Source organism: Salvelinus fontinalis, unplaced genomic scaffold (assembly GCF_029448725.1).
Source record: "Salvelinus fontinalis isolate EN_2023a unplaced genomic scaffold, ASM2944872v1 scaffold_0829, whole genome shotgun sequence".
NCBI classification, from domain to species: domain Eukaryota; kingdom Metazoa; phylum Chordata; class Actinopteri; order Salmoniformes; family Salmonidae; genus Salvelinus; species Salvelinus fontinalis.
Window position 1 is genome coordinate 29,188 of NW_026601038.1, and position 56,469 is coordinate 85,656.

Below are 56,469 nucleotides of genomic sequence, written 5' to 3' on the forward strand. Positions count from 1 at the left end.
TAATGAACAGACGGTCTATACTGCTCCTACATGGTGTAACAATACATCATGTAGATGTATATAATGAACAGACTAGGTCTATACTGCTGCTACATTTTTGTATTATTATGTGTTATTTATTTCTTGTTTATTTAACCAGGTCGGCCAGTTGAGAACAAGTTCTCATTTTACAACTGCAACCTGGCCAAGATAAAACAAAGCAGTTTGACACACACAACAACACAGAGTTACACATGGAGTAAAACAAACATACAGTCAATAATACAGTAGAAAAATAAGTCTATATACAATGTGAGCAAATGAGGTGAGATAAGGGAGGTAAAGGCAAAACAAAGGCCATGGTGGCAAAGTAAATACAATATAGCAAGTAAAACACTGGAATGGTAGATTTGCAGTGGAAGAATGTGCAAAGTAGAGATATAAATAATGGGGTGCAAAGGAGCTTAAATAAATAAATAAATAAATACACTAGGGAAAGAGGTAGTTGTTTGGGCTAAATTATAGTTGGGCTATGTACAGGTGCAGTAATATGTGAGCTGCTCTGACAGCTGGTGCTGAAAGCTAGTGGGGGAGATAAGTGTTTCCCGTTTCAGAGATTTTTGTAGTTTGTTCGTATTAATGCAGATATTATGGACATTTTATTTAAAACATGTAATTAAACTATAATTGTAGCTCCTTTCATTTAGACCCAAAATGTATTTGCTATGTGTGCTATTGCCCGGCTATTAAAAGGAACAGGCGACTATTTGAGACTCAGCCTCAGAAATGTTTTGGTCACATGGAGTCAAGTGGTCACTAGATGTCTACGGTGCCAAAGAGAATTATAGTTGGGAGTGTTGGGAGTGTCCAGTGTGTTGATATAACGGTAATAATGTCACATGGAATCAAGTGGTCACTAGATGTCTACGGTGCCAAAGAGAATTATAGTTGGGAGTGTTAAGTGTGTTTATATAACGGTAAGGTCTGAATGCTTTCCGAATGCATTGTATATATAGGGGCAGTACTTAGTGACATCACTTCATGAAACAGGTGGTACAAATATATAACATAGATTCACAATATCAACATTCAATGTATCAAAATATATGACCAAGCTGGAAGTGGAAACGCCAGCCCAGCCACAATCCTAGAGGTTCACTGATGATCAACCTCCTCCTTCACATCTGACTCCTGATGATCAACCTCCTCCTTCACATCTGACTCCTGATGATCAACCTCCTCCTTCACATCTGACTCCTGATGATCAACCTCCTCCTTCACATCTGACTCCAGTGATCAATCCAGAGTGTCTTCTTTTTTGGGGAACCCCGATGGACGACGTCATCGAATAGGACGTCATCACCACCACCGCCCACAAGTTAATTGTCATTCAGGTTATCAATGGGAAGAACATTAGCAATATGTCCTGTCTGGTAACTTGTCTCGTTCAAAGGATTTACATTGGCAGGTGCACAGGGAGACACCCCATTAAAAAACTCAGTTGATCTTAAACTGCGGAAACACTTTTGGAAGTCTTTAACTGCATCAAAGTCTGTGGCCTGTGATGTTGGGACAAATGATGAGTCCCTTATTATACAAGAGACAAAATTCACAAATTCTACAGCACAACGGCAGAGTCATGTCTTCAGTGTAAAACTAACAATGACTCAATAATCCTTCTGGGAATGTTATGATGTCATAAAGTTATGGGCGGAGTTACAACGTTGGCTGTCAGAAGTACAGTTATACACTGTAAAATTACTTTTAATCTGTCTGTCTGTATATTTCAAAACATGGCATTTGAGGGTGCAGTGAGATACCCCACAGTTGGACGATACTTTTCTCATCAATTGTCTTAAATATTATACCTAATTAAAACCTGGAAATCAACCAATCCTCTGTTGTTAATTCAATAGAAAGGTCAAATGCTTTTTTTATCTAAAAGTTGAAAGTGACGGAGAGAAAAAAAATGGCGCTGATGAATGCGCTGGCTGTGTTCTAGTGGGTCTGGGCAGGTGTTATGTAGTTAATGGAGATGGAGGTGTGATGTAGTTAATGGAGATGGAGGTCTGTTCTAGTGGGTCTGGACAGGTGTGATGTAGTTAATGGAGATGGAGGTGTGTTCTAGTGGGTCTGGGCAGGTGTGATGTAGTTAATGGAGATGGAGGTGTGTTCTAGTGGGTCTGGGCAGGTGTGATGTAGTTAATGGAGATGGAGGTGTGTTCTAGTGGGTCTGGGCAGGTGTGATGTAGTTAATGGAGATGGAGGTGTGTTCTAGTGGGTCAGGTGTGATGTAGTTAATGGGGATGGAGGTGTGTTCTAGTGGGTCTGGGCAGGTGTGATGTAGTTAATGGAGATGGAGGTGTGTTCTAGTGGGTCTGGGCAGGTGTGATGTAGTTAATGGAGATGAAGGTGTGTTCTAGTGGGTCTGGGCAGGTGTGATGTAGTTAATGGAGATGGAGGTGTGTTCTAGTGGGTCAGGTGTGATGTAGTTAATGGGGATGGAGGTGTGTTCTAGTGGGTCTGGGCAGGTGTGATGTAGTTAATGGAGATGGAGGTGTGTTCTAGTGGGTCTGGGCAGGTGTGATGTAGTTAATGGAGATGAAGGTGTGTTCTAGTGGGTCTGGGCAGGTGTGATGTAGTTAATGGAGGCGTGTTCTAAAAAAACTTCCTGAAGCATTGATGCTTTCCAGCCAATTGTATCAAAAATAGGTTCATTACTCAAGGCTTTGAGCGACACAGAATTTAGAACAGAGACATTTTATAGATGACGTCCGTAGCAGCGTAGCCATTATGTCATATATTAAACCTTTATGTCTTCTTCTAAACCACTGGCCTTGATCGAGAGCATCAAATCCATTCTGCATTGTGGGTAAATTGACTGGCTGACTGATTTATAAATAATAATGAGTAGTTATTTATGATGTATAGTGATTTGCAGTGTCAAACCAAACCAATCAACACACTGCTTTCAATTATTGTTTAGTGATTTGGACGCATGAAAACGTAACAAAAAAAACATAAAGGAGCAAGCAGGTTGATTTCTGCATGCAGACCCTGGTATATCAGCAGACTGCATACAAACCTAACTGCATCCCCAGGCCCTGGTATATCACCAGACTGCATACAAACCTAACTGCATCCCCAGTCCCTGGTATATCACCAGACTGCATACAAACCTAACTGCATCCATAGTCCCTGGTATATCACCAGACTGCATACAAACCTAACTACATCCATAGTCCCTGGTATATCACCAGACTGCATACAAACCTAACTGCATCCATAGTCCCTGGTATATCACCAGACTGCATACAAACCTAACTACATGCATAGTCCCTGGTATATCACCAGACTGCATACAAACCTAACTGCATGAATAGTCCCTGGTATATCACCAGACTGCATACAAACCTAACTGCATCCATAGTCCCTGGTATATCACCAGACTGCATACAAACCTAACTGCATCCCCAGTCCCTGGTATATCACCAGACTGCAATACAAACCTAACTGCATGCATAGTCCCTGGTATATCACCAGATTGTACAAACCTAACTGTATCACCAGTCCCTGGTATATCACCAGACTGCATACACACTTAACTGCATCTAAAATAACTAAAATATGACTGCAGATCAGAAGAGCAGAGACACACAGAATGATGGCAGGGAAAATCCCCAACATCCAAAATAGATAGATTCCATGAGGGTGAAATAAAGCTTCCTGAAGCATTGACGCATTACAGCCAATAGTCTCAAAAATAGGTTCATTACTCAAGGCTTTGAGCAAAACAGAATTTAGAACAGCCAAATTATTATTATTTATGTCATTATTATTATTATTATTATTATTATTATTATTATTATTATTATTATTATTATTATTATAGATGACGTCCCACACCGTAGCAGCATAGCCTTTATGTCATTATTATAGATGACGTCCCACACCGTAGCAGCATAGCCTTTATGTCATTATTATAGATGACATCCCACACCGTAGCAGCATAGCCTTTATGTCATTATTATAGATGACATCCCACACCGTAGCAGCATAGCCTTTATGTCATTATTATAGATGACATCCCACACCGTAGCAGCATAGCCTTTATGTCATTATTATAGATGACGTCCCACACCGTAGCAGCATAGCCTTTATGTCATTATTATAGATGACGTCCCACACCGTAGCAGCATAGCCTTTATGTCATTATTATAGATGACATCCCACACCGTAGCACGTAGCAGCATAGCCTTTATGTCATTATTATAGATGACGTCCCACACCGTAGCAGCATAGCCTTTATGTCATTATTATAGATGACATCCCACACCGTAGCAGCATAGCCTTTATGTCATTATTATAGATGACAACCCACACCGTAGCACGTAGCAGCATAGCCTTTATGTCATTATTATAGATGACATCCCACACCGTAGCAGCATAGCCTTTATGTCATTATTATAGATGACGTCCCACACCGTAGCAGCATAGCCTTTATGTCATTATTATAGATGACGTCCCACACCGTAGCAGCATAGCCTTTATGTCATTATTATAGATGACATCCCACACCGTAGCAGCATAGCCTTTATGTCATTATTATAGATGACATCCCACACCGTAGCAGCATAGCCTTTATGTCATTATTATAGATGACGTCCCACACCGTAGCAGCATAGCCTTTATGTCATTATTATAGATGACGTCCCACACCGTAGCAGCATAGCCTTTATGTCATTATTATAGATGACATCCCACACCGTAGCACGTAGCAGCATAGCCTTTATGTCATTATTATAGATGACGTCCCACACCGTAGCAGCATAGCCTTTATGTCATTATTATAGATGACATCCCACACCGTAGCAGCATAGCCTTTATGTCATTATTATAGATGACAACCCACACCGTAGCACGTAGCAGCATAGCCTTTATGTCATTATTATAGATGACGTCCCACACCGTAGCAGCATAGCCTTTATGTCATTATTATAGATGACGTCCCACACCGTAGCAGCATAGCCTTTATGTCATTATTATAGATGACATCCCACACCGTAGCAGCATAGCCTTTATGTCATTATTATAGATGACATCCCACACCGTAGCAGCATAGCCTTTATGTCATTATTATAGATGACGTCCCACACCGCAGCTGCATAGCCTTTATGTCATTATTATAGATGACATCCCACATCGTAGCACGTAGCAGCATAACCTATATGTCATTATTATAGATGACATCCCACACCGTAGCAGCATAGCCTTTATGTCATTATTATAGATGACGTCCCACACCGTAGCAGCATAGCCTTTATGTCATTATTATAGATGACATCCCACACCGTAGCAGCATAGCCTTTATGTCATTATTATAGATGACATCACACACCGTAGCAGCATAGCCTTTATGTCATTATTATAGATGACGTCCCACACCGTAGCAGCATAGCCTTTATGTCATTATTATAGATGACGTCCCACACCGTAGCAGCATAGCCTTTATGTCATTATTATAGATGACATCCCACACCGTAGCACGTAGCAGCATAGCCTTTATGTCATTATTATAGACGACATCCCACACCGTAGCAGCATAGCCTTTATGTCATTATTATAGATGACATCCCACACCGTAGCAGCATAGCCTTTATGTCATTATTATAGATGACATCCCACACCGTAGCACGTAGCAGCATAGCCTTTATGTCATTATTATAGATGACATCCCACACCGTAGCAGCATAGCCTTTATGTTATTATTATAGATGACATCCCACACCGTAGCAGCATAGCCTTTATGTCATTATTATAGATGACGTCCCACATCGTAGCAGCATAGCCTTTATGTCATTATTATAGATGACGTCCCACACCGTAGCACGTAGCGGCGTAGCCTTTATGTCATTTACTAAACCACTGGCCGTGTTTGAGAGCATCAAATCCATGCTGCATTGTGGGTAAATGGTGACTGGCTGACTGATTTATAAATAATAATGAGTAGTTATTTATGATGTAAGGTGATTTGTAGATCAGTCAGTCGCCTGCAGTGTCGAACCAGCCCAATACCAAACCAATCAGGTGGTTGTTTGATGAAATGAATCTCCAGACGTCATTGATGACGTGCTGCTGATAAAGTGATACAGGCATCAACACAAAAAAAGTTTACTGCTTTCAATGCAATGATTCAATTCAATTCAATGGTACCTCCGGTATCAAACATAACATCCATATTGAAAAGTTGACAAAACAAAAAGGAGCAAGCAGGTTGATTTCCTCTGTCATTTTGAGCCCACGGCAAGAAGTCACCAGAGCCCACCGTGCTAACGGGTTCCCACTAGACAACACAACCACACAGTTAATGAAAAGCATGAGGTGAAGCTTGAGCTAGACATCAACCTATCGAGCTAGTGTGACCTTCCTGGTCTCTCAAGTCAGTGAGTCAACACAGGAAGGAGCAATGGATGGATAGTTCATTTATTTCCAAAGCTGCAATGATGGGACACACACAGTATGGATGAATGATCAGTAGTGACGGGATATAAATAGCACTCCCACAGCAATTCTACATTAATCTGCCCTATAATATACTAACAGAAAAACAATTGAAATGTCTATCAAAGTTATTGTGATCGTATAGTGGATTTAACCATTCCTAATAATTCCTAATTTACTATAATAAATTAATCAAATGTTTACATGTGTCTCATATTCACTCCATCAGAATAAACTGTCATCTATTTTACTATCAAAATATATTAAATTAACCTGGAAAATGACTAAATGTCTCCCTCTGGTGGTGAAGAAGTATAATACACCTAAACTAACAAAACCGGGCTAATAAACTGGCTGGTGTTCATGAGTTTATAAAACATGTACTTTATACATATGTCATAAATTACCTGCATTGATGAGACACACAGTGTGGATGAATGATCAGTAGTCGACAGGGTAAAAATAGCACTCCTAAAGAAGATGCATTTTCCAGTTAGATACCAACTTGAAAGAGGGAACTTTAGCATAAAACCCACATGGAAAACTGAGATGTGGCAAATAACATATAAAGAGAGGCTTATTTAACGCCAAACCAACAACAATAGTTACTAAAACATAAATTGCTAATGTATGATTTAAAAGGTGGATTTTATGATGTAATGTCAACTTTATATATTTCTATCCCGGGACTATTCAATTTTGAACTCACCCACAGCAATTCTCCATAAATCTGCTGTGGATTACCCGGAATCCCGAAATAAATTAATACATATGTGATCATTCAAAAACATAACTGGTTGTGTTTATAGGGAACCAGATCGTGAACACAACTAAGTTACTAAGTCTTTAACCACACTGTATTGTTACACTGGTGAGTAAAAACTCATGCTTCCTACACTAACTTTTTGTCTGAACATTATAATATATATTTTACGTCACACTAGCGTCATTGTCTTAAAGTCGCACATCTCCAGGTTCAGACTGAGCGTTACTCACACTCCAGTTATCCGATGGCGGTGTGCGATTTTAAGGCAATGCTGTTAGTGTGTCGTATAATCTAGTGGACGGAACGCAATGCTGTTAGTGTGACGTATAATCTAGTGGACGGAACGCTTCTTTCAGCAGCAGCAACAGTTAGTCAGCCACCTCGGTAGCTTGCTAAACAAAATAGCCGAACCCATAAAACTCTTTAGACGCTTTAGTGTATATAAGCCACTGTGTTTTAAACCCTCTTCTGTCGTCTAGTTAGTTAGTTATCCTATTTCATTTCATATTTACGGTGTTGTTGTTATTATTCAGCTGGCGGGCTGGTTAAGTTAGCATTAGCCTAGTTACCTAGCATCTCCGACCATGAGTTCACTAAATTACTCTCTTCCTGCTGAAGAAGAGACGGTCTGCTGGACGGAGAAAGAAGCTCTCATCAAAGAGGAGGAGGAAGAGAAGGATGTTACAATACAAAAACAAGTAGAGGGTGAGGCTGTTACATGGAAAGAAGAAGAGGAAGACGCGTTCAGAGTGAAAGAGGAGGAGGATGTTACAGTAAAAGATGAGGAGGATTCACTTTTTGAAGTGAAAGCGGAGGAGGGGGAGAATACGGTCTCATCGGAAGAAGAGGAGGAGGAAACTGGATATCTGGGCCCGATTTCCCAAACGCAATTTAAGGCATCCAGTGGTTCTAAAGATGAACTTAGCCATAAGATGGTTTTGAGAAACCGGGCCGTGATTACCACTGGTAAGTACTGTCTTAAAAACAGAGGTACAAACTCTGCAGTTGTTGAACTGATGTTTGGTGTTAAAGGGGAAATCGGCAATTGCCACATCCATATTTTGACTTTTAAATGATTTATTTATAGCCATTGATTATTGAAGAATATAACACATGCCTCATGAGCTTAGTTCAACTGTTGTACCCCATCAGAACCCCAAATAAGCTTTTTTTACTCCAATGTTTAGAAACAATGTAAATCAACACTGTATAGCCTCAACATGGTTAAAACTATAATGTTGATATCATGGATGGTCAGTCCTTGCATCCATTGGTCTGTCTATGAATTTGAGAGTAGTTACATTTCTCCAACCCCATCATCTTATTAGCAAAACAGTAGTAGAATTACAGCTTTGTTATTGTTTCAACTGCAGATTGGTTGTTTGTTGTGTGGCATTTTTAAAGAGACAACCTAGGATTTAAACAGAAACAAAATGGCTGCCCAGAGACTTGGTTTGGTAAACAGCTGAGGGATGGGGGTTGGAGAAATATAACCACTCTCAAATTCATAGAGAAAGCTATTGTATCAACCTTAACCCAAAACCTAGGGACCTCGTCAAGAAGTTCAGACATCTTGGTGTAACAGTTATAAGGTGTTAACTTGAGAGTCACTGGACCCAGGTTTGAGTTCAGCTCAGGGCGACCCCCTGAATTCAATACACTATGAATACAAGGACTGGTCATCCATGATGTCATAATGATAGTTTAACCAGGTTTCTAGGACATATAGTATGTTCTAGAATTCATCCATGATGTCATAATTATAGTTTAACCAGGTTTCTAGGATATATAGTATATTCTAGAATTCATCCATGATGTCATAATGATAGTTTAACCAGGTTTCTAGGATATATAGTATATTCTAGAATTCATCCATGATTTCATAATGATAGTTTAACCAGGTTTCTAGGCTATATAGTATATTCTAGAATTCATCCATGATGTCATAATGAAAGTTTAACCAGGTTTCTAGGATATATAGTATATTCTAGAATTCATCCATGATGTCATAGTGATAGTTTAACCAGGTTTCTAGGCTATATAGTATATTCTAAAATTGCCAGTGTAGATTTCCTGTGGGGGTCAAATTGTTAGAGCTGTTGATAAGTCATTGTATAATATTCAGCCAATTTATTTTCATGCCATTACATCAATATCGCCCAACCAGAAGAGAAGAAACTCTTCCTGAACCAACTCCTGCTGTCCTTCATACATTCTGACGTTGCTGGTAATTGGCTACACAAGCAGTCGGCAACCTACATTTGAAGTGCAAATGTATCTTACCATTTCTACTGATCTGGTGCCAGTTATGATTTTCATTTGCACATTTTACTGAAACAGTTTAATTTCATTGATAATAGTATCTCAAAATCATTGTCTGTGATTAATCTACATTCCATCTAAATGAAAATTATACAAATCTAAAAGTAACTTTTATTGCCATTGCCAACTATGTAAAAATAGCCTACATGAAACCAACAAACAAAAACATTTGCAGCCTGCAGGTAGAAAATATCCCGATTTAAAAAATAAATATCAATCCCATTGGCTGCACATGGCCTGTCAACAACGAACTTGAAACATTCTATCAACTATAAACTGGGTCCTCAAACTTGCAACATTGTATAAAATATTCTGGGCCCTCAGTTTCCCGCGCCAGTGAGTTCTGGACAGACACATCTGTCGTCTATTTGTGCAAAGAATAAGAAGTAATCAGGTATTTTATAACATTTCCACTGGATCAGAGCATTACATTTTACCCTTTAATGCTGAGTGGTTATCGAAAGGGCGAGAGCTGGAAATAATTTACAAATACTTTGAGCAACTATTGTCATTCGTAATGGATTCTAATAAGACTTTGTTTACCTGCTCTTTGAGGTGAAGAAAAAATTAGTTGGAGAAGCTCCACAACTCATTAGTGGTGCAGCGTTAAGACAATCAGAAATACTATCAGACATCCCCAAATAGTCACATTTATAGGCCTACATTTGTGCTCAGGCCAGGTAGACTAGTCCTACTTCTATATGTGTAATCGGGTAGACTAGTCCTACCTCTATATGTGTAATCAGGTGTGTGTCCTTACTCAACATTGACAGGAGTGTTTCAAACGAAAGAATGAATAAATTGACAAAACTGACGCATCTTGCAGGGTCGTTTAATTTAGTATCCGTTTGGGTCGGCATGGGAAATTAATCTATTTCTCCATAGTATGTTGTACCGAAGTTGACCTACTGAAAGGAAGTGTAACTTTGACTATAATTACTGTTTCCTGAAGGAGGGAAACGAGGTACAACACCTGATTGGCCCCACCCCTTCCTGGGTCGGTGAAGAGCGGTATTAAATTGAAGGAATAAATCCAAGCCTCACGCTCATCACCTGTGGAAGACAGGGATTCCAGGAAGGCGTGGATTTGATAGTATGTTGTTCCTAGTTTCCCTCCTTCAGGGAACAGTAGTAATAGTCATGTGTGGATTTAATAGTATGTTGTACCTAGTTTCCCTCCTTCAGGGAACAGTAGTTATAGTCATAACATGTGGATTTAATAGTATGTTGTACCTAGTTTCCCTCCTTCAGGGAACAGTAGTTATAGTCATAACATGTGGATTTGATAGTATGTTGTACCTAGTTTCCCTCCTCCAGGGAACATTGGTTATAGTCATAACGTTACGCTTGTCATATGATGAACTTCAACTTAAATACTGGATCTTGCAGTGGGACAGTTTTTTGTATTCAGATCTCTGAAATGCTCTCTAACTATGTCACATTTAGTGTCTCCTTATGTTATGCTGGGAAAACAGTTTTCAATCTTTTCAGAGTTTGCTAAATCCAATGGTTCTAACCGAAAGTCCCCTTAACTTTATTGACAACACCCAAATGGATACTGTCATTAATGTGGTTTTTCAATAATTACACATCATTCTTAATACTGTAGCTGTTTAGTTAGTCACATGTTGAACTATCATCAGCTGATCCAGGAAATCATTTTCTGAATGACAGTCAAATGACAAACATCACGACATGCAAAAAACAACTAAAGTCCTTCTTCATTCATTACTCTGGTAAAGACAGTTATGCCGTGCTCCACGTTGGATCTAACATCCCTAACAAATTGATGTTTATAATGTGTTATTGTCTGCTTGATTTACAGTTGGGTCTCGTTAGTCTGTTTGCACACAGAGATACTTAGCTCATAATGTGTAGAGAACTGTTCCTTGATGGATAGGCTATTGTACAACACACAGAGCTATTTTCCTTTATTCAGGACATTTAGAATGACAACACATTACAGAGTAGCCTAGTGGAATTTTTCACAAAATTATCTAGTGATCAGGTTATGAAATGTCATGACAGACATTTTAGATTCCATGTTTCACCTGAAATATTAAATGATTTATAGTCCTAGGTCTATGTTGTTGTTAGGTGAAGTTATGGGTCCTACAGTAGGTCAATGTTGTTGTTAGGTGAAATTATGGGTCCTACAGTAGGTCTGTGTTGTTGTTAGGTGGAGTTATGGGTCCTACAGTAGGTCTATGTTGTTGTTAGGTGAAGTTATGGGTCCTACAGTAGGTCTGTGTTGTTGTTAGGTGGAGTTATGGGTCCTACAGTAGATCTGTTGTTGTTAGGTGAAGTTATGGGTCCTACAGTAGGTCTATGTTGTTGTTAGGTGAAGTTATGGGCCAATTTGTTAAACACTTAATGTACAAACCCTCAGATTCAGGCTGATGGCAAAGCTAGCTAAAGAGCATTTTACTGGTTGAAGTGTTTTAAAAGTATAAAGCAGTTGAGTTTGCGACAATAACACAAACATATTAAGCAGGAGATTCAAACGAGCGTTACAGTTATAATCCAAAGTAATGTGAAATGCACTCATAAGCAACCTGGAAATGGAGGCTATTTTTGCTGTCAGCCTATGAGAACTCCCCTGAGTTTTCCCCCATGGTGGTGAATTAGTAACTAGCGACACAGAGCTTAATGTGAGTTTCCTTCAGTAGCACTCCTGATCTTGCGCTGTAATATTCAGAATACATTGTGGAAAACTAAAATCTTTGCTCACCATTTTTGTTCCAGGCAGATATACTACATCCATAACTAGCGGTTTCCTCATTACCAGATATTCTACATCCATAACTAGTGGTTTCCTCATTACCAGATATACTACACCCATAACTAGTGGTTTCCTCATTACCAGATATACTACATCCATAACTAGTGGTTTCCTCATTAGCAGATATACTACATCCATAACTAGTGGTTTCCTCATTACCAGATATACTACATCCATAACTAGTAGTCTCCTCATTAGCAGATATACTACATCCATAACTAGTGGTTTCCTCATTAGCAGATATACTACATCCATAACTAGTGGTTTCGTCATTACCAGATATACTACATCCATAACTATCGGTTTCCTCATTACCAGATATACTACATCCATATCTAGTGGTTTCCTCATTACCAGATATACTACATCCATAACTAGTAGTCTCCTCATTAGCAGATATACTACATCCATAACTAGTGGTTTCCTCATTAGCAGATATACTACATCCATAACTATCGGTTTCCTCATTACCAGATATACTACATCCATAACTAGTGGTTTCCTCATTAGCAGGGAAGTGTTTCTGCAATCAAATTGTGTGTGCATCGCCCTCGTGCTGCAACTTTAGCAAACGCAGAAAGGGACCTTTTTGGAGATCAAAGGTCGTCTGGTACACTGCTTAGAGTTTGACTGTCTTAAGACAATTGTAAAATAATTTAACAGACCTCTGGGCTTCACCTTTTACCTCAAATAAACAGTGGATTTCTGCTGTTGTGGCCCTTTAACCGTCTGACTTTGTTGTTCACACAGGAGAGAGACGGGACTATCGTGGATCCTCTGGGGAGCCTCAACAGCCCCATGATGCTGACAGGGCAGAGAAGAGTCTCTCCACGTCAGAACTCCTCAAGAAACACCAGCAGAGATAGACAGGAAAGAAACCTCACCGCTGCTCTGACTGTGGGAAGAGATTCACCTCCTCATCAGGCATTAAAATTCATCAGAGATTCCACACAGGAGAGAAACCTTATTGCTGTGGTCAATGTGGGAAGAGATTTACCTCCTCATCAGGCATTAAAATTCATCAGAGAATTCACACAAGAGAGAAACCATATGGCTGTGCTCAATGTGGGAAGAGTTTTGTTAATTCTTGCAATCTGACTGCACACCAAAGAACACACACAGGAGAGAAACCATATGGCTGTGCTCAATGTGGGAAGAGTTATTTTACATCTAGCCATCTGACTGCACACCATAGAATACACACAGGAGAGAAACCTTTTAGCTGTGATCAATGTGGGAAGAGTTTTGTTAATTCTTGCAATCTGACTGCACACCAAAGAACACACACAGGAGAGAAACCTTATAGCTGTGATCAATGTGGGAAGAGTTATTGTCAATCTGGCCAACTGACAGTGCACCAAAGAACACACACAGGAGAGAAACCATATAGCTGTGATCAATGTGGGAGGAGTTTTAGTACTTCTAACTATCTGACAGTACACCAGAGAACACACACAGGAGAGAATCCGTTATGTGATCAATGTGGGAAGAGTTTTACTACTTCTGGCTATCTAACTATACACCTTAGAACACACACAGGAGAGAAATCTTATAGCTGTGATCGATGTGGGAAGAGTTTTACTCAGCCAAACAGCCTGAATATACACAAGTGGACACACACAGGGGAAGGGATACTTCCCTTCCCCTGTGTCTCAGATCTCTGATTAAACATAAAATACATGAAGGAGTTGTTTCATGATATCATTGAAATAATGTCACAATGTAGAATGTTTTAACATTGTAGTAGGAGTATTTTAATGATGTCATAATGTAGAATGTTTTAACATTGTAGTAGGAGTATTTTAATGATGTCACAATGTAGAATGTTTTAACGTTGTAGTAGGAGTATTTAAATGATGTCACAATGTAGAAGCCTAAATGTTTGTCCCCTGTTCTATTGATTTCAACATGATATGGATATTAGCCCCAGGGGGAAAATCCAGGCTCTGAATTGGAAGAGTATTATTTATGTGATTTAACAAAAAGTTACTAACACAAATAGAGCTGTGTTGCACTTACCACGTTGGTGACCCACTGGAATCAAAATGCAACACTTCAAAATGTAGCTAGCTGTTTTCTACAAGTTGTCCTCTAATCAGGGATGTACACATTATTCCCATATTCTGTGTGGTTTTTGAGCTGTTAGTTTTAACAGGACGCGTAACCTCATCTCCCTTCTGTCACATAATTAATTTTGACATGATATCGATGAGTGATGACAAATAAGGGTTGTGTTCGTTTGTTTAGCGACCCCTACATTTAAATGCATCACTCCAAAATGTAGCTGACTGTTTTCTGCAGGATGTCCTCTAACCAGTGAGGTGAACAATATCTCCCATTTCCATGTGTTTTTTTAGTTGTGTTAGTTTCAACAGCACGTACAACCTGATTTCCCCCCTAATCGATATCAGTGATTTATTGCTACTTGTCAAAACAACAGCGTTTCTGGTGCTTGTGCAGTTTATAAGGAGCTTGTTTTAAAAAATACAATTATTGTGGCAGATGTTTGTGTATATACCACATGTTAGGTTTTCAATTGATCCCAAACTGTTTCTGCATATTGGTTATTGATTTGGACATGTTAAAACTGTGTTTTGACATTGGGGCTATGCAACCTAGCAACTATGCAACCAAATATTTCATATTTACATTTCATGTAACATTTAATGAAAATTATTCATGCAACCAACTGACAGTTTTTTGGGTACAATTATATTGACATTGTTGCCCTGTTTTTAGAATATCAGGGTTAATTCTCTCATGTGCCAAACCAAATGTACTAGAGCATGACATTGGGGACTGGGCCCCGATCCAACAACATGCCTATTAAGTGAACCCTGAAAAGAGAGAGAAGCTCCGCAGTGAGGTGGAAAGTTACTACGGATATTGCAGGAGTTTCCTCTTGAAATCAGACACGTCCGTGGTGAGAACAACCTGGTTGCTGATTGTCAAAATGTGGCTGGCAGTCAAAATGTTTTGCGTTTAGCCAGTGCATTGCCATGGATCACAGTTTATTTTTACTGCACGTTTTTCCGTATTGGAGATGAGTTTTGTTTGGGCTCGTTCCAAGGGGACGAGAGTTCTAGAAGCTAGTCAGTTTTAGGAAGAGGAGAGTTCTAGACGCTAGTGGGTTTTAGGATGACGAGAGTTCTAGAAGCTAGTGGGAAGCTATAGAAAGAAAAGTCTTTGTGGGAATAATAAAAATTAAAAAATATTGTTTTTAATTGTTGTTGCCAGTAGACAGACACCATGTTTATATTGGTGACGGTGAAGCATTGTAGTTGATTATAATGTGAAATGGAAGTTGTTTTCTGTTGTTGGTGAGCATTCTCTTAAGGTGTTAGTTAGTCTTTGGTTTTTCCATTTATGTTTTGAGGATGGACTTTAGAACGTATAGCTCATTAGCACGTAGGACACACTGATTGGTGTCACCTCGTTAGTCAGTATACTAGAGCATGACATTGGCGACTGGTTCTTCCTGTCTTTAAGTTTGTTGTGGGTTTTTCTTTTGTTTGCCTTTTCTTGGGCAGATTTAGTGGGTCTCATGGTGGGTGTCTTATGTCCCAGTTGTTGTTACTAGTCAACTTTCAGTGGACACTGTGAGCAAAACTGCAACATTATGTTATAATACTTTTATTGGATCAAATGGTTGTTTTATGCAACAGAATAGAGGGTTCTTAGAACTATTGTGTCTGTGTGTTCTACTGAGGATGGGCCTCTGGGAGGAAACACTGACAGGAGATTTACAATGTCTTTTGGGTGATAAAACCTAAAGAGACCGCATTCCAGAGCATGAGTTAATGTTTCTGTTCTATATGGTACCAGGGAGAGATGACCCCAGGGCCAGACCCTGGTCTCTACACAAAGAGTACTGTTTTTACAGCAGATACTGTCTGCTGAGAATTATAAGTATCTTTCATACAAATCTTAACCTTGTGACCCGTTCTATACATCTGTTGTTGGTCATGTAGGTTGAAAGGGGTGTATCTTGGCTATAAAAGACCTTTGTACTTTTGTCTCGTGGCTCTCAATGAATCATCTGGGGGTGATTTGTCGACCAGCCATCATTATCGTAGAGCACTCAATTGATTCACTTTATATGTGTGCATTGTATTGACCTGCTCCCTTATTAATAAGTGAATAAAGGTTTAGTTTAAGAATAATTCTGACTTGTGTGATAAGTTTCTCTCCTCATTTGATATTAAAGAAATTAACAACCACATTTGGCGATGGGGATGTGAATTTTCACTTGGTGACCGCTTCTGACGACCTGGGTAAATCGTGCACTTAGGATCTCAGGGAAACCACACTTCGGGAACGGAGCAGATGGACCCACCTTTGATCTGAGAGGCAGCGAGCCGAGTGGATACATCTCGAACCTAGTTTAAAAAAAGAACGAGGAAAAAACAAGTGGAGTTTTTAGAAAAGCTTCGTAGGCTCTGAGTGTGTATTCCTGTGTGAGGGGGGCTCCTTGGAGGTGTAAACAGGGCCGAGTCAGGAGGCTCTGAGTGTGTATTCCTGTGTGGAGGTGTAAACAGGGCCCAGTCAGGAGGCTCTGAGTGTGTATTCCTGTGTGGAGGTGTAAACAGGGCCCAGTCAGCTATCTGTGTGAACTGGATGAAAACTAGAATCTGTGTTTAGTAAGACCATGTATGATATAGTATAAGCTAGTAAGGTGCACCTGTAATTATTTTAAACCTGGACCCCATTTTAGAAGTATTGAAAAATGTAAATGTATTAGTTACATTTAAAAAGTTAGTTACAGTTAAATTATCCTAGGAACTAACCATGAGACAGAAATGAGAAAATATTCCTGTAGGTTAAAATATTGTTGAAAAACAACTAATTGATTAGCTATGTTTGGGAAGAGCATTGTGTGACTGCAATATGAGAGTTGTGATTGTGTAAGATTATACGTCACAGTGGCAGAATCACCTGAAAGACACACATCGCCACCTGCTGACTGGAGTTGGTATCGCAGTTGAGAAAATACTTTCAGACAAAAAGCTAAAAAGCGACTGCATCTAAAAACCAACGACTCTTTTTGAAAACAGGCGATGTGGAGTCAGAAACATTTATTATAGTGTTAAAATGTACTACAAAGTGTAGCTAAATAGAATAACTTTGGTCATACCCAGTCAGCACGTGACGTCCAAGGACGTTGAATTATGGGCCATATCAGGTCTGTCTGTTGTGGCCGCTATTTTGCCCTAAAATAGTCATCCCAAATTGGGCAGTGTGTAACTATGTAAATGTCTCTCGGACAAGGTGAGTTTTATCAATATACACTATAAAAAGTAGGGGTTCTTCAAATTGAAGCTGTGGGGGAACCCCTAAAAATAATTTGAAAAACCTTTTGTGGGAAACCCCTATAAGTTATTTGAAGAACCCCTTATAATGGTTCCTCAAAGAATCTTTTGGGGTTCATTTTTGAACTCCCTGTCCACCCTCCCTGCATTACAAAAACATATTTTAATAACAATTTTTTTTCTGTCCTCCATTCAATTTTTTGGGGAATAATAATACCAATATTGATTTAAATAATTAATTGTTTATTTAGTGACACCACAAATGTGAACTAATATTTACAAAACAATTTACACAAAAAAAAACACATTACAAAATTGCAACATTTCTGCAGACATGTCAGCCAATAATAAATAATCCATTTACTTTGTATAGTGCTTCTTTCTTGTTCATGAAGAAACGGGTGATTGGTGCATAGGCATACCTTGTCACGAACATAAAGGCCACTCGGGTCCTCATTGAAGAGGTAGGGCAAGAGCAGAATCACGGCTGTGGTCTCCAGTCCTAGTAAAGTAAAGCAATGATCTTACTACACTTGATCATTTTATTACAAAATACATTAGAGAAAGGGAAGGAATAAGAGAAAATACCTCTTCTGTATTGTCCTTCAGGGACTGTCAAAATAGCAGGATGATGTCCTCACCCCTGCCTCATTGAAGAGGTAGAACAGAATCGCTGCTGTGGTCTCCAGTCCTAGTACATGATGATTAGCATCAACGATCAAGTCAGCTGCTGCTGCTCCAATACAGTATGAGGTGAGATGGTGAACTGATGTTGAACCGGGCAGTCAGCTGCTGCTGCTCCAATACAGTATGAGGTGAGACGGTGAACTGATGTTGAACCGGGCAGTCAGCTGCTGCTGCTCCAATACAGTATGAGGTGAGACGGTGAACTGATGTTGAACAGGGCAGTCAGCTGCTGCTGCTCCAATACAGTATGAGGTGAGACGGTGAACTGATGTTGAATCATAATTAAGTTAATAAAAATGTATTAGTGAAACTGTTAAATAGTATATGGCAAATTAAATATATTAAGCTATTGTTATCATATAGAAACATCATGGAATATTGTACATCATATTAAATATATTACTCTATTGTTATCATATAGAAACATCATGGAATATTGTACATCATATTAAATATATTACTCTATTGTTATCATATAGAAACATCATGGAATATTGTACATCATATTAGCATCAACATACATTATTGTTTCATTCAATTTCACATAATAAGGATTTTTCATATTTAAAAGTTCAGAAGTCAGAACCCATCACCTGCTATGTAAAAGAGACAGAAGAATGTACAATGGTCAATGCTATCTGGGATCCTTGGAACATCCCTACCTAAACCCTAACCTTAACCCCTACCTTAACCCTTTTAAATGTCAACTTCAACGGGCTAGGGACGTCCCAAGGATGTATCTCTACCTGAAAATCTACCTCAGCAGTCATAAAGCCTTATTTACTTTAATGAACTACTAAAATAGTGATTTTGTCAGACAGCAGCTCTACACTTTATTGACTGACTGATCCATTCATCCTTCCATTCCTCCTCAGCCTTCCTCTCCTCTGAAGACCCAGTGAGGGTGAAGCTCAGTCAGAGAGCTGTTGAGGGACTGGTTAGGAAGAACACTTCTACAGCCAGAGAGGTGAGAGGTCACACATGGTTTAGATGGTAAATATTTATGTCCCCTTAGTGGTTCATCACGTCAGCAAAAGGGAATATGTTCCATCATCTATGTTTATTTACATTAGTGCAAATTGTCCACTGATATTGGTGTAATTTCTCAACCATTTTGGCTGTATGAAAGTTAATTTCCCCTCAGGCACACACATTTGTTCTTTGATATTATGAAGGTAATTTGTATCAAATGTACTTTTCCCCACTCATTCACCCCATCTCTTTACATTGCTTATTTATTTTCAGTGGCCTGACTGCATCCAGACTATGTCAAAGGCCCATCCTGGTAGATCTGAACCTAATGCAGCTTGGAGTGATCAGATGACAGAAGTCACATTTAGGTGCCAGGTGTAACTGAGGCCATAGATGCTCCATATCCATTACTTTGAGTGTTTTATATAATATGACTAAATGTGTTTCTTTCTGTGTTGCAGGGGCAGTCAAGAAATGGAACAGCAAGGCCACAGAACATGACATAAGCAGAGCTGTGGGAGACCACCTCAAGCCCCTGGTAGAGCCGGGGATGGTGTTTACCACTCCACCAGCAGAGCTGTGGGAGACCACCTCAAGCCCCCGGTAGACCCGGGGGTGGTGTTTACCACTCCACCAGCAGAGCTGTGGGAGACCACCTCAAGCCCCTGGTAGAGCCGGGGGTGGTGTTTACCACTCCACCACACCTTCAGCAGGCTGGAAAAGTGGGATTGATCTGTTTAATCCAATTGTTTGTTTCAGTTTTCAGTAGTTGAATCCTTTGACGTATTGTTGATTTCAACAAATTAGCTGGGTTGGGTGAAAAATGATACTAAACGTACATACCAGCACTATTTTGACATTGCGGAAGATATACTGAATACATACTGTTTTTCATACTAAGATGGACCAAGATATGTGTTGCTTTTTTTTATTCTGTTAATTGGTTTTGCAAGAGTCTGATTGGTCAGACATTGGGTTCATTTGTTTTGCAATATATTCAAATCAAGCTTTATTTATGCAGCACATTTCAGACATGGATGCAACACAATGGTTTCACAGGAAAAAAACTATGAAAATAAACAGATATATTTAGTACACAACATAAGAGGATAAAAAACAAAAGATTAACAACTGAAAGACTAATGAGCATCCCATGGAAATGCCATTGATTAAAATATTAACAATATGCTATATCCGACCCAAAATTTCAGCTTGTTTGACTCCATTGTTTGTTGTTACGTTCCCCAGCAAGAAAACCAGAAATATTCCTTAAACAGAAGAGGGAACTAACAAAGAGTCACTGACAACCACCACAACTAAACAGGTGGGGTTTTAGGAGGGGCTCTGAAAGACACTATGGGAGTGTCCACTGAAAATTGACTAGTAACAACAACTGGGACCTAAAAGACACCCACCATGAGACCCACTAAATCTGCCCAAGAAGAGGAAAACAAAAGAAAAACCCACAACAAACTTAAAGACAGGAAGCAAACCAAAAAAGTGGAGCAACTAAAGGTGTTGACTCTCCACATCTATCAAGACAATTGGAGCACTGGGCCAGACACTCTTAAATAGAACCTGGACCAGCTCAGGTGAAACACCTTCCCACAAACGAGATGGACAAGCCAGCACAGGTGTAACACATACTGACTAACGAGGTGACACCAATCAGTGCGTCCTACGTGCTAACGAGCTAGACGTGCTAACGTCCAACCTCAAAACAGAAATGGAAAAACCAAAGCCTGCAACACCTTCCCCCTTAAGACAAATATATCATATATTTTTCCCCCACAAGTTTCTAGAACTCTTCCTAAAACTCACTAAGTTCTAGAACTCTCGTCCCCTTGGAACAAAATAAATTGTGATCCATGGCAACGCACTGGCTAAACGCAAAACTTGTTGACTGCCCACCCTTGAGACAATCAGCAACCAACTAACTCCTGCAATATCCGTAGTAACTTTCCACCTTGCTTCTCTCTCTCTTTCCAGAGTTCACTCGATAGGCATGTTGTTGGATCGGGGCCCAGTCCCCAATGTCATGCATTTGGGTTAGCACATCTGAGAATGAATCCTGATATTCTAAAAGCAGGGCAATATTGTCAATATAATTGTACCCAAAATGGTCAGCTGGTTGCATAACTAATTATGATTACTAAATGTTACAAATTGTAAATATGAAAATCAAACCCAAATGTACACCCCTTTGTTAATATGTATTGGCAATAACTCACTTAATGGTGAGGCATGGAATAATAAAACATGTATCTTTTGTCAGGCTGGATGTTTGAAATATGAGGTGATTTGAGTCATGATTCCTCAGTAGTGGAATAAAGACAATTAGCACTTGAATGTTGTCAAGAAATACTGGAGTGATGTCAGATTGTTAATAAAATTGATTATAGACCAATTTATTATACTGCTTTCATATTATGTATATACACAAACATCTGCAACAATTATCATATTACATGTATTTTTTTAAACAAGCAGCTTTTTCAACTTGTAGAAAACAGCTAGCTACATTTTGAAGTGCTGCATTTTGATTAAAGTGGGTCACCAACGCAGTAAGTGTAACACAACTCTTTTTTTGTTAGTCACTTTTTGTTAAATAATACTCTTTCAATTCAGAGCCTGGATTTTCCCCTGAGGCTAATATCCATCTCATGCTGCAATCAATTGAACAGGGCAAATTATAAGGTAGAATATCATTAAAATACTCCTACTACAATGTTAAAACATTCTATATTGTGACATCATTAAAATACTCCTACTACAATGTTAAAACATTCTACAGTGTGACGTCATTTCATTGATATTATGAAACAACTTCTTCATGCATTTTCTGATGTTTGATTAAACACCTTTTATCAGAGTATCTCTTGTCACATTGATCACAGCTGAGATTTCTCTCCTGTGTGTGTTCTCTGGTGTCGAATCAGATTACTTGATGTAGTAAAACTCATCCCACATTGATCACAGCTATAAGATTTCTCTCCTGAGTGTGTTCTCTGGTGTGAAGTCAGCTGACTAGATGTAGGAAAACTCTTCTCACAATGATTACAAGTATAAGGTTTCTCTCCTGTGTGTGTTCTCTGGTGTACAGTCAGAGAGCAAAATGTGGTAAAACTCTTCTCACAATGATTACAACCATAAGGCTTGTCTCCTGTGTGTGTTCTCTGGTGTCGAATCAGATGGCTTGATGTAGTAAAACTCATCCCACATTGATCACAGCAATAAGATTTCTCTCCTGTGTGTGTTCTCTGGTGTCGAATCAGACTGCCTGATGTAGTTAAACCCATCCCACATTGATCACAGCAATAAGGTTTCTCTCCTGTGTGTGTTCTCTGGTGTGAAGTTAGCTGGCTAGATGTAGAAAAACTCTTCCCACATTGATCACAGATAAAAGGTTTCTCTCCTGTGTGTGTTCTCTGGTGTCGAATCAGACTGCTTGATGTAGTTAAACTCATCCCACATTGATCACAGCTATGAGGCTTCTCTCCTGTGTGTGTTCTCTGGTGTGAAGTCAGCTGGCTAGATGAAGGAAAACTCACCCCACATTTATCACAGCTATAAGGTTTCTCTCCTGTGTGTGTTCTCTGGTGTCGAATCAGAGAGCTAGATGTAGTAAAACTCATCCCACATTGATCACAGCTAAAAGGTTTCTCTCCTGTGTGTGTTCTCTGGTGTATTTTAAGTTCTGATGAAGATGTGCAACCTTTCCCACAGTCAGAGCAGCAATGAGATTTCTTCCCTGTGGTTCTCTGCTGGTGTTTTGACGTGGAGAGACTCTTCTCTGCCTTGTCAGCATCATGAGGTTGTTGATGCTCCCCAGAGGATCCACGATAGTCACGTCTCTCTCCTGTGTGAACAACAAGTCAGACAGGTGGTTTAAGGCCCACAACAGCAGAAATCCACTGTAAAAGGTGATGTGTAGCCATGATGTTGTACAAACAATGACATCTGTAATGACTGTTCATTATTTGACATTTGTCTTAAGATTGTCAAGTGAACAACAATAGTCATATAACGTGTCAGGTAACTTATTTGAAAAGTCATTACTTTATTGCATCACTCAACATTTGTCATAATTATTTAAAGCGGTTAATTTGTATCCGTTCTCTAGTTGGACTTCAGCTGCATATTTTCCCCAATTTTCTTCAAATCTGAAAACGTTTAAGCCACGTCCATTTTCTGAAGAATTGCATTATGGGCCCTAAAGTACTGCGTGTATACATCATATTTTGGCGAATGTAGTACGACAACCGGGAACTTTTGACATACTAAACTACATCATACTATGACCAATAAGCAGACTATATACTCTATTAACATCACAAATAGTGCTGTTAGTATGAATATTCTAACACAGCTCAGGACTCTGGGCAGCCATTTTGTTTGTTTAAAAACTAGGTTGCCCCTTTAAAAAAAGCCACACAACAATCAATCAACCAATCTGCAGTTCAACCAATAACCAAGCAGTAATTCCGCCACTGTTTTGGTAATAAGATGATGGATGGGGTTGGAGAAATGTAACTACTCTCAAATTCATAGACAGACCTATGTATGAAACGACTGACCATCCATGATATCAACATTATAGTTTTAACCATGTTGAGGCTATACAGTGTTGATTTACGTTGTTTCTAAACATTGGAGTAAAAAAAGCTTATTCTGGGTTCTGATGGGGTAAACAGTTGAACTAAGCTCATGAGGCATGTGTTATATTCTTCAATAATCAATGGCTATAAATATATATATAAATAAATAAATCATTTAAGTCAAAATATGGATGTAGCAATTGCAGATTTCAGCTTTAACACCAAGCACACCACACATCAGTTCAACTTCCAACCACAGAGTTTGTGTTTCTGTTAAGACAGTACTTACGTTCATCGTCAGTCTCCTCTTCTTTCACTGAAACTTCGTCATCCTCTTTCACTCTGAACGCGTCTTCCTCTTCTTTCTCTGTAACGTCTTTCTCTTCTTCGTTCATGGTAACACCCTCACCCTCTACTTGTTTTTGTATTGTAACAGCCTCCTCTTCCTCCCCCTCTTTCACGAGAGCTTCTTTCTCCATCCAGCAGACCTTCTCTTCTTCAGCAAGAACGGGGTTAAGTTTGAGACTGGAGCTATGAGGCATGTACTGAAGTCGCTGAGCGGTATAATTCAAAGCAGTGTCACTTTATCAGCAGCACGTGATCAATGACGTCTGAAGAATAATTTCGTCGAACACCTGATTGTTTTGGTATTGGGCTCGTTCGACATTGCAGCCGACATTGCAGGTGGCTGCTGACTGACTAAATTACAAAACACCTTGCATCATAAATAACTACTCATTATTATTTATAAATCAGTCAGCCAGTCACCGTTTACCCACAACGCAGCATGGATTTGATGCTCTTGAACACGGCAGTGGTTTAATATATGACATAATGCCAGCAGCATACCACCCTGCATACCACTGCTGGCTTGCTTCTGAAGCTAAGCAGGGTTGGTCCTGGTCAGTCCCTGGATGGGAGACCAGATGCTGCTGGAAGTGGTGTTGGAGTGCCAGTAGGAGGCACTCTTTCCTCAGGTCTAAAAAATATCCTAATGCCCCAGGGCAGTGATTGGGGACACTGCCCTGTGTAGGGTGCCGTCTTTTGGATGGGACGTTAAACGGGTGTCCTGACTCTCTGAGGTCACTAAAGATCCCATGGCACTTATCGTAAGAGTAGGGGTGTTAACCCCGGTGTCCTGGCTAAATTCCCAATCTGGCCCTCAAACCATCATGGTCACCTAATAATCCCCAGTTTACAATTGGCTCATTCATCCCCCTCCTCTCCCCTGTAACTATTCCCCAGGTCGTTGCTGCAAATGAGAATGTGTTCTCAGTCAACTTACCTGGTAAAATAATGGTAAAAAAATAAATAAAAATGGCTATGCTGCTACGGCGTGTGACTTCATCTATGAAAATGTGGCTGTTCTAAATTCTGTGTCGCTCAAAGCCTTGAGTAATGAACCTATTTTTTTTTGACACAATTGGCTGGAAAGAGCCAATGATTCAGGAAGCTTTGTTTCCCCATCACTACTTTTCAGCATGTTTTCTGTGAATTAGACTACGGGAGTTTTGTAACTTTTTCTCCGTTAGTTGGTCTCGCTGACCATAACCATGCTGGTTGGCTACGCTGGTTAGGCTAATAGCTAGTTGGCTAAAAAGCTAACGTTATCTAGTTGGCTAACATAACTGCATATAGCTAATGTTAGCTGGCTGGCTAGGATAACTGCATATAGCTAATGTTAGCTGACTGGCTAAAATAACTGCATATAGCTAACATTCTTTGATTTGGTTGGATGGTGGTATGTATGTACAAAACGTTGGTTTACTTTAATCACTCAAGTCATGAGTGCAAATGATTGGTTTAATTTAAAGTTAGACATTTGAAGATATTTCTGTTGTAGTATACATCATAGGGAATAGGCTGATCCTCCATATTACTTCACACCTGACTTTGGCATTCTTCTAAATTCTGATTGGTTTAATGTAATAACTCCAAAAATAGAACTGTGAGGTGTTACTTTGCATTGGAAATGTTTTAATATTTTGTTTTAAATTGTGTAAACAAACAATAACTACATTAACTAGAACACATCTCCATTAACTACATCACACCTGTCCAGACCCACTAGAACACACCTCCATCTCCATTAACTACATCACACCTGCCCAGACCCACTAGAACACACCTCCATCTCCATTAACTACATCACACCTGCCCAGACCCACTAGAACACACCTCCATCTCCATTAACTACATCACACCTGTCCAGACCCACTAGAACACACCTCCATCTCCATTAACTACATCACACCTCCATCTCCATTAACTACACCACACCTGCCCAGACCCACTAGAACACACCTCCATCTCCATTAACTACATCACACCTGCCCAGACCCACTAGAACACAACTCCATCTCCATTAAAACTACATCACACCTGCCCAGACCCACTAGAACACACCTCCATCTCCATTAACTACATCACACCTGCCCAGACCCACTAGAACACACCTCCATCTCCATTAAAACTACATCACACCTGCCCAGACCCACTAAAACACACCTCCATCTCCATTAAAACTACATCACACCTGTTCAGACCCACTAGAACACACCTCCATCTTCATTAACTACATCACACCTGCCCAGAACCACTAGATCACACCTCCATCTCCATTAACTACATCACACCTGTCCAGACCCACTAGAACACACCTCCATCTCCATTAACTACATCACACCTCCATCTCCATTAACTACATCACACCTCCATCTCCATTAACTACATCACACCTCCATCTCCATTAACTACATCACACCTCCATCTCCATTAACTACATCACACCTCCATCTCCATTAACTACATCACACCTCCATCTCCATTAACTACATCACACCTCCATCTCCATTAACTACATCACACCTGCCCAGACCCACTAGAACACACCTCCATCTTCATTAACTACATCACACCTGCCCAGAACCACTAGAACACACCTCTATCTCCATTAACTACATCCCACCTGCCCAGACCCACTAGAACACACCTCCATCTTCATTAACTACATCACACCTGCCCAGACCCACTAGAACACACCTCCATCTTCATTAACTACATCACACCTGCCCAGAACCACTAGAACACACCTCCATCTCCATTAACTACACCACACCCACTAGAACACACCTCCATCTCCATTAACTACATCACACCTGCCCAGACCCACTAGAACACACCTCCATCTCCATTAACTACATCACACCTGCCCAGACCCACTAGAACACACCTCCATCTCCATTAACTACATCACACCTGCCCAGACCCACTAGAACACACCTCAATCTCCATTACCTACATCACACCTGCCCAGACCCACTAGAACACACCTCCATCTCCATTAAATACATCACGCCTGCCCAGACCCACTAGAACACACCCCCATCGCCATTAACTACATCACACCTGCCCAGACCCACTAGTACACACCTCCATCTCCATTAACTACGTCACACCTGCCCAGACCCACTAGAACACACCTCCATCTCCATTAACTACATCACACTGGTCCAGACCCACTAGAACACACCTCCATCTCCATTAACTACATCACACCTGCCCAGACCCACTAGAACACACCTCCAACTCCATTAACTACATCACACCTGCCCAGACCCACTAGAACACACCTCCAACTCCATTAACTACATCACACCTGCCCAGACCTACTAGAACACACCTCCATCTCCATTAACTACATCACACCTGCCCAGACCCACTAGAACACACCTCCATCTCCATTAACTACATCACACCTGCCCAGACCCACTAGAACACACCTCCATCTCCATTAACTACATCACACCTGCCCAGACCCACTAGAACACACCTCCATCTCCATTAAAACTACATCACACCTGCCCAGACCCACTAGAACACACCTCCATCTCCATTAAAACTACATCACACCTGTTCAGACCCACTAGAACACACCTCCATCTTCATTAACTACATCACACCTGCCCAGACCCACTAGAACACACCTCCATCTCCATTAACTACATCACACCTCCATCTTCATTAACTACATCACACCTGCCCAGAACCACTAGATCACACCTCCATCTCCATTAACTACATCACACCTCCATCTCCATTAACTACATCACACCTGCCCAGACCCACTAGAACACACCTCCATCTCCATTAACTACATCACACCTGCCCAGACCCACTAGAACACACCTCCATCTCCATTAACTACATCACACCTGCCCAGACCCACTACATAATAAAGCATTTGACCTTTCTTTTGAATAAACAACAGCGGATTGGTTGATTTCCAGGTATTAATTAAGTATAATATTTAAGGGTGATTGACGAGAAAAGTATCGTCCAACTCATGGGTATCTCACTGCACCCTCAAATGCCATGTTTTGAAATATACAGACAGACGGATTAAAAGTAATTTTACATTGTATAACTGTACTTCTGACAGCCAACATTCTAACTCCGCCCATAACTTTATGACATCATAACATTCCCAGAAGGATTATTGAGTCATTGTTAGTTTTACACTGAAGACATGACTCTGCCGTTGTGCTGTAGAATTTGTGAATTTTGTCTCTTGTATAATAAGGGACGATCATTTGTCCCAACATCACAGGCCTCAGACTTTGATGCAGTTAAAGACTTCCAAAAGTTTTTCCGCAGTTTAAGATCAACTGAGTTTTTTAAATGGGGTTTCTCCCTGTTCACCTGCCAATGTGAATCCTTTGAACGAGACAAGTTACCAGACAGGACATATTGCTAATGTTCCTCCCATTGATAACCTGAAAGACAATTAACTTGTGGGCGGTGTTGGTGATGACGTCCTATTCGATGACGTCGTCCATCGGGATTCCCCAAAAAAGAAGACGCTCTGGATTGATCACTGGAGTCAGATGTGAAGGAGGAGGTTTATCATCAGGAGTCAGATGTGAAGGAGGAGGTTGATCATCAGGAGTCAGATGTGAAGGAGGAGGTTGATCATCAGGAGTCAGATGTGAAGGAGGAGGTTGATCATCAGGAGTCAGATGTGAAGGAGGAGGTTGATCATCAGGAGTCAGATGTGAAGGAGGAGGTTGATCATCAGGAGTCAGATGTGAAGGAGGAGGTTGATCATCAGGAGTCAGATGTGAAGGAGGAGGTTGATCATCAGGAGTCAGATGTGAAGGAGGAGGTTGATCATCAGGAGTCAGATGTGAAAAGAGGAGGTTGATCATCAGGAGTCAGATGTGAAGGAGGAGGTTGATCATCAGGAGTCAGATGTGAAGGAGGAGGTTGATCATCAGGAGTCAGATGTGAAGGAGGAGGTTGATCATCAGGAGTCAGATGTGAAGGAGGAGGTTGATCATCAGTGAACCTCTAGGATTGTGGCTGGGCTGGTGTTTCCACTTCCAGCTTGGTCATATATTTTGATACATTGAATGTTGATATTGTGAATCTATGTTATATATTTGTACCTTCTGTTTCATGAAGTGATGTCACTAAGTACTGCCCCTATATATACAATGCATTCGGAAAGCATTCAGACCCCTTCACTTTTTCCACATTTTGTTACGTTACAGCCTTATTCTAAAATTGACTCAACCATTTTTTCCCCTCATCAATCTACACAATACCCCATAATGACATCACAGTACCCCATAAGACATCACAATACCCAATAATGACAAAGCAAAAACAGGTAAATAAATGAAATAATTTGATTTCCTTTAAAAAACAAGGACATTTCAAAGTGACCCCAAACTTTTGAATGGTAGTGTACATCTACATGATGTATTGTTACACCATGTAGGAGCAGTATAGACCTAGTCTGTTCATTATATACATGATGTATTGTTACACCATGTAGGAGCAGTATGGACCTGGTCTGTTCATTATATACATCTACATGATGTATTGTTACACCATGTAGGAGCAGTATGGACCTACAGTAGCTAGCTACTTATTTAGATTTAGTTTGACTTAATATAACTGCCTTAAATGTGCTGTAGTAACCATTTTTTATTCGCACTAATCAATCAACACATTCCTGTCTTTGTATGTCTCTATATAATAGTATTATTTAATTCAATTCATTTACAATAATCTTTGTCTGAAAATAAAATATGATCCTCAACTGCGTTTCCCCTCCAGTCAGCAGACGGCGATGTGCGTCTTTCAGGGGACGCTGCCAGCGTGACGTATAATCTAGTGGACGGTTCTTCATAAACAGCTCGTCAACCACCTCGGTAGCTTGCTAGCCAACATAGCCGAAAGATTCAAGCTATTTAGACGCTTTCGGTGTATATTAGCTACTGTGTTTTAGACACACTTAGGTCGTATCTACTTGTTAACCTATTTAATATTACGTTATTTTGTATCAGTCAGCTATAGGAGCTGGCTGGTCCAATTAGCACTAGCCTAGTCGCTAATGATAGCTAGCTAGCTAACGTCCCCGACCATGAGCTCCCTAAACATCACCTCTCCTGTTAAAGAAGAGGTGATCTGCTGGACGGAGAAAGAAGCTCTTGTGAAAGAGGAGAAGGAAGAAGACAATATCACAGTAAAACAAGAAGTAGAGGGTGAGGCTGTTACAGTGACAGAAGAGAAAGACGTTACAGTGAAAGATGCGTTCAGAGTGAAAGAGGAGGATTTTACTGTGAAAGAAGAGGAGGATGTAGTTTTTCGTGTGAAAGAAGAGGAGGTTGGAGATCTGTTTAACACCAGTAAGTACCGTCTCTGCAGTCGTTGAACCAATATGCAGTAAAGGGGTTCTACACTGTAATGTTGTTCTGTAGGAATGGCTGAAGCTACACTGTAACGTGTAGAACATCAAGAGTGGACCATCAACAAAACATTAACAATTGATCAAATGCATCCAATGACAATGCCTGAAATACTGTAGTCCTCAATATCTCCTATTAGATTAGCCCAATATGTAGTCTTAAAGGGGCAATCAGTAGTTGTTACATCCATTTTGGGACTTATACATTAATGATATGTACCCATTGCTTCTTTAAGAATTCACTTACAAATGCCTCATGAGCTTAGTTCAACTATCGTACCCCATCAGAACCCAAAATATAAGCTTTTTTTTATTCCAATGTTTGTCAGTAAATATAAACAAACACGGTATATCCTCAAAACATGGTTAAAATTATAATGTTGATATCATGGATGGTTGCATTTCTCCATCCCCATCCCTCAGCTTTTTACCGAAACGGGCAGGGAGTACGCTTTGTTATTGTTTCTACTGCTGATTGCTGCCCCCGTTACTCCTCAAGGTCCAAGGACTATATGTTATTTTCAGAGGTAGACTGGTTCTGGCAGCTAAAATAGTCAAATATTCCATCTAAATGTGAATCCATTCTCAATTGCGATACATTTCTAGAAACATAAATCGCTGCACTTTCATATCAATTCAGAATAATTTCACACAATACTTTCATATCACATCAAAGTAAGTAACCAGTTGAAATACCCCAAACGGTAAACCAAATTCGTTTCTTGTAATTTCACCTTCCTTTAGGCTTCTTTTTCTTCTTTGGACTTTATATGGCAGTTGGCAACCAACTTTAAGGTGCATTACCACCATCAACTGGACTGGAGTGTGATCTTTCAATCACCCACGTGGGTATATACCAAGACAGTCACGAAGAGGGCAAAACAAAACCTTTTCCCCCTCAGGAGATTGAAAAGATTTATCATGGGTCCCCAGATCCTCAAAAGGTAATACAGCTGCACCATCGAGAGCATCCTGACCGGTTGCATCACCGCCTGGTATGGCAACTGCTCGGCATTTGACCGTAAGGCGCTACAGAGGGTAGTGAAAACAGCCCAGTACATCACTGTGGCCAAGCTTCCTGCCATCCAGGACCTATATAATAGGCGGTGTCAGAGGAAAGCCCACAAAATTGTCAGAGACTCCAGTCAACAGTATAGACTGTTTTCTCTGCTACCGCACGGCAAGTGGTACCGCAGCGCCAAGTCTAGAACCAAAAGCCTCCTCAACAGCTTCTACCCCCAAGCCATAAGACTGCTGAACAATTAATAAAATCACCACCGGACAATTTACATTGACCCCCCCCCCCACCCCCCTCCCTTTTGTGCACTGCTGCTACTCGCTGGTTGTTTGTTACCTATGCATAGTCACTACACTCCCCTACCTTCATGTACAGATTACCTCAACTAGCCTGTAACCCCGCACACTGACTCAGTACCGGTGCCCCCTGTATATTGCCTCCACACTGACTCGGTACCGGTACCCCCTGTATATAGCCTCCACACTGACTCAGTACCGGTGCCCCCTGTATATAGCCTCCACACTGACTCAGTACCGGTGCCCCCTGTATATAGCCTCCACACTGACTTGGTACCGGTACCCCCTGTATATAGCCTCCACACTGACTCGGTACCGGTGCCCCCTGTATATAGCCTCCACACTGACTCAGTACCGGTGCCCCCTGTATATAGCCTTCACACTGACTCAGTACCGGTGCCCCCTGTATATAGCCTCCACACTGACTCAGTACCGGTGCCCCCTGTATATAGCCTCCACACTGACTCAGTACCGGTGCCCCCTGTATATAGCCTCCACACTGACTCAGTACCGGTGCCCCCTGTATATACCCTCCACACTGACTCAGTACCGGTGCCCCCTGTATATAGCCTCCACACTGACTCGGTACCGGTGCCCCCTGTATATAGCCTCCACACTGACTCGGTACCGGTGCCCCCTGTATATAGCCTCCACACTGACTCAGTACCGGTGCCCCCTGTATATAGCCTCCACACTGACTCAGTACCGGTGTCCCCTGTATATAACCTCCACACTGACTCAGTACCGGTGCCCCCTGTATATAGCCTCCACACTGACTCGGTACCGGTGCCCCCTGTATATAGCCTCCACACTGACTCAGTACCGGTGCCCCCTGTATATAACCTCCACACTGACTCGGTACCGGTGCCCCCTGTATATAGCCTCCACATTGACTCAGTACCGGTGCCCCCTGTATATAGCCTCGTTATTGTGTTACTTTTTATTATTACTTTTTTATTTTAGTCCACTTAATAAACTTTTTCTTCTTGAACTGCACTGTTGGTTAAGGGCTTGTAAGTAAAGCATTTCACAGTAAAGTCTAAGTTCGTGTCTTGACGGATTTGTAAAAAAACGGTTTGTCATAAAACACTATATATATATTTTTTTTAAATGTTGCTGACACCCCCCCCTGAGGTGTCTCATTATTGGGATTCATTGCTGATTCCTACCTGTAGCTCACTATGAGGTGTCTAGTGATATAGGTTAAGGGCCCTGTTGGAGATTGGTGGTTGGTAGCGGAGTCGAGGGAACAAGCAGGGTTGGACAGGGCCATGTTATTTTCCCACACACAGTCTCTGTGGTTCATATGAACCCCATTCCTGGGAATTAGATTTGATTACAAATCGCCCCTGTCTGTTACCACTCCGCTGTCTGTCCCATTCCCAGTTAGGTTACGAGGCGCTTTGTTACCAGTACCTTGACTGGTTGATAGGGGAAACCTCCATGCTTATTATAGAACAAATAATTAGGGAAAAACTTTTTAGTAAACTGAAATAAAATACGGACAATTCCTTCGACCTCATTGCTTTGTTTTTGCTCTGACATGCACTGTCATCTGTGGGACCTTATACAGACAGGTGTGTGCCTTTACAAATCATGTCCAATCAATTGAATTTAACACAGGTGGACTCTGAACAAGTTGTAGATACATACTTACTGGCAAAACTCCACTTAATTTAAAGAAACACAGCCATGTCTATATATTTTGTAATTTCTAATGAATTCTGTATTGTATTATGTAGAAGAGTGGCCTTTGCTCGATCCTTGGCTTGTGCGAGCCGGAACGGCTAATAGGTCATCTCCTGTTTCTGAAGCGTGAGGAAGACTCAGGGGTTTTATGTAATGTTATGTACACTACCGTTCAAAGTTTGGGGTCACTTAGAAATGGCCTTGTTTTTGAAAGAAAAGCACATTTATTGATCAGAAATACAGTGTAGGCATTGTTAATGTTGTAAGTGACTATTACGAGTCTTATAGCAAATGGTCTGAATACTTATGTAAATAAGGTATTTCTGTTTATTACCTGTTTTCACTTTGTCATTCTGGGCTACTGATGACACCCCTCTGAAACAAGATAACCATCAGAAAAAAAACCTCTTCCTTAGCCTACTCCTCCCGCTGCTGCTGGCCTTCGTAAATTCTGATGTTATGCTCCTATAGTTTCTGGTAATAGGCTACACCAGCAGTCGTTATGCTCCTATAGTTTCTGGTAATAGACTACACCAGCAGTCGTTATGCTCCTATAGTTTCTGGTAATAGACTACACCAGCAGTCGTTATGCTCCTATAGTTTCTGGTAATAGGCTACACCAGCAGTCGTTATGCTCCTATAGGTTCTGGTAATAGACTACACCAGCAGTCGTTATGCTCCTATAGTTTCTGGTAATAGGCTACACCAGCAGTCGTTATGGTCCTATAGTTTCTGGTAATAGGCTACACCAGCAGTCGTTATGCTCCTATAGTTTCTGGTAATAGGCTACACCAGCAGTCGTTATGCTCCTATAGTTTCTGGTAATAGGCTACACCAGCTGTCGTTATGCTCCTATAGTTTCTGGTAATATGCTACACCAGCAGTCGTTATGCTCCTATAGTTTCTGGTAATAGGCTACACCAGCAGTCGTTATGCTCCTATAGTTTCTGGTAATAGGCTACACCTGCAGTCGTTATGCTCCTATAGTTTCTGGTAATAGATTACACTGGCAGTCGTTATGCTTCTATAGTTTCTGGTAATAGGCTACAGCAGCAGTCGATATGCTCCTATAGTTTCTGGTAATAGGCTACACCAGCAGTCGTTATGCTCCTATAGTTTCTGGTAATAGGCTACACCAGCAGTCGTTATGCTCCTATAGTTTCTGGTAATAGGCTACACCAGCAGTCGTTACGCTCCTATAGTTTCTGGTAATAGGCTACACCAGCAGTTGCTATGCTCCTATAGTTTCTGGTAATAGGCTACACCAGCAGTCGATATGCTCCTATAGTTTCTGGTAATAGGCTACACCAGCAGTCGTTAAGCTCCTATAGTTTCTGGTAATAGGCTACACCAGCAGTCGTTATGCTTTTATAGTTTCTGGTAATAGGCTACACCAGCAGTCGTTATGTTCCTATAGTTTCTGGTAATAGACTACACCAGCAGTCGTTATGCTCCTATAGTTTCTGGTAATAGGCTACACCAGCAGTCGTTATGGTCCTATAGTTTCTGGTAATAGGCTACACCAGCAGTCGTTGTGCTCCTATAGTTTCTGGTAATAGGCTACACCAGCAGTCGTTACGCTCCTATAGTTTCTGGTAATAGGCTACACCAGCAATCGTTATGCTCCTATAGTTGCTGGTAATATGCTACACCAGCAGTCGTTGTGCTCCTATAGTTTCTGGTAATAGGCTACACCAGCAGTCATTATGCTCCTATAGTTTCTGGTAATAGGCTACACCAGCAGTCGTTATGCTCCTATAGTTTCTGGTAATAGGCTACACCAGCAGTCGTTATGCTCCTATAGTTTCAGTCAGCAACCTTTTCCATTTGGTGCCAAGTTATCTGACCATTACTACTGATCTGGTGCAAATTGTGATTTTCATATTCACATTTTATTGGAACAGTTTCATTTAATTTATAATAGTCTTTGTATCTCAACATCATTCTCTGTGGTTAATCTACATTCTATTTAAATTAAGTTATAAAGAAACATTTTTATTGACATTGCTAAGTTAAAAAAAAAAAATAACTAAGTAAAGCCATTTTTTAAAATTATGAAATGCACTCGAACTATGTATCATTTAGTGTCTCTTTATGTTACGCTGGGAAACAGTTTTCATGGGCACAGAAATCCTAAATCATTTCAGAGTTTGCTAAACCCAATGGTTCTAACCGAGAGTTACCTTAACTTTATTGACACCCAAATGGATACTGTCATGAACGCGGTTCTTCAATAATTACACATAATTCTTAATACTGTAGCTGTTTAGTTAGTCACATGTTCAACTATCATCAGCTAATCCAGGAAATCATTTTCTGAATGACAGTCACATGACAAACATCACGACATGCAACAACAACCAAAGTGCTTCTTCATTCATTACTCTGGTAAAGACAGTTATGCCGTGCTCCACGTTGGATCCAACATCCCTAACAAATTGATGTTTATAATGTTATTGTCTGCTTGATTTACAGTAGGGTCTCGTTAGTCTGTTTAGACACAGAGATACTTAGCTCATAATGTGTAGAGAACTGTTCCTTGATGGATAGGCTGTTGTACAACACACAGAGCTATTTTCCTTTATTTGTTGTTAGGTGAAGTTATGGGTCCTACAGTAGGTCTGTTATTGTTAGGTGAAGTTATGGGTCCGACAGTAGGTCTATGTTATTGTTAGGTGAAGTTATGGGTTCTACAGTAGGTCTATGTTATTGTTAGGTGAAGTTATGGGCGAATTTGGCAAACAGCGTACAAACCCTCATTGTCAGGCTGATGGAAAAGCTAGACAAAAAGCATTTTACTGGTTGAAGAGTTTTTTAAGTACAAAGCGGTTGATTTGCGATGATGACACAAACATATTATAAGCAGGACATTCAAACGAGCCTTACAATTATAATCCAAAGTAGTGTGAAATGCACTCAAGCAACCTGGAAATGGAGGTTACTCCCCTGAGTTTTCCCCCATTCACATTCAGAATACTTAGTGAAAAACTAAAATCTTTGCTCACCATTTTCGCTCCAGGCAGATATACTACATACAATTTTATTAAACACAGAAAGGGGCCTATATTGGAGACCAAAGTCGTCTGGCACAGTGCTTAGAGTTTCAACAACATGAATAACTTATTTCAAGACAACACGCTTAGATGTTACTACTAATGTGAAAACAAGACAAAATATGACTGTTCTTGCCTATTTTAAGACAAATTTCAAATAATCATTACATTCATTACAGACGTCAATTGTTGTACAACATCATGGCTACGCTGTTGGCATCACTTTTTACAGTGGATTTCCGCTGTGGTGGGCCTTTAACCATCTGTCTGACTTTGTTGTTCACACAGGAGAGAGACGGGACTACCGTGGGTCCTCTGGGGAGCCTCAACAACCTCATGATGCTGACGAGGCAGAGAAGAGTCTCTCCAGATCAGAACACATCAAGAAACACCAGCGGAGATCCACAGGGAAGAAACCTCACTGCTGCTCTGACTGTGGGAAGAGATTCACCTCCTTAGCAGGCATTAAAATTCATCAGAAAATCCACACAGTAGAGAAACCTTATAGCTGTCAATGTGGGAAGAGTTTTACTCATTCAACCAGACTGATATCACACCAGAGAACACACACAGGAGAGAAATCGTATAGCTGTGATCAATGTGGGAAGAGTTTTGTTACATCTGGCCATCTGAAAATACACCAGAGAACACACACAGGGGAGAAACCGTTTAGCTGTACTCAATGTGGTAAGAGTTTTACTCAGCTAAGCAACCTTATATCACACCAGAGAACACACACAGGAGATAAACCATATAGCTGTGGTCAATGTGGGAAGAGTTTTGGTCAATCTAGCACTCTGACTCTACACCAAAGAATACACACAGGAGAGAAATCTTATAGCTGTACTCAATGTGGTAAGAGTTTTACTCAGCTAAGCAGCCTGATATCACACCAGAGAACACACACAGGAGAGAAGCCATATAGCTGTAATGAATGTCGGAAGAGTTTTATTCACCTAAGCAGCTTGATGTCACACAAGAGAACACACACAAGAGAGAAATCTTATAGCTGTACTCAATGTGGGAAGAGTTTTGATACATCTAGCCATCTTATTGTACACCAGAGAATACACACAGGAGAGAAACCTTATAGCTGTGGTCAATGTGGGAAGAGTTTTGGTCAATCTAGCACTCTGACTCTACACCAGAGAATACACACAGGAGAGAAATCGTATAGCTGTGGTCAATGTGGGAAGAGTTTTACTACATCTGCCCAACTGACTCTACACCAGAGAACACACACAGGAGAGAAACCTTATAGCTGTGATCAATGTGGGAAGAGTTTTACTACATCTGCCCAACTGACTCTACACCAGAGAACACACACAGGAGAGAAACCTTATAGCTGTGATCAATGTGGGAAGAGTTTTGCTGCATCTAGCACTCTGACTCTACACCAGAGAATACACACAGGAGAGAAACCTTATAGCTGTGATCAATGTGGAAAGAGTTTTGGTCGATCTGGCCAGCTGACATCACACCAGAGAATACACACAGGAGAGAAACCTTATAGCTGTGATCAATGTGGAAAGAGTTTTGGTCGATCTGGCCAGCTGACATCACACCAGAGAATACACACAGGAGATAAATCTTATACCTGTGGTCAATGTGGGAAGAGTTTTACTACATCTAGCATTCTGACTGTACACCAGAGAACACACACAGGAGATAAACCTTATACTTGTGGTCAATGTGGGAAGAGTTTTACTACATCTAGCTCTCTGACTGTACACCAGAGAATACACACGGGAGAGAAACCTCATAGCTGTGATCAATGTGGGAAGAGGTACACTGATAAAAGATCTCTGATTAAACATCAGAAAATACATGGAGTTGTTTCATGATATCAATGAATTAATGTCACAATGTAGAATGTTTTAACATTGTAGTAGGAGTATTTAAATGATGTCACAATGTAGAACCCTAAATGTTTGTCCCCTGTTCTATTGATTTCAGCATGATATGGATATTAGCCTCAGGGTAAAAATCCAGGCTCTGAATTGGAAGAGTACTATTTATGTAATTTAACAAAAAGTGACTAACACAAAAAGAGCTGTGTTACACTTACCATGTTGATGACCCACTTGAATCATAATGCAACACTTCGAAATGTAGCGATCTATTTTCTACAAATTGTCCTCTAATCAGGGATGTACACATTATTCCCATATTCTGTGTGTTTTTTGAGCTTTTAGTTTTAACAGGACGCGTAACCTCATCTCCCTTCTGTCACACAATTAATTTTGACATGATATCGATGAGTGATGACAAATAAGTGTTGTGTTCCTTTGTTTAGTGACCCCTACATTTAAATGCATCACTCCAAAATGTAGCTGACTGTCTTCTGCAGGTTGTCCTCTAACCAGTGAGGTAAAATATATCTCCCATTTCCATGTGTTTTTTTAGTTGTTAGTTTCAACAGCAAGTACATTCTGATTTCCCCCCTAATCGATATCAGTGATTTATTGCTACTTGTCAAAACAACAGTGTTTCTGGTGCTTGTGCAGTTTATAAGGTGCTTGTTTTTAAAAATATTATTATTGTGGCCGATGTTTGTGTATATACCACATGTTAGGTTTTCAATTTATCCCAAACTGTTTCTGCATATTGGTTATTGATTTGAACACGTTAAACTGTGTTTTGACATTGGGGCTATCCCACCTAGCAACTATGCAACCAATTATTTCATATTTACATTTTATGTAACATTTGGTAATGATAATTATTTATGCAACCAACTGACAATTATATTGACATTGTGCTTTTAGAATATCAAGGTTAATTCTCACATGTGCCAAACCAAATGTACTAGAGCATGACATTGGGGACTGGACCCAGATCCAACAACATGCCTATCTAGTGAACCCTGAAAAGAGAGAGAAGCTCTGCAGTGAGGTGGAAAGTTACTGGATATTGCAGGAGTTTCTTCTTGAAATCAGACACGTCCGCGGTAAGGACAACCTGGTTGCTGATTGTCTCACGGGGGGCAGTCAAAAATATTTGTGTTTTGCGTTTAGCCAGTGCGTTGCCATGGATCACAATTTATTTTGACTGCACGGTTTTCCGTATTGGAGATGAGTTTTGTTTGGGCTCGTTCCAAGGGGACGAGAGTTCTAGAAGCTAGTGAGTTTTAGGAAGACGAGAGTTCTAGAAGCTAGTGAGTTTTTGAATTCTATAGAAAGAAAAAGGAGAAAAGTTATGATTGTATATTATTATTTAGAAATTGTTTTTTTTCTTGTTTTTAATTGTTGATAGCCAGTAGACACCATGTTTATATTGGTGAAGCATTGTGGTTGATTATAATGTGAAATGGAAGTTGTTTTCTGTTGGTGGTGAGCAAACTTGTCCAACAAAAATATAGGATATATTTGTTGTCTTAAGGGGGGAAGGTGTTACAGGCTTTATTGCGTATAGCTCGTTAGCACGTAGTACGCAACACCTTTAGTTGCTCCACCTTTTTGGGTTGCTTCCTGTCTTTAAGTTTGGTGTGGGTTTTTCTTTTGTTTGGCTCTTCTTGGGCAGATTTAGTGGGTGTCATGGTGGGTGTCTTTTAGGTCCCAGTTGTTACCAGTCAATTTTCAATCGATGCCCCCGTAGTGTCTTTCAGAGCCCATCCTAAAAAACAAGTTATGTTTTGGGTTGGATGTAGCATCATATTGTTAATATTTGAATCAATGGCATTTCCTTTGCAATGCTCATTAGTTAGTTGTTCTTCGTTTTTTTTTATCCTCAATACTTCTGTTTATTTTCACTGTTTTTTCCTGTGAAGCCATTGTGTTGCATCCATGTCTGAAATGTGCTGCATAAATAAAGCTTGATTTGATTTCAACAAATGAATCCAATGACTGACCAATCAACAGACTCTTGGTCCTTCTTAGTATTTGTTAATGAATAGAATACAGTATATACATATGAGATGAGTAATACATAGACTAAGATACAGTAGAATAGGATAGAATACAGTATATACATATGAGATGAGTAATACATAGACTAAGATACAGTAGAATAGAATACAGTATATACATATGAGATGAGTAATACATAGACTAAGATACAGTAGAATAGAATACAGTATATACATATGAGATGAGTAATACATAGACTAAGATACAGTAGAATAGGATAGAATACAGTATATACATATGAGATGAGTAATGCCAGATATGTAAACATGCAGGAGATCCATGAAGGAAAGATAGTGATGGTGCTCAGTGACGTTGTTGCAAATGGTGGGGAACAACCAATCACGATGAGGGATCGCCAGCTGTGAACGCTTTAGCATGCTGGAGACAACCATGGAGAATGTGAATCAAGTGTTCCAATTGTAAAACGTTTGATTTAATTACATCAAGTGTTCCAATGGTAAAACGTTTGATTTAATTACATCAAGTGTTCCAATGGTAAAACGTTTGATTTAATTACATCAAGTGTTCCAATGGTAAAACGTTTGATTTAATTACATCAAGTGTTCCAATGGTAAAACGTTTGATTTAATTACATCAAGTGTTCCAATGGTAAAACGTTTGATTTAATTACATCAAGCGTCCCAATGGTAAAACGTTTGATTTAATTACATCAAGCGTTCCAATGGTAAAACGTTTGATTTAATTACATCAAGTGTTCCAATGGTAAACCGTTTGAGTTCATTGTGACGCGTCACGTTGCTGTTTATTGCCACATTGGGATGCAACCTTTTTTTAACCAGTTCTGATGGTTGTTAAAAGTGGGATTTTGACATTATTATCGTTAAATCAACACACTGGACACTCCCAACACTCCCACCTATCAATATCTTTGGCACCGTAGACATCAAGTCACTTGACAGTAATGTTCCATACAATGTTGCATTCCATGTTTGAAAGGTCATTTTCATTGAAGACAAGACATATTAACATTCCATAAAATTTTAAATCAAGGCTGAGGCTCAAAATAGTCGCCTTCACTTTACTTAAAGTGTAGGAAGCAGTGGAGTAAAACAATTTACTCACCAACAACAGCATTGCCTTAAAGTCCCACATGATGATGTAATGACATCACAATACCCCATAATGACATCACAATACCCAATGATGATGCGTTGTTACACCATGTTGGAGCAGTATAGACCTAGTCTGTTCATTATATACATCTACATGATGTATTGTTACACCATGTAGGATCAGTATAGACCTAGTCTGTTCATTATATAGGAGCAGTATAGACCTAGTCTGTTCATTGTATAGGAGCAGTATAGACCTAGTCTGTTCATTATATTCATCTACATGATGTATTGTTACACCATGTAGGAGCAGTATAGACCTAGTCTGTTCATTATATACATCTACATGATGTATTGTTACACCATGTAGCAGCAGTATAGACCTAGTCTGTTCATTATATACATCTACATGATGTGTTGTTACACCATGTAGGAGCAGTATAGACCTAGTCTGTTCATAATATACATCTACATGATGTATTGTTACACCATGTAGGAGCAGTATAGACCTAGTCTGTTCATTATATACATCTACATGATGTATTGTTACACCATGTAGGAGCAGTATGGACCTAGTCTGTTCATTATATACATCTACATGATGTGTTGTTACACCATGTAGGAGCAGTATAGACCTAGTCTGTTCATTATATACATCTACATGATGTATTGTTACACCATGTAGGAGAAGTATAGACCTAGTCTGTTCATTATATACATCTACATGATGTATTGTTACACCATGTAGGAGCAGTATAGACCTAGTCTGTTCATTATATACATCTACATGATGTATTGTTACACCATGTAGGAGCAGTATAGACCTAGTCTGTTCATTATATACATCTACATGATGTATTGTTACACCATGTAGGAGCAGTATGGACCTAGTCTGTTCATTATATACATCTACATGATGTATTGTTACACCACGTTGGAGCAGTATAGACCTAGTCTGTTCATTATATTCATCTAAATGATGTATTGTTACACCATGTAGGAGCAGTATAGACCTAGTCTGTTCATTATATACATCTACATGATATATTGTTACACCATGTAGGAGCAGTATAGATATACAGTAGCTAGCTGCTAATTTAGATGTAGTATAACTTGATGAAACTGCCTTAAATGTGCTGTGGTAAACATTTTTTATCCGCACTAATCAATCAACACATTCCTGTCTTTGTATGTCTCAATATAATGGTATTATTTAATTAAATCCATTTACAATAATCTTTGTCTGAAAATAAAATATGAACCTCAACTGCGTTTCCCCTCCAGTCAGCAGACGGCGATGTGCGTCTTTCAGGCGACGCTGCCAGCGTGACGTATAATCTAGTGGACGGTTCTTCATAAACAGCGCGTCAACCACCTCGGTAGCTTGCTAGCCAACATAGCCGAAAGATTCAAGCTATTTATACGCTTTCGGTGTATATTAGCTACTGTGTTTTCGACACACTTAGGTCGTATCTAGTTGTTAACCTATTTAATATTACGTTATTTTGTATTAGTCAGCTATAGTAGCTGGCTGGTTTAGTTAGCACTAGCATAGTCGCTAATGATAGCTAGCTAGCTAACATCCCCGACCATGACCTCCCTAAACTACCCCCCTCTTGTTCAAGAAGAGGCGGTCTGCTGGACGGAGAAAGAATCTCTGGGGCAGAACATTGTCGTGAAAGAAGAGGAGGAAGAAGAGGATTTCACAGTAAAACAAGAAGTAGAGGGTGAGGCTGTTACCCTGAAAGAAGAAGAGAAAGACGTTACAGTGAAAGAAGAAGAGAAAGACGTTACAGTGAAAGAAGAGGCGTTCAGAGTGAAAGAGGAGGAGGAGGTTACAGTAAAAGAAGAGGAGGATGCCGTTTTTGAAGTGAAGAAGGAAGGGGAGATTACTGTCACATTGGAAGATGAAGAGGAGATAGGAGATCTGATTAGCACCAGTAAGTACCGCCTTAAATTCGTTTTTTACTTGGGATATTCGGAGTTGGCTCGTCAATACCTCTTCAACGGAGGGCCCAGGATGATGACTGATATGTCTAGAATCAGACGACGTAGAGAACAAGCTACCCCTTGTTTTCTCCGTTCCGTTTCCAAAAAGTGACTTAACATATATATTTCAGAAGGGTCTATCTGCTGACCGCAGACTGGGGGGCACGGCATGGAGTGATGATTTACTGCACACAGTGCCCCCCAATAGTGCCATGTGAGAGTTGGGTTGGCTACACCAAAGATTATGGATATACTGACAAGATGTCTCGCCGCCCTAACAAGGGGAGTCGTTGTCCACAAAGCGGCACTGCGGGTTGTCTAGCTCCCGCCTATCCTTTCTTTGGATTGGTTGATTCATCTTATTATTGTAATCTATTGTTTATATTCTATGAGGGTTGTTGTCGTCAACCGCCTGTATTCAATGGAGAGAGATGCTAAGCTACTAGCATGAATATGCATAGCGATCTGGAGACAACTCCTATAGTGTTTTTTATCAAAGTTGTCGGTATGTCACGCGTCCACATAACAACTTAAGCATTACGAAACTTCTGTTGGATCAAGTAAACCTCACGTAGCAAATAAGCCATTAATTTTGTTGTTGACCAAATTCGACACTTTCCACATTGGGTTGATAATTGTTTCCACTTGGATACAACCTACTGTAGCCTACTGGCATGACCTAGAGAGATACAACCTACTGTAACCTACTGGCATGACCTCGAGAGATACAACCTACTGTAACCTACTGGCATGACCTAGAGAGATACAACCTACTGTAACCTACTGGCATGACCTAGAGAGTTACAACCTACTGTAACCTACTGGCATGACCTAGAGAGATACAACCTACTGTAACCTACTGGCATGACCTAGAGAGATACAACCTACTGTAACCTACTGGCATGACCTAGAGAGATACAACCTACTGTAACCTACTGGCATGACCTAGAGAGTTACAACCTACTGTAACCTACTGGCATGACCTAGAGATATACAACCTACTGTAACCTACTGGCATGACCTAGAGAGATACAACCTACTGTAACCTACTGGCATGACCTAGAGAGATACAACCTACTGTAACCTACTGGCATGACCTAGAGAGATAAAGTTGTAAAGTTCCTGGATTTTAAACAAATATTTGGCCAAAAATGTAATATGCATCCCTTTATTCTAAAATGTATCACAATACCCCATAATGACATCACAATACCCCATAATGACATCACAATACCCCATAATGACATCACAATACCCCATAATGCCATCACAATACCCCATAATGCCAAAGCAAAAACAGGTTTCGATTTTTTGCAAATGTATTGAAATTATTCCCCAGGATAACTAGTCTCAGAGTAATGTAAGAACCCAGGATAACTAGTCTCAGAGTAATGTAAGAACCCAGGATAACTAGTCTCAGAGTAATGTAAGATCCCAGGATAACTAGTCTCAGAGTAATGTAAGATCCCAGGAGAACTAGTCTCAGAGTAATGTAAGATCCCAGGAGAACTAGTCTCAGAGTAATGTAAGATCCCAGGATAACTAGTCTCAGAGTAATGTAAGATCCCAGGATAACTAGTCTCAGAGTAATGTAAGATCCCAGGATAACTAGTCTCAGAGTAATGTAAGATCCCAGGATAACTAGTCTCAGAGTAATGTAAGATCCCAGGATAACTAGTCTCAGAGTAATGTAAGATCCCAGGATAACTAGTCTCAGAGTAATGTAAGATGCCAGGATAACTAGTCTCAGAGTAATGTAAGATCCCAGGATAACTAGTCTCAGAGTAATGTTAGATCCCAGGATAACTAGTCTCAGAGTAATGTAAGATCCCAGGATAACTAGTCTCAGAGTAATGTAAGATGCTTGGAAAAAGAAGCTGAAAAGAATAACAGAACGGCACCATTAGAACTAAAATGTGTCGCCTGGATATCAGACCCCCAACCCTCCAAACTGTAAATAAATAATAAAATGTGTATCCTGGATGTCAGACCCCCAACCCTCCAAACTGTAAATAAATAAATATGTGTCTCCTGGATGTCAGACCCCCAACCCTCCAAACTGTAAATAAATAATAAAATGTGTCGTCTGGATGTCAGACTCCCAACCCTCCAAACTAAATAAATAATAAAATGTGTCGCCTGGATGTCAGACCCCCAACCCTCCAAACTGTAAATAAATAATAAAATGTGTCTCCTGAATGTCAGACCCCCAACCCTTCAAACTAAATAAATAATAAAATGTGAATCCTGGATGTCAGACTCCCAACCTTCCAAACTGTAAATAAATAAATAAAATGTGTCTCCTTGGCAACAGTAGAACCTCAGCACTTTTACTGTATATGTCGAGACAAAGGAATGATGTAAACAAATAATCCAAAATATTTTTGTCAATGAGACAGTATATAAACAAAGGAATGACCGAACCCCCTTTGGTGACTGAATGCTTGTAAGGAAAACTAGATGATCAAAACATTAGATCACATCAAATAAGCCTGAGTGGTTTCACCACCTCCCAGACTATACTACAGTTATAACTATACATAGTTATACAGGATACTACAGTTATACAGGATACTACAGTTATAGAGGATACTACAGTTATACAGGATACTACAGTTATACAGGATACTACAGTTATACAGGATACTACAGTTATACAGGATACTACAGTTGTAACTATACATAGTTATACAGGATACTACAGTTATACAGGATACTACAGTTATACAGGATACTACAGTTATAACTATACATAGTTATACTGGATACTACAGTTATAACTATACATAGTTATACAGGATACTACAGTTATACAGGATACTACAGTTATAACTATACATAGTTATACAGGATACTACAGTTATACAGGATACTACAGTTATAACTATACATAGTTATACAGGATACTACAGTTATACAGGATACTACAGTTATACAGGATACTACAGTTATAACTATACATAGTTATACAGGATACTACAGTTATACAGGATACTACAGTTATACAGGATACTACAGTTATACAGGATACTATAGTTATACAGGATACTACAGTTATACAGGATACTACAGTTATAACCATACATAGTTATACAGGATACTACAGTTATAACTATACATAGTTATACAGGATACTACAGTTATAACTATACATAGTTATACAGGATACTACAGTTGTAACTATACATAGTTATACAGGATACTACATTTATACAGGATACTACAGTTATACAGGATACTACAGTTATACAGGATACTACAGTTATAACTATACATAGTTATACAGGATACTACAGTTATAGAGGATACTACAGTTATAGAGGATACTACAGTTATAACTATACACAGTTATCCAGGATACTACAGTTATACAGGATACTACAGTTATACAGGATACTACAGTTATAACTATACATAGTTATACAGGATACTACAGTTATACAGGATACTACAGTTATACAGGATACTACAGTTATACAGGATACTACAGTTATAACTATACACAGTTATACAGGATACTACAGTTATACAGGATACTACAGTTATAACTATACATAGTTATACAGGATACTACAGTTATACAGGATACTACAGTTATAACTATACATAGTTATACAGGATACTACAGTTATACAGGATACTACAGTTATACAGGATACTACAGTTATACAGGATACTACAGTTATACAGGATACTACAGTTATAACTATACATAGGTATACAGGATACTACAGTTATAACTATACATAGTTATACAGGATACTACAGTTATAACTATACATAGTTATACAGGATACTACAGTTATAACTATACATAGTTATACAGGATACTACAGTTATAACTATACATAGTTATACATGATACTACAGTTATAACTATACACAGTTATACAGGATACTACAGTTATACAGGATACTACAGTTATACAGGATACTAAAGTTATAACTATACATAGTTATACAGGATACTACAGTTATAACTATACATAGTTATACAGGATACTACAGTTATAACTATACATAGTTATACAGGATACTACAGTTATACAGGATACTACAGTTATACAGGATACTACAGTTATACAGGATACTACAGTTATACAGGATACTACAGTTATAACTATACATAGGTATACAGGATACTACAGTTATAACTATACATAGTTATACAGGATACTACAGTTATAACTATACATAGTTATACAGGATACTACAGTTATAACTATACATAGTTATACATGATACTACAGTTTCTATACACGTTTCGGATACTACAGTTATACAGGATACTACAGTTATACAGGATACTAAAGTTATAACTATACATAGTTATACAGGATACTACAGTTATAACTATACATAGTTATACAGGATACTACAGTTATAACTATACATAGTTATACAGGATACTACAGTTATACAGGATACTACAGTTATACAGGATACTACAGTTATACAGGATACTACAGTTATAACTATACATAGTTATACAGGATACTACAGTTATACAGGATACTACAGTTATAACTATACATAGTTATTCCAAAGGTGGGCTACTTACTATCCACTGTTTGCAAGCCACCGTTGCTGATCTATTTTATTTATTTATTTCACCTTTATTTAACCAGGTAGGCAAGTTGAGAACAAGTTCTCATTTACAATTGCGACCTGGCCAAGATAAAGCAAAGCAGTGTGACACAGACAACACAGAGTTACACATGGAGTGTAACAAACATACAATAATCAAACATCAATAATACAGTAGAAAAATAAGTCCAAGATAAAGCACAGAGAACTGTTCCTTTATTCAGGACATTTAGAATGATAACGCACTACAGATTATTGTCCTGTTAGGACAGTTTTTTGTATTCAGATCTCTGAAATGCACTCTAACTATGTAACATTTAGTGCCTCCTTATGTTACGCTGGGAAAACAGTTTTCATGGGCACAGAAATCCTAAATCATTTCAGAGTTTGCTTAATCAAATGGTTCTAACCTAGTCACCTTAACTTTATTGACAACACCCAAATGGATACTGTCATTAATGTGTTTCTTCAATAATTACACATAATTCTTAATACTGTAGCTGTTTAGTTACTAAACTATCATCAGCTGATGCAGGAAATAATTTTCTGAATGACAGTCACATGACAAACATCACGACATGCAACAACAACCAGCTTCTTCATTCATTACTCTGGTAAAGACAGTTATGCCGTGCTCCACGTTGGATCCAACATCCCTAACAAATTGATGTTTATAATGTTATTGTCTGCTTGATTTAATGTAGGGTCTCGTTAGTCTGTTTGCTCAGAGAGATACTTTGCTCATAATGTGTAGAGAACTGTTCCTTGATGGATAGGCTATTGTACAACACACAGAGCTATTTTCCTTTATTTGTTGTTAGGTGAAGTTATGGGTCCTACAGTAGGTCTATGTTGTTGTTAGGTGAAGTTATGGGTACTACAGTAGGTCTATGTTATTGTTAGGTAATGTTATGGGTCCTACAGTAGGTATATGTTATTGTTAGGTAATGTTATGGGTCCTACAGTAGGTCTATGTTGTTGTTATGGGTACTACAGTAGGTCTATGTTGTTGTTAGGTGAAGTTATGGCTTCTACAGTAGGTCTATGTTGTTGTTAGGTGAAGTTATGGCTCCTACAGTAGGTCTATGTTATTGTTAGGTGAAGTTATGGGTCCTACAGTAGGTCTATGTTGTTGTTATGGGTCCTACAGTAGGTCTATGTTGTTTTTAGGTGACGTTATGGGTCCTACAGTAGGTTTATGTTGTTGTTATGGGTCCTACAGTAGGTCTATGTTGTTGTTATGGGTCCTACAGTACACTATGTATGTCATGCAACAACAACCAAAGTGCTTCTTCGTTCATTACAGGTATATTTGTTGTTAGGTGAAGTTATGGGACAATTTGGCAAACAGTGTACAAACCCTCATTGTCAGGCTGATGGAAAAGACAAAGAACATTTTACTGGTTGAAGGGTTTTTTAAGTACAAAGCGGTTGATTTGCGATGATCACACAAACATTATATTAAGCAGGACATTCAAACGAGCCTTACAATTATAATCCAAAGTAGTGTGAAATGCACTCATAAGCAACCTGGAAATGGAGGCTACTCCCCTGAGTTTTCACCCATTCACATTCAGAATACTTTGTGAAAAACTAAAATCTTTGCTATAACTATTATCCTCACTAGCGGGAAGGAGTTTCTACAACCAGATATACTACATCTATAACTAGTGGTTTCCTCATTACCAGATATGCTACATCCATAACTATCGGTTTCCTCATTACCAGATATACTACATCCATAACTAGCGGTTTCCTCATTACCAGATATACTACATCCATAACTAGTGGTTTCCTCATTAGCAGGGAGGTGTTTCTACAATTTGATTGTATGTGCTTCGCCCTCGTGCCACAATTTTATTAAACACAGAAAGGGGCCCATATTGGAGACCAAAAGTCATCTGGCTCAATCATCGATGTTACTACTAATGTGAAAACAATACAAAATATGATTATTGTTGCTAATTTTAAGACAAATGTCAAATCATTACATTCATTACAGACGTCAGTTGTTGTACAACATCATGGCTACGCTGTTGGCATCACCTTTTACAGTGAATTTCCACTGTTGTGGGCCTTGAACCATTTGACTTTGTTGTTCACACAGGAGAGAGACGGGACTATCGTGGATCCTCTGGGAATCCTCAACAACCTCATGATGCTGACGAGGCAGAGAAGAGTCTCTCCACATCAGAACTCCTCCAGAAACACCAGCAGAGACCCGCAGGGAAGAAATCTCATTGCTGCTCTGACTGTGGGAAGAGATTCACCTCATCAGGCATTAAAATTCATCAGAGAACACACACAGGAGAGAAACCATTTAGCTGTGTTCAATGTGGGAAGAGTTTTGATCAATCTTGCCATCTAATTCAACACCAGAGAACACACACAGGAGAGAAACCTTATAGCTGTGATCAATGTGGGAAGAGTTTTAGTCAATCTGGACAGCTGACAGTGCACCAGAGAACACACACAGGAGAGAAGCCTTACAGCTGTGGTCAATGTGGGAAGAGTTTTACTACATCTAGCAATCTGACTACACACCAGAGAACACACACAGGAGAGAAACCTTATAGCTGTGATCAATGTGGGAAGAGTTTTGATCAATCTGGACAGCTGACAGTGCACCAGAGAATACACACAGGAGAGAAGCCTTACAGCTGTGGTCAATGTGGGAAGAGTTTTACTACATCTGGTCATCTGACTCTACACCAGAGAACACACACAGGAGAGAAACCTTACAGCTGTGATCAATGTGGGAAGAGTTTTGGTCATTCTGGCACTCTGACTTTACACCAGAGAATACACACAGGAGAGAAACCTTATAGCTGTGGTCAATGTGGGAAGAGTTTTACTCAGTCAACCAGCCTGATATCACACCAGAGAACACACACAGGAGAGAAACCTTATAGCTGTGATCAATGTGGGAAGAGTTTTACTACATCTAGCAATCTGACTCTACACCAGAGAACACACACAGGAGAGAAACCTTATAGCTGTGATCAATGTGGGAAGAGTTTTTGTCAATCTAGGGATCTGACAGTGCACCAGAGAACACACACAGGAGAGAAACCTTATAGCTGTGGTCAATGTGGGAAGAGTTTTACTACATCTGGCTCTCTGACATTACACCAGAGAACACACACAGGAGAGACACCTTATAGTTGTGGTCAATGTGGGAAGAGTTTTACTACATCTAGCAATCTGACTCTACACCAGAGAACACACACAGGAGAGACACCTTATAGCTGTGGTCAATGTGGGAAGAGTTTTACTCAGTCAACCAGCCTGATATCACACCAGAGAATACACACAGGAGAGAAACCTTACAGCTGTGGTCAATGTGGGAAGAGTTTTACTACATCTGGCCATCTGACTCTACACCAGAGAATACACACAGGAGAGAAACCGTATAGCTGTGGTCAATGTGGGAAGAGTTTTGGTCGATCTGGCCAGCTGACATTACACCAGAGAATACACACAGGAGAGAAACCTTACAGCTGTGGTCAATGTGGGAAGAGTTTTACTACATCTGGTCATCTGACTATACACCAGAGAATACACACAGGAGAGAAGCCTTATATCTGTGATCAATGTGGGATGAGTTTTACTTCATCTAGCCAGCTGACTTTACACCAGAGAACACACACAGGAGAGAAACCTTATATCTGTGATCAATGTGGGATGAGTTTTACTACATCAAGCCATCTGATTCGACACCAGAGAACACACACAGGAGAGAAACCTTATAGTTGTAATCATTGTGAGAAGAGTTTTCCTACATCTGGCCAGCTGACTTCACACCAGAGAACACACACAGGAGAGAAACCTTATAGCTGTGATCAATGTGGGAAGAGTTTTACTAGATCTAGCTATCTGACAGTGCACCAGAGAACACACTCAGGAGAGAAATCGTATAGCTGTGACCAGAGATAATCTGATAAAAGATCTCTGACTAAATTTCAGAAAATACATGAAGGAGTTGTTTCATGATATCAATGAAATGATGTCACAATGTAGAATGTTTTAACATTGTAGTAGGAGTGTTTTAATGATGTCACAATGTAGAACCCTAAATGTTTGTCCCCTGTTCTATTGATTTCAGCATGATATGGATATTAGCCTCAGGGGGAAAATCCAGGCTCTGAATTGGAAGAGTACTATTTATATGATTTAACAAAAAGTGACTAACACAAAAAGAGCTGTGTTACACTTACCACGTTGGTGACCCACTTGAATTAAAATGCAACACTTCAAAAATGAAAATAAAATCTAGGCTCTGAAATGAAAGAGTACTATTTATGAGATTTAGTAAGTACACATTATTCCCAGATTCCGTGTGGTTTTGAGCTGTTAGTTTTAACAGGACGTGCAACCTCATCTCCCTCCTGTCGCACAAATGATTTTAGCATGATATCGATGAGTTATGACAAATAAGTGTTGCGTTCCTTTGTTTAGCGACCCCTACATTTAAATGCATTCCAACATCACGTACAACCTGATTTCCCCCCTAATCGATATCAGTGATTTATTGCTACTTGTCAAAACAACACTGTTTCTGGTGCTTGTGCAGTTTATAAGGAGCTTGTTTAAAAAAATACAAGAATTATGATTATTGTGGCAGTTTGTGTAAATAGCACATGTTATGTTTAGGTTTTCAATTTATCCCAAACTGTTTCTGCATATTGGTTATTGATTTGGACACGTTAAAACTGTGTTTTGACATTGAGGCTATCCCACCTAGCACAATGTAATTGAAAAGACGTTGAAAATAAGACTATGCAATCAACAACAAATTTTTGTTTTATTTTTTATTATACCATGCCTTACCATTAAGTTAATTATTGACAATACATATTATCAAAGGGGTGTACATTTGGTTTTGGTATTTCATATTTACATTTCATGTAACATTTAGTAATGAAATTTATTCATGCAACCAACTGACAGTTTTTTGGGTACAATTATATTGACATTGTTGCCCTGTTTTTAGAATATCAGGGTTAATTCTCACATGTGCCAAACCAAATGTACTAGAGCATGACATTGGGGACTGGGCCCCGATCCAACAACATGCCTATCTAGTGAACCCTGAAAAGAGAGAGAAGCTCTGCAGTGAGGTGGAAAGTTACTACGGATATTGCAGGAGTTTCCTCTTGAAATCAGACATGTCTGTGGTAAGGACAACTTGGTTGCTGATTGTCTCAAGAATGGGCAGTCAAAAATATTAGTGTTTTGCGTTTAGCCATTGCGTTGCCATGGATCACAATTTATTTTGACTGCACGGTTTTCCTGTGGGTTTTGTTTGGGCTCGTTCCAAGGGAACGAGAGTTCTAGAAGCGAGTGAGTTTTTCAAAAAATTCTAGAAACTACTTTTTTTTAAACTTTTTTTTTTTAATTGTTGATTGCTAGTAGACACCATGTTTATATTGGTGAAGGTGAAGCATTGCAGTTGATTATAATGTGAAATGGAAGTTGTTTTCTGTTGGTGGTGAGCATTCTCTTAAGGTGTTAGTCTTTGGTTTTTCCATTTATGTTTTGAGGTTGTTCGTTAGCACGTCTAGCTCGTTAGCACGTAGGACGCACTGATTGGTGTCACCTCGTTAGTCAGTATGTGTTACACCTGTGCTGGCTTGTCATCTCGTTAGTGGGAAGGTGTTTCACCTGAGCTGGTCCAGGTTCTATTTAACTTCTACTTCATCACAATCCCGGATCCGGGAGCACCCCCATCAGTAAAAAAGCTGACTAGCATAGCCTAGCATAGCGTCACAAGTAAATATCATTAAATCACTAGTCCAAGACACCAGATGAAAGATACACATCTTGTGAATCCAGCCATCATTTCTGATTTTTAAAATGTTTTACAGGGAAGACACAATATGTATTTCTATTAGCTAACCACGATAGCAAAAGACACAACTTTTTTTTCCCACCATTGTTTTCCTGCATAGGTAGCTATCACAATTTCGACCAAATAAAGATATAAATAGTCACTAACCAAGAAACAACTTCATCAGATGACAGTCTGATAACATATTTATTGTATAGCATATGTTTTGTTAGAAAAATGTGCATATTTCAGGTATAAATCATAGTTTTACATTGCAGCCACCCTCACAACTCTCACCAAAGCAACTAGAATAACTACAGAGACCAACGTGAATTACCTAAATACTCATCATAAAACATTTATGAAAAATACACAGCATACAGCAAATGAAAGACAAAGATCTTGTGAATCCAGCCAATATTTCAGATTTTTTAAGTGTTTTACAGCGAAAACACAATATAGCATTATATTAGCTTATATTAGCCCAACTCACTATAACGCAGCACAAAGAAATATCCAAAAATCGCAATATACTGATATAAACTGATATAACTTGGTTTAAAATAACAACATTATGATGTCTTTAACACCTATATCGAATAAAATCAGAGCCGGATATATCTAAGGCCTATAACGGGAGCTTCCCAGAACGCCATCCTGAGGTCTGTCTTGCGTCATGGCGAATGATGAAAAGAGTGCACCCCACGTTCCCAGACCCTTTATATGGCCTCAGATCTGCCTAGCAACTCCATTTCAATTCTCACTATTTGCTGGGGAAGGCGTATGCAGTGCATCTCGACCAATAGAAGACATAATGTAAATAAAGGTTAAATAAATAATAAACTGACCCCAGAACAGCCTGCCTGATTTCAGATTTCCCACTTTGCTCCAACTTGAGTTCTGTTTTACTCACAGATATAATTCAAACGGTTTTAGAAACTAGAGAGTGTTTTCTATCCAATAGTAATAATAATATGCATATTGTACGAGCAAGAATTGAGTACGAGGCAGTTTAATTTGGGAACTAAATTTTTACAAAGTGAAAACAGCACCCCCTATTGAGAAAAGGTTTTAAGAGTGTCTGGCCCAGTGCTCCAGTTGTCTTGATAGATGTGGAGAGGCAACACCTTTAGTTGCTCCACCTTTTTGATTTGCTTCCTGTCTTTAAGTTTGGTGTGGGTTTTTCTTTTGTTTGCCTCTTCTTGGGCAGATTTAGTGGGTCTCATGGTGGGTGTCTTTTATGTCCCAGTTGTTGTTACTAGTCAACTTTTAGTGGACACTGTGAGCAAAACTGCAACATTATGGTATAATACTTTTATTGGATCAAATGGTTGTTTTATGCAACAGAATAGAGGGTTCTTAGAACTATTGTGTCTGTGTGTTCTACTTAGGATGGGCCTCTGGGAGATAACACTGACAGGAGATTTCCAATGTTTTTTGGGTGATAAAACCTAAAGAGACCACATTCCAGAGCATGAGTTAATGTTTCAGTTCTATATGGTACCAGGGAGAGATGACCTCAGGGCCAGACCCTGGTCTCTACACAAATAGTACTGTTTTTACAGCAGATACTGTCTGCTGAGAATTATAAGTATCTTTCATACAAATCTTAACCTTGTGACCCGTTCTATACGTTTATTGTTGGTCATGTAGGTTGAAAGGGGTGTATCTTGGCTATAAAAGACCTTTGTACTTTTGTCTCGTGGCTCTCAACAAATCTTATGGGGGTGATTTGTCGACCAGCCATCATTATCGTAGAGCACTCAATTGATTCACTTTATATGTGTGTGTTGTATTGACCTGCTCCCTTATTAATAAGTGAATAAAGATTTAGTTTAAGAATATCTCTGACTTGTGTGATAAGTTTATCTCCTCATTTGATATGAAAGAAATTAACCACATTTGGGGATGTTAATCTTGACTTGGTGACGCTCCTGATGACCTGGTAAATGGTGCACCAGGGATCCCTTTAACATGGGATCTCAGGGAGACAACACTTTGGGAATGGAGCATATGGTCCCACCTTTGATCTGAGAGGCAGCTCAGGGAGACCACACTTTGGGAATGGAGCAGATGGACTCACCTTTGATCTGAGAGGCAGCTCAGGGAGACCACACTTTGGGAATGGAGCAGATGGACTCACCTTTGATCTGAGAGGCAGCTCAGGGAGACCACACTTTGGGAATGGAGCAGATGGACTCACCTTTGATCTGAGAGTCAGCTCAGGGAGACCACACTTTGGGAATGGAGCATATGGTCCCACCTTTGATCTGAGAGGCAGCTCAGGGAGACCACACTTTGGGAATGGAGCAGATGGACCCACCTTTGATCTGAGAGGCAGCTCAGGGAGACCACA

At 39.7% G+C, this 56,469-nt stretch overlaps 3 protein-coding genes across 4 annotated transcripts; 2 read left to right on the forward strand and 1 right to left on the reverse strand.

Moving 5' to 3' along the window:
• Window positions 1-7,560: 7,560 nt before the first annotated feature.
• LOC129847417 (proline-, glutamic acid- and leucine-rich protein 1-like) lies at window positions 7,561-16,513 on the forward strand. The gene is made up of 2 exons (XM_055915207.1): window positions 7,561-8,212; window positions 13,101-16,513. The coding sequence occupies exons 1-2, from the start codon at window positions 7,831-7,833 to the stop codon at window positions 13,214-13,216; spliced, it is 498 nt and encodes a 165-aa protein (XP_055771182.1). The 5' UTR covers window positions 7,561-7,830; the 3' UTR covers window positions 13,217-16,513.
• Window positions 16,514-21,415: 4,902 nt separating this feature from the next.
• Window positions 21,416-24,461, reverse strand: LOC129847418 (zinc finger protein 180-like). The gene is made up of 2 exons (XM_055915209.1): window positions 24,206-24,461; window positions 21,416-23,177 (listed from the first exon to the last, which is right to left on the reverse strand). Exons 1-2 carry the CDS (start codon window positions 24,456-24,458, stop codon window positions 22,210-22,212), a joined length of 1,221 nt encoding a protein of 406 aa, XP_055771184.1. The 5' UTR covers window positions 24,459-24,461; the 3' UTR covers window positions 21,416-22,209.
• Window positions 24,462-30,108: 5,647 nt separating this feature from the next.
• Window positions 30,109-53,079, forward strand: LOC129847414 (zinc finger protein 271-like). 2 transcript variants are annotated; one of them, XM_055915202.1, is made up of 3 exons: window positions 30,109-30,611; window positions 37,015-38,512; window positions 50,629-53,079. In XM_055915202.1, the coding sequence occupies exons 1-3, from the start codon at window positions 30,347-30,349 to the stop codon at window positions 52,217-52,219; spliced, it is 3,354 nt and encodes a 1,117-aa protein (XP_055771177.1). In that variant the 5' UTR covers window positions 30,109-30,346; the 3' UTR covers window positions 52,220-53,079. The 2 variants fall into 2 exon arrangements, with proteins under 2 accessions (XP_055771177.1, XP_055771176.1); XM_055915201.1 differs by lacking the exons at window positions 30,109-30,611; window positions 37,015-38,512 and adding an exon at window positions 43,062-43,647 and having other exon boundaries at window positions 50,391-53,079.
• The last annotated feature ends 3,390 nt before the right edge of the window (window positions 53,080-56,469 follow it).

Bases quoted from the DNA above. Each gene is read 5' to 3' on its own strand.
- LOC129847417 (XM_055915207.1), top strand. From the start codon at position 7,831: ATGAGTTCACTAAATTACTCTCTTCCTGCTGAAGAAGAGACGGTCTGC. The intron at 8,213-13,100 runs GTAAGTACTGTC...TTGTTCACACAG, and splicing joins CCGGGCCGTGATTACCACTG to GAGAGAGACGGGACTATCGT.
- LOC129847418 (XM_055915209.1), bottom strand. From the start codon at position 24,458: ATGCCTCATAGCTCCAGTCTCAAACTTAACCCCGTTCTTGCTGAAGAA. The intron at 23,178-24,205 runs GTAAGTACTGTC...TTGTTCACACAG, and splicing joins AGAGGAGACTGACGATGAAC to GAGAGAGACGTGACTATCGT.
- LOC129847414 (XM_055915202.1), top strand. From the start codon at position 30,347: ATGAGCTCCCTAAACATCACCTCTCCTGTTAAAGAAGAGGTGATCTGC. The intron at 30,612-37,014 runs GTAAGTACCGTC...TTGTTCACACAG, and splicing joins TGGAGATCTGTTTAACACCA to GAGAGAGACGGGACTACCGT. The intron at 38,513-50,628 runs GTACACTGATAA...ATGTGGGAAGAG, and splicing joins TGTGATCAATGTGGGAAGAG to TTTTGATCAATCTTGCCATC.